This window comes from Cupressus sempervirens, chromosome 11, assembly GCF_028749045.1.
Source record: "Cupressus sempervirens isolate cs-2001-9-10 chromosome 11, ASM2874904v1, whole genome shotgun sequence".
Classification (NCBI taxonomy): Eukaryota; Viridiplantae; Streptophyta; class Pinopsida; order Cupressales; family Cupressaceae; genus Cupressus; species Cupressus sempervirens.
In genome coordinates this window covers 731,114,453-731,186,541 of record NC_143128.1, presented here as the reverse complement: position 1 = coordinate 731,186,541, position 72,089 = coordinate 731,114,453, and the positions used below count along the sequence as shown (strand labels likewise).

General features: G+C 35.7%; 1 pseudogene; it reads right to left on the bottom strand.

Moving 5' to 3' along the window:
• Nucleotides 1–43,152: 43,152 nt before the first annotated feature.
• On the bottom strand, nucleotides 43,153–56,740 carry LOC149531712 (putative beta-1,3-galactosyltransferase 8; annotated as a pseudogene).
• Between the last annotated feature and the right edge of the window lie 15,349 nt (nucleotides 56,741–72,089).

Sequence of the window (72,089 nt, the reverse complement as noted above, 5' to 3'; positions counted from 1 at the left end):
GGAACTGAAATCTCCCACATCTGTGTTCTCCTCCTCCAAATTTTTCTCCTCCTTATTTTTTGATTTATCAGACTCAGTAATCTCTTCCACATTGTGTTGAGGAGTTTGTTGGGTCTCTTGTTTTAGACCCCTCCTTTTATCCTTAATGGCATCATCACCCTCACTCTTTCTAGAGTAAGTTTCACTAGAAGAGCCCTTCTTTTTATTAGAAGGAGGAGAAAAAACAATGGTCTTGTTTTTACAGTAACCCTCAGTAACTAAAATTAACCCTTCATATAGAATAGGGTGCAACTCTTTTTCCATATGAGCTTGCAAATTTTGGAGTAAAGAAAATCTCAAATAAAAAGGAAATGAGAGCCTATCTTTGTGCCTAAAGTGATTAAGAAACACAAAGTAAAATTTATGAACATGCTTAGCTCTGCCATCTAAGATTAAATACTCATGAATACAAGAGATCAAATCCTCTTAAATGATCTTTATTTGACCTGATTCATAAAAATTGCCATTCTTCTCCAAGTTTTTCTCTTCTACTTCCATTTTGGGAAATTTCTTGAATGCAGCATTTGAAATACTCATTTCTTTGCTGAACTTAATGCCTTCATTTGGTAAACCTATCACCTCAGTTATGAATTCCTCAGTCAAATGCATAGTCACACCATGCAAAGAAACCCTATCTTCAATCCAATTTTTGAAGAAAGCCAAAATAACATGAGGTTTAAACCCATGAAGATGTTTCAAATAATTGGTGACATTACCCTTTTGTAGAATCTTCCATATAGAATCTTTTTCCTTCCAAGCCTTGTAATTTTGTGGCTCCTATTTTCATGGCTCTCCGCCCATTTCCAAAGATTTCAAATTGCTGCAATAAACCAAAATCAAATGGAGACAAAGAAAAAAAGAGTTAATCAAATACCATGCATTCATTGATACAACTAAGGCACACATTAAAATAGATATGTGTGTGGCCAGGATTAAAATCACATAAATGTACTTCCTCAGGGAAAGAACACTGACGTCCATAACCCCACTCCCAAATATCATTAAATTGTTAATCTTAGAAAACCATCACATGAGTTGCATCATAATTACTAAGGGCTTTGAGATCCATGTTCCTTCTTAAGTCACCATTCCATGTCATCTTATATCCCAATTGGACAACATAGTTGGCAATCCAATCTACCACCACATTACCTTTCCAAAATGTGTGGGATATAATCACTTTTTCAAATTTATTCATTAAAGTTTTAATTTCCATAACACTTGCCTCAATCAACCAAGTAATAGAATTTTTATCATTAATCATATTAATAATGTTTAAAGAATCTCCTTCCATCTAGAAGTTTGAAAAACTAGTTTCAACTGCTAGCCTCATAATATAAAGAGCAGTAGTTGCCTCAGCTTTGTGACTATTAGAGTTACCAATGGGTATTGCAATGGCATTAATTATGTTTCCTGTATGATCTCTCAAAACACCTCCACAACCTACTCTGCCAAAATTTCCCTTAGCAGCACCATCAAAGTTCCCTTTAAGCCATCGAATAGAGGGAGCCTTCCATCTAGTCATCAATCTTGGCTCATCTTTTTTAAAATTAGAAATAGCATCGAAGAGTCAATTTGAAAATCTTGATCACATCTTCTCTGAGACTTAAAATTTTCCTTTATTGCTCTAACAATATTTTGTCCAAGTACCCACCATGGCATTTCTTTATTTCTAAAGATTCTATTATTTCTTTCTTTCCAAATACCCCACCAAAGATGGGGAAGAGTAATTCTCCATAGAAAATCTACATTAGAATCATTAGAAGGACATCTCCAAATTTTAAAACAAAGTTCAACATTATTTTGATGAACCCAAGTTATGTTCTAGTAATTGAGAATAGTGGTCCAAACTTGTTGACTGTAAGAATAGTTCAAAAAAAAATGATCTCTATCTTCAAAACCTCCTTTACATAAGTACATCTATTTACCACATTAATGCCTCTTTTTTGCAAATTATCCTGAGTAAGAATTTTGTTTTTGAAGAAAAATCCAATAAAAGATAATTATTTTTGGTATGAGACCCTTTATCCAAGCTTTAGACCATAAAGGTTGATTACCTTTCTCCTTAGATTTAAATATAGAATAAACTTTGAACTAACCACTAGGATCAGCATTCCATATCATCTTACCCTCCTAATGGGGATAAAAAGAAAAGGCATTCAACATTATCTAGATATTATAAAAACCTTGGTCAACATCAAGCAAGTTAACCCAAGTGTTGTTATGCCAATAATGTCCCACAAAAATCCCATACACTTGCTTACATATATCAACTTGAGTGGTATCCTCAAATTCCTCAATCAGAGGATGATCCATTAACCAAGAATCTTCCCAAAATCTAACCTTTTTCCCATTTCCAATTTCCCATGAACAACCTTTGGCTAAAGTCTTCTTAGTTCCCTAAATATCTGCCCAAATAGCAAATGGAGAAAGAACATTAGGAGATGATAGGAAATTAGATAAGGAGTTGGCATTAAAAAGATACTTATGTTTCCATATAGTACTTCATTCCCTATCATCATGATAAGTTCTCCATCCTTGTTTCACCAAAAGAGATCTATTCATACTTCTTATAGACCTGATTCCCAATCCACCATCCCTTATAGGCTTACAAATTTGATCACATGCAATTAGAGCCATTCTCTTCTTTTCCTCAGTTCTAGTCCATAAAAAATTTCTTTGAATTTTATCAATAGTATCTACAATTTTTACTGGTATTCTAAAAAGACTCAAAGCATAAGTAGGAATACTTTGGAGACAAGCTTTAAGAAGAGTAATTTTACCAGCTTGACTCAAAAGATTACCCTTCCAACCTGTCAACTTCTTATTAAATTTCTTTATGAGATCTTCCTAAAAAGAATTAGGAGCTTTTGGACCCAAAGTAAGACTCAAATAAATATAGGGAAAAGAACCTATTGAGCACCGAAGAATTTTAGCAATTTTGTTATGTCTTGGGATAGGGGTGTTAATAAAAAAACAAAGCACTCTTGTTGCAATTTACCAACTGACCTGAGGTAGAGGAGTACAAATTAAGGGCTTGCTTGAGATTTCTAGCTTCCTTAACTTCAAATTTACCCATCAAAATAGTATCATCAACAAATTGACCATGAGAGCAAGTAAGAGGTTGAGAAGAATGCTGCAGACATTTAATAACCCCTTGTTGAGCCAATTTCCCAATATATCTCCCCAAAAAATTAGCCATAATAACAAAAATAATAGGGGATAAAGGATCTCCCTTTCTCAAATCTCTAGAGGGACTTAAAAAATTAGAAGAAAAACCATTGACTGGGACAGCAATAGTAGTCAAGATCAACTGATAAATAGTTCCAACAATCTTATGATCAAACCCAAAGGCCTATAAAATCTTAACAAGAAAAGCCCATTCAACTTTGTCATAGGCTTTAGCAATATCAACTTTCATGATAAACCCCTAATTATTAGAAAATGATAAAGAGTGAATATTCTCATGAGCAGCAATGACAGAATTAAGAATTTGCCTACTTGGGATGAAACCATTTTGTTAAACAGCAATGAGAGAAGGAAGCACTAGCAGCAACCTAGAAGTTAGGACTTTTGAAATAATATTGTAAAATGAATTACAGAGACTAATTAGTCTAAATTGGTCTGGAGAATCAGCCCTAGTCTTTTTGGGAATCAGACATAGGAATGTAAAGTAAATTTCCTTAAGCATTCTTTTTGCCCCAAAAAATTCCTTGATAGCATCACAAACATCTTTTCCAACCAGCTTCCATGTCTTCTAGAAAAAGAACATGGGAAAACCATCTGGTCCTAGTGATTTGTCTCCTCCTAAGGAGTAGACAGCTTTTAAGATTTCTTCTTCCTTAGGAATGGAGCCTAACAATTTATTATGCTCTTTAGTAATTAAAGGAGGGATCACCTTTAAAAGTTCAGCCTAGTGAGTAGGATCAATGTTGGGATCAGCTGACATTAAAGAAGAAGAAAAGGAGACCATCTCTTCCAAAATATCCTTTTCTTTAGTAATCTTCAAATCTCCCTTTTTAAGATATGAGATACAAGTTTTGGCTCTATGCTTCAAAATAGAAAGATGGAAAAACCTAGTATCCTTGTCTCCTTCATTCAGCCAGATTGATCTAGATCTTTGCCTCCAATAGATCTCTTCTTTAGTAATAATATCATGATATTGAACCAACTTTTCATTCTCTTCTCTAACAAGGTCAAGAGTATACCAATCCTTCTATATCTTGTCCTGGATAGTTTGGATATCATCCTTAATAGTTGCTTTTCTCTCAAAGATATTACCAAAACATCTTTTATTCCATATTTTAACCTCCTTTTTAACATTTCTTGACTTTGAGGCTACTCTATAAAGAGTATTACCTTCGACATCTATATTCCACCATTCAACCAATTTACTTTAAAACTGTGGATGTTGCATCCACATTTTTCAAATCTAAAAGGAAATTTTTTCTTGAGATTAATCTTATCAGTAGAAAAAATCAAAGGGAAATGATCTTTACCCAATTTTTTGAAATGCCTCCAGTTTGCAAACAAACTCTTTAGTCCAATTAGGTGAAATAAGAGCTCTATCTAGATGAGCCTAAATGCAGTCATTACCTATCCTCTTATTACTCTAGGTAAATTGAATTCCATGAAGATCCATATCCATTAAACCCTCCTTATTGATGAAATCCATGAGATCCAGTCTTCCTTCTAGCTGATTCACATTTCCTCAATTTTTTTCACAGTCATAAAGAGGAACATTAAAGTCTCCATAATAATCCATCACGCAAAGTAATATTTACTCTTTATATGAGTGAGAGTGTACTAAACCATTTTTGTAAGGTTCTTAATATTTGAAGCATACATATTGACAATATACCAATCCTTATTCTGGTCAATAATAGTGACTTTAACCACCATGAAATGTTTAATAGCATTCAAAACAGTTTCTGAGTAATAATTTTTCTTCCATAACATCAAGGTTCCCCCTGAAGCTCCTTCTAAACTACTTACTTTTAAACAATAATCTTTAAAAGATTTAATTTGTTCAGCTTTCTCCTTTTCCATCTTTGTTTCTTGCAATAGTAGAAAATCTAGTTTATACTCTCTAACAAAATTCCTAAAAACATCAAGTTTATGGGTACCATTCAAACCCCTAATATTCCAAGTGATAATTTTCATATCTATTTTGTAGCAATAAAATCCAGAATATTTGCTTGTCTACCATTAGCAATATTCTGCATACTTTCCATTTCTATAGTTCTCCTAGAATATTTCCTTCTAGGTTTGTCCGAAGTACCAACATTTGGTTTCACCTTGGCTTGTTGGTCCAATTTACTACTTCTAGTCTCCACTCCTTTATGGGCTATATTTCCCTTCTTTTCAACCTTTTTCCTTTGACTCGATTTATGTTTAGGATCCTTCCCTTCCTCCTTTATCTTCTCAAGCCCAAAATCATTCCTAAATGGAACAATTTCTTTACACACATCCATTAAACTAAATAAAAATTGTTCATTTCAATCTCAAGATTATAGATATATAAGAAAGGAGACAAAACTCAAAGACAAAGATATATACAGAAATTCCTTCTTATATTAATTTCCTTTAAAATATGCTTACAAAACTAACAAAGACTCAAAAAATAACTCAAAAATAGATCATTGATACTAGATGTTCACTACATGTCTTCAAGTATGCAAGAAATAATTACATTCATAGAGTTACATAAAATAATGGACGGACTATAAAAAAGACATAAGAATAAGAAAATTCTACAGATAGTCGACCTCAACTCCACATCTTGGAAATCCATGTATAGGATTGCAACAAGCTATAGATGGGAGGAGGACACATGTCAAAACAAGAATGGATATAAAAAGTGGCAAGATAGGAACAAAAATATATACCAAACATTCTTCAAATGTTTGATCAGAAAAAGGGAAGTAGTTAAGAAACTCAGCAAGTGAAAATTTATTTCATGCTATTTGACTTTACTCCCCTTTGTCTTTTACTATCCTCGGGGAGTAATATCATAGCTACTTTATATCAATAGGGCCTTGATCTCTACCACTACTTCCCAAACATAAATCTCCCTTTTGGTAGGCCACTCTGTAGTTCTAACCTCTTCTAGGTCCTGAGTGGCTTTAGTCCACCTAGCATTCATAATGGCTTTAGATTCAATAGAAAACATGTTTAAGTCTATTTTTTCTTTGAATAGGGAATCAATTAATTTATTATAAGAGACATCAAAGATGTCTTCAAAAATTACCATAATGGCCTCCTAAGTCAAAATGGAACCAAAGGAATCAAACCATTACTACCAATCTCTCACAATACTAGTGGCATCCAAGATTGATGGTATGCAAGGTTGTATTCCATGATATAAAACTTTTAATTTTCCTTGTATAAATTGTAATTAACCAGTGAAGAAGCCAATTAATTCCTTGACTAACTCTAAGCCCTTCTTTATTGTGATTATCTTATCAGGAAAATCTGGCTTTTTAGCCATCAATACAATGAGCCTCTCTAAGAATTGTGTGTATGGCCCCCATAGATTCAATGTGGGTGATAGCCATGAAAGTGCCTCATTGCAAAATTGTTCTGTACTTTGTAAAGCAACATAAAAATTGTGAGCCTATTATGATATATTCTTTAAAGTTTCAATCCTATGGCTCATCAAGCTCTTAAGGAAAATTGTCCTTATCTCATCTCCTTGCTGATTAGGTGGAGCATCAATGCTCATTCTCTTTGGTTTTATTGTATCCTCTCCCCCCAAGTCATCTGTTGATGTTGGGACCTTAGTTGTGTCCCTAGCTGGTTGCTACTGATCTTCCTATGCCTATCCCTATTCTGCAACAAGTATCTGTTGTACATGTACAAGTTGCTCTCTGAGAGATGCAACCTCATCCTCAAGTGCTTGGACCCTAGCCTCAAGCTCTACAATCTTCTCCTTATATACATGGATTTTTCTAAGCTCATCTTCATAGAGCTTTCTTATATCAATGTAATCATGTATGGACTTAGAAAGTTTGGTCTCAATCTCCTCTACCTTGGCCTCCTTCATAAATGAGAAATGCTTCATGGTGTTTGAGATTTCTATACTAGAGGTGCCCTATAGAGTCCACACAATCATTTTACCCTATTTTGTGCTCTATGCATCCATCAGGTTTTGGTTTATTTGATGATGGAGCCATGCTCCAAACTACCAGAGATTTGATATCTATATTGAATCTTGTTCCTATCTATAGTCCATCAGCACCAAATACCTCATATGAGATGACATTCACTTGTCTCCTTATCTAGTCAAGCATAAAAGCTTTCTCCAAATCCCATCCAAGTACTAACAACATGCCACTCCTTTACACAAGGTCCCTTGCTTCCTCTAGAGTCATGTTTTTACTCTCAAGTTCACAGGCTTGTAGCTTCTCCACCAGTTCTAGCTTTTGCTCATATAATTCTCCTGGCTTCATCTTAAGCACCAACTCACTCTATTTTATCTTATATAAAAAAGTCTTGAAATTAGTTGATTTGATGAATTCATCATCTTCTATGAATTGTTGGGCTTGAATTATCTTATCATCCAACCTTGTTGCTACTAGTTCCATGTCAGTGAGTGTGTTCTCAATTGCATTAATCCCATCCTAGAGATAGCTCTACCTTAAGTTAGAAAAATACTAAGTATTTCCAAGTAGAATCTGTAGGGTCCTCTATTTCACCTCTATAGGAATATGAACAATTTTATGTCTCTTATTCCGTTTTGTGACCCATGATGCCTCAAGAGCATCATCTTCCTCCATTTCCAAGGTCACATCAAGTTCAATGCTTTTTCGGCACACCCTTTTTTATTCTCCCATAGGTCCCTCTAGCATCTTGGCCATAATCTCAACATGGTCAATGACCATCTTCCTAATCCAATGAGGATAGGGGACATCCATATAGAATCCCATGAAATTGGGATATACTCTCTTCATTTCCCTCTCCACCTTCAAAAAATCATCCAACTTTGCCAACTTATCAGCTACCTCACCCTTTGCAACTATGTTTGGAATAACATCTTCATGTGGTAGCTCCTTGGTGCTAGGAAACACATAGTTCCTTATCTCCTTAAGGGTGCTCCTCATCCAATTGTCATGATCATACATCCTATAAGGACCAGTTGACAAGTTGTAGTGGTGGAGGAAAGAATGGATCTAATCAAGGGCCTCTTTTCCAATTGAAAAGTCCCCCACCCTAAGACATCTACACAATAAAGTGCCTTTATGCACTTTAGGCTCTAGATGCTATCGTATGAATTCCATTATACCCAATCTAGGGAGAACAAACTTTGGTAATATGTGGGGTGGCTTCGGAAAACCATAGACTCTCATTAAAGAAAAAGTTGGAAATAAAAAATTTCCCCCCAATTATGGTCTAGTCTTTTACCCTCAGGAATCAGGGCTACTCTCAATAGGCTTTTTAAATTCTCAGGTCTTATAAAGTAACCTAGATCTAACATTCTCATTATTACCACGCTAAAATTATTAAAGAATGAAATAGAATCAAAAATATGATGGTTACTATTCCATAACCATGTCTACAACTAAACTAGTAGCTCTCCATTTTCATCAAAGTTACAATCAATGAAATCAAAACTCACATACCCCACATTTTTGTAGAGGATTAGGTGCATCAACAGTGAATAGTGATGGAACTTGAAATCTTTTAATTCTCCATTCTGAGCCTAAGAAATATTTTCTCTCAATACTGCCAAAATGTATTCAACATAATCATACTCCCCCCCATGGTAGGAGTCTTTCACATCTCTGGAAATAATGAATTCAACTCCATATACCATGTCAGTTTCATCTTTTCCAATCACCTTGTGGACACCATATAATATTTTTACAAATTAATTTTTAAATTTTTCCAAAGGCATCATTTTATCCACCTTCTTAGGGTAATCACCCACACTCTTTAAATCCATGGGGATATGTTGTATCATAGACTTCCTAGTGTAGGCATTGGTATTTACCTAAAACTTCTTCTACAAATCTGACAAATCTATAGGTTGGCCCATGGTTCCATCTAATCCAACAGCTTTAATGAATCAAGCACAGTCAAGTGTACAAAGAATAGTTTTGTCTTTCCTATGGAAGGATTTGGTGGCCAGATTGTAAGAATGAAATAGGGCCTTCATTAGGTCCACATCCACAAAAATCTCTAGAAATATCAACTTCACCAAGTTCTTCCATGGATTGCATACCAGGATCTTCTTTTCTCTATTATGGTAGAAGTATCTGAACAACTCAAAACTAGTGACATTGGGGCATACAACATCTCTACAAAGAGCATATGGGTTAACAAAAGCATGGTCATCTACAACATTGGCATTTGAGAAACCAGGGAAAAGCCTAATACACTCTTTGACAAAACTATTAGGTTTTCTTTGTCACATTTTTCCTCCCTTAGAAGTTGAAGTCTCTACAACCCCTATATCTGACACTTGATTTTCTTCTACCTCTTTATCATACATCTTGATAATATGCTAGAAAACATAGTATGAACTCCACAAAAAGGCTCTAAAAACAATTATCTGTATGCACTAAAAATTCTACGACTACTCAAAAATATTTTTTTGTATAAATGGTAAACTGTAATTGACAAATAGAAAAGTCTTTATAGCTCAGTGTATATTATCAGCATTCATCTTTGCATTGATTTTTAACATGCTTGAGCCATAATATCAGCTTATTCTGTCACCTTAGGGGAGCCTCACCATTACTATCTAGGAATGCATTTTTTGTACCATACTCAAATCTCATTGGTTGAGAAGTTTGTTTTCATTTCTAGTTTAGAAAAGTGACTAGCACATTTTATGTCAAATTAGGGTTTACGATCTTATGATCACCATTGAAGAAAAAGACTCCTCATATTATCTTATAGATGAAGAAAAAGTTCCACGATGTCACGAAACCTTGGAAAAACCCTTATTGAATAATCATAAACCATGGGAAAACCCCTTACGACCTTACAACACATTAGTTATTGTGGCATCAAAGCTAATTGTTGAATCCTTTATGATCTCTCAACAAGTAGTTCATACTAAACGACATAGCATCTTACCTTAACCTGCCTTACCTTGTGATCTTACAATCATAGTCATCTATCACTTCATAACATCTCAAGTTATCGATTCAACTCTTACGATACTATGAGAAATTGTTACTTTCTCTACCGTAGCATTTTCAGCTTTGTCTTTTACTTTTCTAATCTTACAATCATAAGTACCCCATAGCATCGTAGCATTAAAATATTGTCTTCATGACCTTATGATGCCCATTACTTCGTAACATCATAGCACCTTCTTTCTTAGTCCCTAATGTCCCAGTCACCTTCCTTGTTGGAACATCACACATTGGAATTAGAAACTCTTCAACACAGCACATGACCATACAATACCGAAGGAATCATAAGATTGGGGACCTTGACTTTCTCATCCATGACATTACAACACACCACTTATTTTAATATTGGAGAGCTAAAAACATTTCACCTTAATCCTTCAATAACCCTTTAGTCATAACATCATAAAAGATGATGTAAAAGATAAATAAACTCCCACTTAGCTATAAAACCTAGGGTTAGGGCTAGACTCTAATTTTTATGAAGAGTTCTAGTAATATAGGATGGAAACATAACCTCAAGGCACCAATTTTCACACTAGGGCAATCAAAAATAATTAGATTAGGGGAAAATACCATGTTAGGGCTTTCCTTTGTAGATGAAAACTAATAACACATAAACCCTGACATCACAACACTCTTTTTAAAACATTTTCACCATAAAATTTTGCAAATTTAAGTTCACTAAAAATAAGGGCTATCACTTAGGTTGCATCAAAATAATTAATAAAAGAATTAATTATTAGATGCCTAAAGTTTAGCTTAAGCAACTAGAGTTAATTAGGAGACATCTAATTGCTCTAATAGGCTACACTAGTACTGAAGAAGGAGAATCATCCAAAAGTGGTGAACGAAGGAGCAACAAATGTAATAACTCCAAACCTACTTGTCATAATTATGGAAAATTAGGACATATTGCTAACGCTTGTAGGAGAAAGACTACAACTTAGAATCCTAAGTAGAATTTCATGGGTCACTATCACAAGTGAAAAAAGCAAGGACATTAGGCACATGAATGCAGAACCAAGATCATGAGCACAAAAATATTTGAAGGATACTGCTATAACTATCAAAAGTATAAACATAGAGCATATGAGTGCAAATCCAAGCCCAATTGGTCATCAAAAAAATAGACAAAGGTAAAGCACAATGGAAACTCTTATAATTAGGATTATAATGCTAGGTATAGTTGTCACTACTATCAAGAGTATGGGAATGTTCCTGAGAATTACATAAGAACACATTTTAGAATCAATTACAGTAGATGGTTAAGTCAGACTATACATTTTAGTTGCTTAAAGACTAGTTACATAAGCAGATATTGTCCAAAAAAGTCAAAGGCACCATGCAGTGAGATCAAAAAAGGCAAAGGAAAGGCAAGTGTTGAGGAAGTTAGAGTGCAAATGAACAAAACATGGAAGAAGAAGTGATGCAAGAGCATCCAGAGGTATAAGGGCAATCCTGTGTCACCCAAACAAATGTACCTAGACATAGTTTTTGTTTCATGTGTTTTCATTTCTGGATACCCATTTGGATCAAATAAAGGTTCCAACTCTCACAGTTCCACTATTAGTGTTCTAGGTTAGAGTATTTAAGCACCTTGGGATACATGTAAATGCCAAAAAAATAGGACTATGTAATTGAGCCATAATTATGGTGAATCAGAAGGTGTAAATTTGAGGAAGGATTAAAATTTTAATTTAGAACATTCTAGAAAATGAATAATGTCAAAAGGATACATGGTTTGAAAGTTATCACAGTTTTTTAGTTTTTGGAGACCTCCTAAGAATGCTTCAAAGTCAGGTTCGAGGCATTAAATGACCTCGTACAGGGCCAAAAAATGGGGGACAAGTGAAGCTTGTCCATAAGGCTATAGAGCACTCTAAGAGCTTTTTAGAAATGTAAACGATTTGTCAATCAGAGCTACGGTTCAAAAGTTATGCCTCCCGAAAGTTTGGCTACCATTTCTAGATTCTTCTAATTTTGTACCAACTTCTAAAGTGACTTCTAGACCCTTCCATTTTGGCGATGGATTCCAACTAGCACTTTATAGAATGTATTCCTAATCCTTAACCCTTTGGGGTCTATTTAAGGACATTTTTGGCATTGTAAAAGGCAGTTCAGAGTGGAGTTTGAGAGAAGGTACTAGGAGAAGAAATTATCCCATATTTATGCTATTGTAAGCCCATAGGGCATGTTTTCGAGTCTATTTCTCTGCACTAAGTGTACTAGCATATTTTCATTTTTAATAAAAATTTCCCTTTCCTATTGTGTCCATTCTTTGCTTGGGTTGTGTCCCCATCAAGAGGTATCAAAGCAAGTTTTCCTAAGTGTGTGGACAAAGTGCCGACTGTGAGGCAGTTTGCACCAGGACTGTGTGGTTGTGGGTTTGAGTTAAGAAGATGCCTCCATGAAGAGAGCATGGTGGAAGGGCTAGAGCTATTAATCCTAAGAAGGTTAGAGCCCTCCAAAGGTAGGTTCAAGTGTTGCAGGAGGAGCTTTATAGAGGAACAAATGTTGTCGTAGGTGACGAAAGTGAGGATGACAATGAAGAAGAAGAAATTGGACCAAAAGGTGAAATTGAAGGGGAAGTACTAAATCAGGTAGAGGAGAGGCTTTTTAGGGCCATTACTAAGTTTGGGAAAAGACCTACAATTGATGTGGGTGTATTTTCAGGAAATCTGAAACCAAATGAGTTGATCGAATGGATCAATGAACTGGAAGAGTACTTTGAGTATGAGGATATCAGGGATCCAGATAGGGTTAGAATTACAAAGGCCATGCCAAAATTTGGTGGCAAGAGGTTCAATTGGAAAGAAATAGAAGAGGAAAGGAGAAGATCACAAGGTGAGATCACATGGTGGACAAACTAAAGAAGTAGTTCATTCCTATTTACTATGAGCTTGATTTGTTTAAGAAGATGCATGGGTTAAAGCAAGCAGGAAAATCAGTCCAGGAATATAGAGAGGAGTTTTACCGACTTTTGATTAGAGTAGGGAATGCAAAAGCAAATAGGGAGAAGGTTGCTCATTATATCAATGGGTTACAAGCTAGCATCCAGGAGGAATTAAGTCTGGTAAGAATGACTAGTGTTGAAGAGACATATCAATTTGCCCTACGAGTTGAAGAGAAGCTAAATAAAAAGTTTGAAGGGAGAAAAAGAGGGCATGGTCAAGGAGGAAGGGGCAGCGGTAGGTAATCTGGAGGTCGAAATCAGACACAAAGGAAAAATGAAGATGTGGGTACTAGCAAGAACCAGAGGAACGAGGATTTCAACTGCTCCCATGATCAAAACTTTGGAGATCAGAGAGGAAGAGGTAGAGGATGTGGACAAGGTTCAGGAAGAGGACGTTTCTGTGGTACCTATTTTCATTGCAATGAACAAGGTCATCATGTCCTTGAATGCCCTCAATGACAAGGAAGAACATATAGGAGAGCTGAGGGCCAAGCTAGGGTTGCTCATGTGGATGAGGATGCACAGTCATCATATTCAGAGGATGCAGAAAGAGGAGAGACTTTAGTAAATGAAAGGGTCCTACTAAGTGGTGAGATTGAATTGGGACAAAGGAGGAGTCTATTTTGTACCAGGTGCAAATGTGAGAATAAATGTTGTGATGTGATCATTGATGGTGGTAGCACTGACAACTTGGTGTCAGAAGAAATGGTCTCTAAGTTGAAGCTCAAGAGGGAGAAACACCCCTAGCCCTATCAGATCACTTGGGTGAATGATGATCATAAGGTCCTAGTAAGTGAAAAATGTTTAGTGAAGTTCAAAATTGGGAGTTACCATGATGAAGTTCTCTGTGATATTATTCCAATGGATGTTTGTCATCTATTGTTGGGAAGACCGTGGTAGTTTGACAGGCATGCGGTACATGATGGTCATTCAAACACATACTCTCTGACAAAGGATGGAGTTCAACACAAACTAAAGCCCATGGTAAAGGAAGGTGAAAAGGTATGTAGTAATGCTAGGATCTATCTCATTGATGGAACAAATTTTTTAGATGGCATGAAACATCAGCGTATGTGCTATGCTTTGATTCCCAGAAAAGATAAGGAAGGTAGTAGTGAAATACCACTTGAAGTTTCAAATTTATAAAGTAAGTTTGGAGATATCATATCTAATAATGTTCCAGAAGGATTGCCACCAGTAAGGCAAATTAGTCATCAGATAAATTTAATCCCTAGGGCTAGTTTGCCTAACAAGGCTGCTCATAGGATGACTCCTATTGAAACTGAGGAGCTAAACAGATAGGTTTAGGAGCTATTGAATAAGGGTTTGATTTGAGAGAGTCTGAGTCCATGTGTATTACCTGCAGTACTAGCACCAAAGAAGGATAGAGAGTGGAGAATGTGTATAGACTCTTAAGCTATAAATATGATAACCATCAAGTATCGATTTCCTTTGCCAAGAATGGATGATCTTATGGAATGCTTGAGTGGAGCTTAGTACTTCACAAAGATAGATCTCAAGAGTGGCTATCACCAGATACGGATATGAGAAGGAGATGAGTGGAAAACTGCCTTCAAGATCAAGGAGGGTCTTTATGAGTGGCTAGTCATGCCCTTTGGATTGATGAACGCCCCAAGCACCTTCATGCGGCTTATGAATGAGGTACTTAAGAAGTTCTTGGAAAAATTTGTTATTGTCTATTTGGATGATATTTTAATTTTCAGCAAGACTTTAGAAGAACATTTATTGCATATTCGTAGTGTCCTCGAAAGGTTAAGGGAAGAGAAACTATTAATTAATCTAAAGAAGTGTAGCTTTGCTAAAAAAGAGTTAGTCTACCTGGGGTTTGTTGTATCACCTGAAGGTCTCAAAATGGATCCAGAGAAGGTAAAAGCCATCTTGGAATGGCCTACTCCAAGGTCTACTAATGAGGTGAGATCATTTCATGGTCTGGTTAGTTTCTATAGGAAGTTCATTGAAAATTTCAGTGGCATATGTGCACCCCTAACTAACATAATAAGAGGGGATAGAAGAGAGTTCAAATGGATTGTGGCAGCTGCGAGAAGTTTTGAATTGCTGAAGAAGAAGGTGACAGAACAACCTATGTTGGCACTTCCTAATTTTAGCAAGGTGTTCCAGGTGGATTGTGATGCTAGTGGTAGCGCTATTGGGGTTGTGTTAAGCCAAGAAGGTAAGCCTATTGCATACTTTAGTGAAAAATTGAATGATGTGAAAAAGAAGTATTATGTTTATGATCAAGAGTTCTATGTAATAGTTCAGGCCTTAAAGAAATGAAGGCATTATTTATTGCCAAAGGAATTTGTTTTATATACTGATCACTAGGCATTACAGTATCTAAATAGCCAAGGTAAATTGAATCAGAGGCATATGAAGTGGGTAGAGTTCTTCCAGAGCTATACATTTGTGTTGAAGCATAGAAGTGGAAAATCTAGCAGGTTTGCAGATGCATTAAGTAGGAGGCAATCATTGCTTATAGTAATGCAAGTTGAAGTAGTTGGGTTTGATGAACTCAAGAATCTATACCCTGAGGATCCTGATTTTGCTTAAGCATGAAAAGTTGTAAAGAGCTTGTTGTTGTAGACAAAACTAAGTGGTTAGACTATATGATTCAGGATGGTATGTTATTCAAGGGCAGTCAATTGTGCATTCCAAGGAGTTCCATGAGGGAAAATCTGATTAAGGAGAAACACAGTGGAGGGATGGCAGGACATTTTGGTCAAGATAAGACCATTTCCATTCTTAGAGGACATTATTTTTTGCCTTAGATTTCATAGGATGTGAAGAAGTTTGTACAGCATTGTTAGGTTTATCAAGTGGCCAAGGGATTTAGTCACAATACTGGACTTTATCAGCCATTGTCTGTTCCATCAAAGCCATGGGAGGACATAAGTATGGATTTTTTTTTTGGATTGCCAAGGACACAAAGGGGTAATGACTCAATATTTGTGGTGGTTGATATGTTCTCCAAAATGGCACATTTCATTCCATGCCATAAAACTCATGATGTTGTCCATATTGCAGACTTGTTTTTCAGAGAGGTGGTAAGACTACATGGCCTCCCAAGGAGTATAGTTTCTGACAGAGACACTAAATTTGTGGGATATTTCTAGAGAACATTATGGAAGAAGTTGAGAATAGACTTGAAATTCAGTTCCACACATCATCCGCAGACTGATGGCCAAACAGAAGTGCTAAACTAAAACCTAGGAAATTTGCTAAGATGTTTAGTTAGGGATAAGCCCAAGGGATGGGATTTGATTCTATCACAAACAGAATTTGCTTACAATAACTCTATAAATAGGAGTACTAGTAAATCACCATTCCAAATTGTATATGGAAGTAGCCCAAGGATTGCACCAGAATTGAGGAAGATGGAGCAAGGGGAGAGGACAAGTGCTGAAGCAGAAGAGTTTTTTGAACATATCAAGCGCCAACATGAGGAGGTCCAGGCACACATTATCAAGATGAATCAATAGTATAAAGCTAGGGCTGATCAAAGGAGAAGACATAAGGAGTTCCAAGTAGGGGATCTAGTCATGGTACATGTTGGCTCCTGATTTAACAATGTTTGAACAACCAAGTATGCAAGGCAAGAATGTGTCTATGGGCAACTATCTCCAATCATGGACATGCTTCACCAAGAACTTGGGCCAACTATAAGGCTTGACCCTTCTTCTACTTCAGGCTCTGCAAAACCTAGGCGGGTGGACCTATAGATTCTTTATATGGTACCAATTATCAAAGCATACACTGAATCTACTATGAAGTAGATAAAAGCCCTTATTTCTCCTAGTAACTCATGAAATGATACAGATCTGCAGTAGCTAAATGTAAGTCTAGAATATTCACAAGTTGAGTGAGGGTATAACATTTAGGTCCTTTAACATAAAATGTAAAGATGATTTTGATTTTGATTTTATGTGGGTGGGGGAAAGCGGATGAAAACCATGCATGGACAACAACTTAATGACCCTGTATTTGATCAGTGCCTGATCCATTGGGCAAATTCATGAACCTCCCTCATGCATTTTGATATCTAATACTTATTCATATATTCAGATATATGATCTATCCATTAACCTTGCTAATAGACATCAATGTTCATTTCAAATCTCATTCTTACCTGATATCCTTCTCAATAAACCTGCAACCCTATTGAATCTCTGAAGCATTTACACAATTCCTTGAATCATCAGCAACAATGAAACAACATACAGCCTTAAGGGACTGCAAAAATGACCTAGGCTCTTTGTTTAAAGATCATAAAACATCATAGCTCAACTGAGAATGGAGACAAGATTTAACTGAAACTAAACCCTTTTTGTTCTTTGTATTTATTTCCTTGAAATAATACATGAAAATGCATGAAATTAACTCACAAATCACCTAATAAACCAGAATATATGATAACATATGCTATCATACAAGAGAGAAAATGGCAGGAATGAGAAGCTGATGGGATGGGAAGGGGGTATCATAGCCAAAGCACAACTTCATGGTCTAGAACCAGCACATCCCAGATCTTCCATTCAGAATTCATCAATTCCAAGGCCAATTCTACGAACTATCTTCATTCCAAAGAAAGCTTTTCCAAAATTCCAACCCTTACAATGAAAGAAAGAAAGAAAGATATAGACAAGAAAGAATTCTCGAATCTGTTATGAAGACGACAAGTGTCCACTTGGAATCTCCTGCAACTGGAAAACCTCTATCTTCTTTCTTCCCATTATGATCTAATCTTGTTTCATCATTTTCTATAAAAAAACTTGCAAAATATCCCTTTCTAAATGATGAAAGCTATGTGAGTCACCAAAATATTTGATTGCCCCATGAAAATATGGGTGAAATTTCAATTTTTACTGAGTGAATGTGTTCAAATTTAGACCCATGTTGCATTTCAACTATTTTTTAACCATATTCAAATAAATATCATGTCAAAAATCAAATCTGAACTTCCTGGTCTAAATATAGTTGCAATTCAGGTACCTGAGACAAATCCTCCTGTAGCTCGAACAGACAGCTTCCTATGTAAAAACTAACTCCAAAATCAGAAAATTCAAATTCTCACAATTTTCGCGATATATGATAAGGCATACTTTGCATTCCAGAAACTCCTAGAAAATTGATTTGAAAATGACTCCCCTGCTATAAGTGTTCAGGTTTGCAACTCATAGTTTTTTAAAATTTCGAAAAAAATTTTAAAAAATCTAAAGTTAAAACTTTAGATAAATCCCCTTTTGAAATTTAAAACTTGACGGGACTTCAAAATTGGGAAATGATTTAAAAATTTTGATATTTTAAAAAATTTCATATTCCCTTGCCCTTTGAATCTGGGATCAACCCTTGGTTGACCAACTGCCATGTAGCAATCTCCAATTGGTCCAACCCCTGCCACATCATCATGCACTGTGAAGTGCCATGTCACCATCTATCCTAGGCCCATGCCACATGTCAATTGCTCGCATTCTCGCAATATTTAACTAGTGCGTCCGACCACCACCACATCATCATGCACTGTGGAGTGTCACATCACCATCTATCTCGAGCCTATGCCACATGTCAACTACCCGCATTCCCACAATATTTAACCAGTGCGCAACTTAATTTTGTAGGGAAGCGGACACCTTTGGATCCGAACACGTGGCGGCACCTAGTGCAATCTTTCCTTTTTGGGCCACATCATCACGCACTGTGGAGTGCCACATCACCATCTATCCTAGGCCCGTGCCACATGTCAACTACCTGCATTCTCGCAATATTTAACTAGTGCATTCGACCCCTACCACATCATTACACACTATGGAGTGCCACGTCACCATCTATCCCAAGCCCGTGCCACATGTCAACTACTCGCATTCTCGCAATATTTAACTAGTGCACAACTTAATTTTGCGAGGAAGCGGGCACCGCTGGATTCAAACACATGGCGGCACCTGGTGCAATCTTTCCTTTTTGGGCCATGTCAGCATTTTTGCATCTTTATTTAAGATTGTGGTTCATTACCTTCATTCTACTGATGTCATCCGTGGGGACCACAACATGCGCCTTGGCTTCCAAAAGCCTCCTACTTCAATTCACATTGATAGGTGATTGCAATTGTAATTATAATGCATAAAGCTCTTCCCACAGGACAATATGGGATTTTTGTGCTAGACTGTTTCTCTATATTTGGCTTTGACTCATACAACGTGGAGCTCTATTTTCATGCCTGAGCCCCTCATGTCTGCCACAGCTTCTTTCAATGGAGCTAGTTTTTATATTCAAATGCATGGGCAGCTTCAGTTTTTAAAAATGCGGGTTTCTTCCTTTTAAATCGGTGGCTTTGTCTTTATTACCAACCAAACTCTTTTAAAACAACGGCCTACTCTTCTCAATGCCTTGTTCTTGCATGAGAATTTCCTTTTCTTTGGCGTCTACCTGCTATAAGCTCTCTTTAAAAAACATGTGCTCCCTTTTTATTGTCGCCTTGCAGACTTAGTGGCATGTGAACCTCCTTTTTCATTTCAAACTTCTACTCCTTTCCTTGGCGTGAATGTTTTGTCTTCAATATATTGTTGCTTCTTAATGCGCGTGAGGCTTCCACTATCTTCTTATGACTTGGTGCCTTGTATTCTTCTGTTCTTCCCATGTATTGACTGTGTATGTTTTATGCATGGAAGATTTTATTTTCAAATGCTTTTTTCAGCATTAGCCGGCTCTTCTCTTAACTTGGCAGTTCTTTCTTCAATGTGGGTGTTCTGCTAATCACGAACCAAGCTGTTGACTCCATTGTCTTTGAATCTCCATTGAAGCTTTTTCTAATCTCTAGCAAAAAATCCGTACTATGGGTCTCAGATTCCCATTTGAAAAAATTACATTCACCGGTCACTTGAATCAAATCAATTATGCAACTGAGATCATCCTCTCCAATTTCTTCAGCGCTAAAAATGGTATTTTCATTTGCTGGAGGAAGGCTACATCTAAACAATTATGCTTTTAAAACAGTACACACCAAACTCCATACTAAATCAAACACAGTTTGATTATTTACTACATGCAATATATTATTAGCTATAAAAATTGCCCACAAATATTGGCAAACTTAAACCATCCAAGTACCATTAAAATTTATTTGTGGTCATATACTTGCTGATTTGTTTGATAAAATGATATAAACCTGCAAGCTTGGGCAAAGAAATCCATTGACCATGGCCATACTTTCACCAGAACAATGACCACCATGCATGCAATTTTATGTTTCATCTACAAATTTGGCCTCTGGTTCCAAATTTTCTGCCTACAGTAATAGGCATCCAACATAAGCATTATAGCAGCAAAATCTCTGTAGTTATCTTAACTTCTCAATCAACTACATGTTCCCCCCACCTTTAAAATGTGGATGCACCTTTGGAGAAGCTGTGGGCTTCAAAAATGTGGGTTGTTGCTTCCTTTTTTATGCACAAATGGTCTTTTCTTCATTGCCTACTGCAAAAAAGTGAATCATTCACCTTTAGAAACCATGGGTGATCTTTTTTTGTCTTTGGGCAGCTCAAAGCATTACTTCCATGCTTGGTTAAAGTATTTCTAGTCACGCTTATATCTTGTTTTATTTGGAATGCTTCCTTTGCATTTGAGAACTATGATCATGCATTCAAATAATTTGAATCATGATAACATTTATTTGATATTCAAAATCACCCATGCCTGAAGAAATTAGTCAGACCCCAAAGTGGGTCCAACTAAAAAATTTTGCTTTTCAAATAACTCAGATCCTCATTTTTATCCCATGACCCCATTGTAATGACTGGAATTGAAAACAATCACTGGGACATCACTTTAAAACTCCATTTTAATCATTTCCACACCATTGTGAAATTTGTGTCTAGAGGCCTGCCAACTGGCCTTAAAAACTTACTCAATCAAGTAACCAGGTCATGAAAATTGGCATGAGTGTTCAATCCTGCATACTCTATCATACTGCAAATTCTTAGCCCATGACGATTTTCCAGTAAAAATATTTTAATTTCCGAACATCCATACTTCAATTACCCTGCAGGCAAACCATGTTAAAAAATGTAAACTGTGCTCAGGTTTGGCATTATAAAACTAGGTTATTGATCACTTGGGGTTCTGAAAACTAGGATATAAGTTCTTTGCCATGAAGAGAATATAATTCTATGGTTTGGGCTCAGGAAGAATCACTGGATGCATTTGGTGAATTTTCGAAAATAGACACTTGAAAATTTTAACTGGGAAATGTGTCAAAAAGTGGTTGTTGGCAAATGTACATACATATGAAAGTATGCAAATGGATTTGTCATGACTTGGGAACTGGCATACTTCAAGGATTTTTAGGAGAAAACACAACGATATAATCCATTTAGGCTCACCAATCACAGGATCAAAGTTATAATGTGTCGAATAGGGGTACGGATCAATCAGGATACCTTAGCCATAACAAAACAATGCAAACTGGGTTATTAATCATGTTAGCAAATTGATCAAATGGATTCTTCATGACCTCAAAATTTGAACATATGAAGTATCTGACCCTTAGAAAATAGTGCAAAAATAATTTTTTCATTTGGGTCAAATGGGTCAAAGATATGATTGGTCGAACAGGGCTTCCCAGAATTGTGAACTACACATGTACAAAACAGTAAATGACCAACTTTGAGGGGTTCAAAACCTAGTCAAACGGATTCAAAATGACTTGAAACTTGGAACATAGGTTCTCTAGTATGGACACTAAACATCCCCAAAGTGGTGGGTCATGACACATTCCTAGGTAAAATATATTCAAATGTAAACTAGGCCTCATGTCGCTATTTGACACTTGGTCAGAATTGCAAATTTTGACACTAGCTCAAGATGGGACTTCACCGAGTGATTTGAGATGGAAAAATAACCTTGTGGATCACATGAATATGTCAAATGAAAGGTGTTAAGCCACTCAAACACCATCTAGGCCTCAAAATGATAACTAGCTACATATGCATAAAAAGCACTTTAGGGCATTGGTTCTTCAAAATTTTCAAAATGTGACTGAAAATTGACCATGCAATTTTTGGTCCCAACAGTACACTTAAGAAAGGAAATATTTCCAATAGGTACTTACAACAAGCTGAAGATGAAGAAATTTGGCCCTTGCAAAATTCTTAAGAAACATGACTCAAGAAATGCATACGAAGTGGAGTTGCCAGATGGAATTCACATTTCTCCTATCTTCAACATTGCAGACTTAACAGAGTATCATGATGATGGTGCAGATGAGGATCTGATGTTAGAGCCATGTCCAATTCCTGCTTCTAAGAAGGAGGAGATAGAAGAGATTCTAGATAGTCATGTGGGCAGGAGTACCAGAAATAGGCAGTATGAAGAATATATGGTTAAGTGGAAAGGACGATTGATAGAGGACTCAACTTGGATATTAGCAACTAAGGTTTCCCATTTGGGATTTCCTCTACCATTTATAAAGTGACAGGGTCACTTTTCAATCAACCCTGGGTGTCTAGTGCAGGAGCATCCAGAGGTATAAGGGCAATCCTATGTCACCCAAAAAAATGTACCTAATTTAAATGCCAAAAAAATAGGACTATGTAATTGAGCCATAATTATGGTGAATCAGAAGGTATAAATTGGAGGAAGGATTAAAATTGTAATTTAGAACATTCTAGAAAAAGAATCAAGTCAAAAGGCTACATGGTTTGAAAGTTATCCTAAGAATGCTTCAAAGTTAGGTTTGAGGCATTAAATGACCTCGTACAAGGCCAAAAAATGGGGACAAGTGAAGCTTCTCCATAGGGCTATAGAGCACTCTAAAAGCTTTTCAAAAATGTAAATGGTTCGTCGATCGAAGCTACAGTTCAAAAGTTATGCCTCCCAAAAGTTCGGCTAGCGTTTCTAGATTCTTCTAATTTTGTACTAACTTCTAAAGTGACTTCTGGAGCCTTCCATTTTGGCGGTGGATGCCAACTAGCACTTTCTAGAATGTATTCCTAATACTTAACCCTTTGGGGTCTATTTAAGGACATTTCTGGCATTGTAATAGGCAGTTTGGAGTGGAGTTTGAGAGAAGGTACTGGGAGAAGAAATTATCCCCAAATTTATGCTATTGTAAGCCCATAGGGCATGTTTTTGAGTCTGTTTCTCTGCACTAAGTGTATTAGCATATTTTCATTGTTAATAAAAATTTCCCTTTCCTGTTGTGTCCATTCTGTGCTTGGGTTGTGTCCCCATCAAGAAGGAAGATTGTAGTACATCAAGTTCAGATGGGATCACTTCACCCAATGGGTCAAGCAGTCACACCACTCACAATTAAGAAATTAAGAGGTATGTATTAGACTAATATTTAAATGATATACCATACATCATTTCCAAGGATTTAGTTCTAAAAAGATTACATATGCATGAAGAAAGATGCAAAGTGTTGTTTAGAACCTGGAAGAAATCTTTAAGTTTTGTCAGTTTTCATGTTATTGCCAGGCATGAAAAGTTTCACTTAGATTGCCAAGGAAAATCTAGTTGATGGCAAGCTATCATAGGTGATAGTATTGACCAAGCTCATAGTGGTTGTCAAGCTTGGAGGAAATTACATGAAAGCCAAGTGAGTCAGAATTTCTATTATAGTTGATCTTACAGCTATGTAAGCATTGAGCATTAATTGCAAAGTTTAAGGGCTATATGGTCAATTTTTTATTCATTTGACATCATTCAAATTTGGAGAGAGCAAAAAGAGCTTGAGGAAAATTGAAGAGATTGTTCCAAGTAATTGTAGAGTGGATTCAACCACTGTTCAACACCATTCACCAGATTTGAGAAGGTATTTATCATGTACCAAGCTATGTTGTTTGAACTCTTGCAAACCCTAGGTAATCAATATGGCATCTAGTTCTTCAACTACTAAGTTTAAAGAGGGAACAGAAGTTTTAAATGTTCAATTAATCAATAATGAGATCAGATAACCAAATTTTAGAGCAATTCCTGACATTGCATACAAACAAGACCCGTTTGGTGCATTGTCGATGATATCACCACAAGTTTTAATGATTCAATATTTAAGATGTTGTTACACATGTAAGGTGGGTAGCATAGGTGACATGGAGATTAGATACCTATATGGAAAATTATGTGAAAATGGAATATTGAAGGATGAATTTAACATTGTAGAAAGAAAAGGGTTAACTTGTGCCCTATATTTCCCAACATTTTCAAGATAGAGTGGATTAAAATTGTTTTGAGAAGGATTCATGATAACTCTGTGTTGTTAGAGGATGTAGCTATCAAGATTACCAAGAGGATTGTGCAAAAGGTAATAGGGTATCCAATCCTAGATAGACCTAAGACCATGAGAAGTGATGCAAAAGAGGTTATTGAGAAAAATATAGGGGCAGTGTGGAATAAGAGAGGAATGAAAAGTGACACCATCTCAGATCTCCTAGTTTCTTTTGCAGTAAGGATAATTGCACATAAATTCTTTCAATCCAGCAGATTGAATAGTGTTACTTGCATTTTTCTTGATGTAGGCTACAAGATAGTCAAGAAGGATCATACTTATGACCTTTTTGAGTTATAGTTACAACAGTTATTAGAAAACTTGGGAGCCATAAGGAAAACCAAGAGTGCATAGTGAAAGTTTGGTCCAATACTCATTTATATATTTTTCTATGTGCATAACACATTTCCTTATTTTGGTAAAGTTGCATGGAAGACAAATAGATCTATTGTAGTGTAGATAGGTGAATACATTGAGAAACTTGGAGAAAATTTTGAGTCTATAATGACTAGCTACTTTGAAGACTTTAACAACTCAATGAAACATAGACAGAGGATTCAAGTGTCACTAGTTGAGAAACATTTCAGATGTTTTCTTTCTAGTTGATACTAACTTTACATATTTTTAGGTTGTAGTTACAAGGGTGATATGGCTAAAGCCTCTAGTTTATGAGATAAATGTGGACGAGGCATCTACAAAAATTACTACTTTGTTGGAAGAAGAAGTAGATAAGAAGGCTATAGCCTTTGGTAACTATGGACTTGAAGATAGCCTCTGTAATAAGGAAGAAGAACAACATTGTTAAGAAGCTCAAAGAAACATTTGATGAAGGGGCAAAAGAAGATGAAGCAAAAGATGACAATGAAGATGATGATGATGAAGGTGAAGATGTACCAACTTGAGCACCACTGGTCATTACTCAAGGTCAAGGAGAAGACTATGGTGGGGAGGAAGCAAAAATTGAAGAAGATGATGAGGGAGAAGAAGCCAATGAAGCACCTATAGCTAAAGAGAAGAAGAAAAAAAAATCTAATGCTCCAGCAATTAGCACACCCAAGAAGGTTGTAAAAACTACACAGCTTGAGCCTGTAGTTCATGCTACCAGGGCCAACACAAGAGCTACTACTAAGGAAGTTCAAAAAGTGGAAAAGTCAAAAGGAAAGAAAACTAAGAAAACTACACAAGAAGATGAGTTTGAGAAGAGACAAAGGAGAAAATTTAGATATGGAAAGGAATATATGGACTGACACCACCTAAGGCAAGCAAGCAAACACCTATTGAGGTAGGTGAAGACAAAGATGAGAAAAAAGTAACTAAGGTTACTAAAGATTAAACTAAAATAGATGTACATGTGGAAGGCATTAAGAAGAATGCAGATACATAGGTAACAACTAAAGTTGTGTAGCAAACAAAACAGAGTATACCAAATATACCAATATCGAGTGCCAATCCACAACATGTGATACATGCAAACACAAATATAGTGAAGATCAGGGATTGTTTTGATACTATAGCTTAGAACATCAATCCCTTAATAGAGGAGGATATGAAGACATTACTAGAAACCACCACCAAAGCATAACTATGCAGTCATCTTGTATTGGTGAGTGTAGATGAAATTGAGAACACAGAAAAGACATTTGCAGAGGAGGAAACACAAGATATATCCAATACCCCTCAATTTAATGTGGTACAACCTACAATTCCCATTGTAGTATACCAAAGGAAAGAGACAACAATAGAAAATATCAACAGAATGGTGCAAAATGTGTTAGTATAGTAAATAGCTAATGAAGATAAAGATAAGACACCAATTCAAATAGGTCAGGAAGATACTTCTGTACCTACAACACAAACTCAATGTGAAACTAAGATTGACAAGAAAGAAAAGGACAGGCATGAAGAGTCGGTATTGACTACCAAACTTGAGGAGTAATTATCCATACAAGCATTGGTTACTTTACCAAAAACTACTACTCCTCCAAGTCAAGCTCTTCATAGGTCGAGTGTAGAAGCTACACTACTGCAGTCATCAAGGCCTAGTCCTAGCACATCCAAGGAAGATGAAATTACATCATTTGGTGATGTCAACTTGGATGAGGTGATTGTGTTGCAAAAATTTGAGCTTGAAACAATCACTATTGAATATATGAGCATACTTTAGGATGCTCTTGTAAGGAAAAAGCACCAAGAACTACTCAGAAGAGAGCATAGGTAGAAGAAAGCATTACAAGATATCAAGAACATTTTTCTTGATGCATTTGGCCTACCTACATCTGAAGAAGACAATCCTATCATGGAGTAGTTGGCAAATATAGTGGAGAAGAATAAAGATATAGACTTGGATTCAAATATTAAACTACTTGAATGGTATTAGAGGAAATTCAAGGCAAAGTTAATGAAAAAATATCAAGTGTCATTGCACTTTGTTAGGTTGAATTACCAACCAAGATTGATAGTGTAAAAAAAGTATTAGAGAATATTTTCTCTCTTTACACCAAGTTGTGTGATACAACTTTGTTCACACAAGAATTATAGCAACATATTAACACTCTGGAAGGAGATATAAAGCTAGCAGGTATTACCCTACCCAATTCTCTAGCTTAGAGTCAAAAGCACTTTAGGATTTTGATGAACTCCCAAGCTCAGTTGGCAACCCTACATGCTCAAGATGTAAACATTTGGGCTACACTAATCATTATCTAGTCCATGTTGACCCCACACATGGAGATACTACAAAAAGAACCAGCCTTTGTAGAAACAATGATGAAGAAAGATCCCCATCTTTCTACACATGAAGGATTAGTTCACCTTGCTGTCAAGTTATCTATCCAAATCAAATCATTAGAAGTAGCATGTGATAACTAGGATGCATCTCTGAAGATAGTGCTTGATGTCCATAAAACTTTCTTGGACAAACACACTATACATGTATAACCCTTTGACATAAGTGTCAAAAATGGGGAGACATAAGTTTTGGGGAGAAATAAGATAAGAAGAAGAAAAAGGAGTCAAAGCACAAAATAGTTCATCATATGCATATTTACTCAGTAGGAATATTAATTTAGATTCATCATAGCACAATAAACTCAGGGGGAGTTATAAGATTTTGAGGTATGACTATTAAGTCAAATTTTGCAAAATTCTGAAATTTTGTAAATTTTGAGCATATGTCGAACAAAGATAGTGAGTGTCTTAGTTATGCTCATGTGTTAAGATCATTTATGCATGACCAAGTGTTTTTTCCACTCATGTCAAAGGGGGAGATGGTTGATCTTAGATTGGTTTTGACATATGAGTGTATATACACTTAAGTCATTTACAAGTTAGAACTTAGTTCATGCCAAACAAGCAATGCATGTCGAGCATAACATGTTAGATAGTGCATGTCGAGTGAGTTACTTAATAAGTATCAAGTAAATAGTTAGTATTGAGTCACTCAAGTGTCAAGCAGTTAGTATGTGTTGATTAATTCAAATTTTGAGTGATCACATTGAAGTTGTAGTTGATATTGAGCATCAAGGACTTTCCAAATGCTGAGTAAGATAGTTTTGACATGGTTGTTTGTAATGGAACAAACTACTATGTAAATAATTTTAGAGTTGACTTAAGGATTATTTTTTGATCCTAGATTATAAGAATGAATCTTAAATGTGAATTCCTATGTAGTACATGCAGCCAATCAGTTAAAGGGATGATATTGAGAAGCTAGATGGATGAATTACAATTGTTGATTCATACCTAACCCTAAGTCACCTAGATCTTCTTAAGGAGGAAAAACCCTAAACTTTGTAATGAATGTGGAAGGAGAAAAGAGAGAGTTTTGCATGTGCAAATAGAGCATTCATGGTGGCTAAGGAGTTGTGAATTGAGATACATTGTAGAATTAGTTAGAGGAGAATAGAGGAAAGGAGTTAGAGGATAGAAGTGATACATCTTATCAAAGAAGGATCAAGGATACATGCAAAGAGGTGATCTATTATCTAGCAGTAGAGTGTTAACTATAGGATCATTTCTAAGACATTCTAATAGGTGAATCGGTTAAATCTCTTAATAAAGTAGTCCTAATAGGTTCTTGTAAATCATTTAGTAGGGTGCTTACTTAATTTTACGTTAAATTTCTTTAACCAAACAAACTTCTAATAGGGTGTTGAAATCCTTTAACAAGGTAGGATCTAACAATTTTGGAAGCCTTTAACAAGGTAGACCTTTCACAGGGTAGATCATGTCTCATGATAAAAAATTGTAACCTTCATTAGATGCACTTTAGAACTGTAGTAGTGAAGATTTGTGGGTCTCATTCCCACCTCATTTTTACCTTCTCATTGGAGGGTTTCTGGGTAATCATATCTTGTGTCATATGTGTTGAATTTTATTTATATTCATGTTATGGATGAATATTTTTAGCTAGTTGTTTCACTTTACATGCAAATTATGAGATGGATGTGCAGTGAAAAATTTTATGGTTGAAGTTTTGAAGTATTAATTCACCCCCCATCCCCCCACTCCCTCACAGAGTTTACTTTTCCTATTGTATTTCTAACATATTCTTCTTGTCTAGATCTATAAATCCTTTGGGTTGATCAATGTAGACATTTTCCTCAAGTATACTATTCAAAATTATAGATTTGACATCCATTTGATATACCTTGAAATTTTTGTAGGTTGAATATGCAAGCAGAGTTTTGAGTCCATCGAGTCTTGCCACAAGAGAAAAAGTTTCTCCATAATCAACTCCTTCTTCTTGAGTATATCCTTTACATACCAATCTTTCTTTATTTCTCATTACTTCACCATTCTCATTGAGTTTGTTTTTGAAAACCCACTTTTTCCCAATGACATTTTTGTCTTTAGCTCTTGGCATTAAAATCCAAGTATTATTCTTCTAAATCTTTTCAATTTCCTCATTCATTACTTAAATCCAATCTTCATTTTATAAAGCATCTTTCACTATTTTGGGCTCAAATTCATAAAGCAAGCATGTGTCATCTTTGATTTTCTTTCTTGTTAAAACATTTGATTCAACAATACCAATGATTTTTCAAGTTTGTGATGTCTTCTCACATACTTTGTTAGCACAAGTAGTTTTCTTCTCTATTATTCTATAAGTACATCTTGGAAAATAATCTCAGGCTCATTTTCTCTTCCTTGTTCAAGTTTTGGCTCATGTTCTGCATGCTCAACATTTTTTGTCTAAAGATAGACATTTCCTATCTATGTGATGCAAGAGCATCCTAGGTGTAAGGGCAATCTTGCATCACCAAAAATATTTTATATTCAATGTAGTAGACAGGTGGTTACTATTTATGGAAACTTGTTATTTTTAGTAATTTTTTCATATGAGCTCAAAATGTTCTCATTTTCTACGAGAAGGTTCATTTTAGAGAGATAAGCCTACCATAAAAATCTCATTGCTCCAGCTTAAGTATCAAAAAAGTTATTGCAGATTTTCGGTGGAACAATTTGAAGAAAAATCTTCAAGCTCATTGTTGGAGGCCTTAGAGTGCCCAGATGAGATCTAAAAACTCGATGGAAGGGCACTAGCATGATTCCAAGCCTATAGATCACAAGTAGGCATTTCTAAAAAGTGGTTATAATAGCCAATCAGAGCAACAATTCATCAGTTATGGCCTTCTAAAGCTGGGCTACCCAAAACTTCTAAAATAATTGTCAAAGATGTATTTGGCCAACTCAATATATTTTGTTAGAGTCTATTTACCCTAAGTATTAAGTTTGCGCATCTAGAACCTTCTTAGGTGGCATAAAACTGCCTATTTAAGAAAGGCCCAAACATTGTCTAGGAGAGCTCTGGGTGATAGTTCACAGCTTGTCTTGCAAATTCTTGTACTAAAGGCATCCATGTGGGTTAGCATATTGTACTTATGAATGTTGTAATTCAGTATTTGAGGCACAAATAAGAATTCCATATTTTGTTCCTGCATTTTTTGTTGTTTCTTTGTTTCTATTATGAGTTTATGGTATTAAGGGGAGCACCCTGCATCAAGTATTATCAGAGCTAGAGTTCTTAAGCTTATGGACAAATTGCCTATTGTGAGGCAATTTACACTAGAACCATGGTTTGGATTGAATGTATAGATAGATCACTGATTGTGAGGCAGTTTGCACTAGAGTTTCAGTAGAAGTGTGAAAATGCCTCCACGAAGAGAGCATGGTGGAAGAGTTGTAAGTGTTACACTTGAGGGTTTCCAAGCCCTCCAAAGGAAAATGCAAGCATTTGAAGAACAAATGTGAAGAGGAACAAATCTTCCAATAAGAGATGAAAGTAAGGATGAGGATGAAGTAGAAGAAAATGTTGAAGAAGAGGCAACTCTAAATTCAGAGGAGGAAAGGCTCTTTAGGACCATCTCCAAGATTGGAAAAAGACCTAAGTTTGAGGTTCCCACATTTTTATTAAAACTTAATCCAAAGGAGTTGATCGATTAGATCAATGAACTAGAGAAGCATATTGAGTATGAAGATATTGATGATCCTGATAGTGTCAATTTTTCAAAGGCAAAACTAAAGGGACATGTGAAGATCTAGTGGTAGGAGGTTTAGTTAGAGCAAAATAGAAAGGGAAAGGACAAAATCACCAGATGGGATCAAATGAAAGATAAACTGAAGTGACAATTCATTCTCATGGATTATGAGCTTGATCTATTGAAGAAGATGTAAGGGTTGAAGCAAGCAGAAAAATCTGTTTAGGAGTATACTGAAGAGTTCTATTGAGTTCTCATTAGAACTAGCCATGTAGATGCTAATAAGGAGAAAGTCATTCATTATCTTAATGGGTTAAGGCTCAACATTTAGGACAAGCTGAGTCTAGTTTGATTGAATAGTATTGAGGAGGCATACCAATTTTTCCTAAGAGTCGAAGAGAAACTGAGCAAGAACTTTGACAATAAGAATAATGGAAGAGCTAATGGTGGAAGATCTGGTGGACAATCTTATGGTGGTCATATTAATGATCAAAAGAATAAGGATGAGGCTAGAAGTAGTGGTCAGAACTAGAGGGGAAACAATTCCAATCATTTCCATGATCAGAAAAATAAAGATCTGAAAGGAAGAGGTATAGGACAAGGATCTAGAAGAGGAGGCTTCTATGGGAAATGTTTTCACTAAGGAGAAGAAGGGCATAGAGTATTTGAATGTACCTAGTGCCAAGGAAGGATAGATCAAAGAACAGAAGGCTAGGCTAGTGTTGCACATGTTGGTGAAGATGCTAGATCCTACATTTTGGAGATGCTAAAAGAGGAGAAGTCCTAGTTAACAGAAGAGTCCTATTGAGTGGTGAGAATGAACCTAAGCAAAAAAGGAGCTTGTTTCACACAAGGTGCAGATGTGAAGATAAGTATTGTGATGTGATCATTGATGGTGGAAGTACTAAAAATCTGGTGTCAGAAATGATGGTCACCAAGTTGAAGCTAAAGAATCAGAACCTGCATCCATACCACATTGCTTGGGTGCAAGATGACCACAAGGTCATGGTCAATGAGCAGTGTTTAGTGAAGTTCAAGATTGGAAGCTACTAGGATGAGGTACTATGTGATATCATACTTATGGGTATATTTCATATGTTGTTGGGTAGGTCGTGGCAGTTTGACAAGCATGTTATACACGATGGGCAAGAAAATACCTATGCTCTAAATAAGGATGGAGTGAAACATAAGTTGAAGCCATTGAAGGATAAAGAAGAAAAGGTATGTAGTGCTACCAGAATATGTTTTATTGTTGGAAAAGAGTTTCTTAAAGGTATGAAGCATGAGCATATGTGTTTTGCTATAATTCTTAAAGATAGTAAAGAAGAAGTAGAGGAGGTACCTGCAAAAGTTGTAGATATGTTGGGAGATTTTTCTCATGTTGTATTAGATAATGTACCTAATGGATTTCCCTCAATGAGGAAGATCAGTCACCAGATGGATTTGGTTCTAGGAGTTAGTTTACCAAACAAGGCAGTGCATAAAATGACACCAATAGAAAGTGAAGAGTTGAACAGACAAGTTCATGACTTATTATAGAAGGGGTTGATTCGAGAGAGTCTGAGTCCATGTGATGCACCAATGATATTAGCACCAAAGAAGAATGGAGAATGGAAGATGTGCACAGATTCTTGTGCTATCAACAAGATCATAATAAAGTATAGATTTCTATTGCTGAGGATAGATGATATTATGGACTGTTTGAGTGGAGCTAATTATTTCACAAAGATAGATCTGAAGAGTGGGTACCATTAGATTCATATCAGAGAAGGTGATGAATGGAAGACTACTTTCAATACAAAGGAAGGATTGTATGAGTGGTTAGTCATGCCTTTTGGGCTAACCAATGCACCAAGCACTTTCATGAGGCTCGTGAATGAGGTGTTGAAGTAGTTTCTAGGTAAGTTTGTCATTATTTACCTAGATGATATATTGATCTTTAGTAAGCCATTGGAGGAGCATTTGATTCATATTCGCAAGGTGTTTGATAAGTTGAGGGAAGAAAAGTTGTTGATAAACCTAAAGAAGTGCAATTTTGTAAAGAAAGAGTTGGGGTATCTAGGATTTGTAGTCTTAGAAGAAGGTCTGAAAATGGACCCAAAGAAAGTGAAGGCTATCCTCAAATGGCCTACTCCAAGGAGTGTGATAGAGGTAAGATCTTTTCATGGACTGGCTACATTTTATAGAAAGTTCATTAGAAGTTTTAGCAATATTTTTGGACCCTTGACTAAAACAATGAAAGGGGATAGGAAAGAGTTTAAGTGGATTGTAGGAGCAAATAAGATTTTTAATCTGTTGAAAGAGAAAGTTACTAAGCATCCTATTTTAGCACTTCCTAATTTTAACAAGGTGTTTCAAGAAGACCAATGATGCTAGTGGTACTACAATAGGAGCTATTTTGAGTCAAGAAGGTAGACCTGTTGCTTATTTTAGTGAGAAGTTAAATGATACAAAAAGAAAATATTTTTTTTATGATCAAGAAATTTATGCTATAGTTCAAGCATTGAAGAAGTGGAGACACTATCTTCTTCCCAAGGATTTTGTTTTGTATACTAATCATCAAGCTTTGCAATATTTGAATAGTCAAGGAAAATTGAACCAAAGACATTTAAAGTGGGTTGAGTTTTTGTAGAATTATACATTTGTTTTGAAACATAGGAGTGGGAAGTCTAACAAAGGTGTAGATGCTCTTAGTAGAAGACAACTTTTGCTAATAGAAATGCACATAGATGTGGTTGGGTTCAAGGAACTTAGTACCTTGTATCTAGATGATTCTAATTTTGGTGAAGCATGGAAGGCTTATACATAACCTGCTACACTTGACAGGACAAAGTGGTTGGATTTCATATTCTAGGATAATATGTTGTTCAAAGGAAGCTAGTTGTGTATTCCCAAATCTTCAATGAGAGAGAACCTCATCAAGGAGAAGCATAGTGGACAATTGGTTGGACATTTTGGTAGAGATAAAACTATAGCTTTGGTTGCTAAAAATTATTATTGGTCATAGTTATAGCAAGATGTGATGGAGTTTGTACAAAGTTGTCAAGTATATCAATTGGCAAAAGGAGTGAAGCATAATACAGGATTGTATCAACCATTACCTATACTAGAGAAGTCATGGAAGGATGTCAGCATGAATTTTGTTCTTGGATTACCAAGGACATAGCATGAGGATGATTCTATTTTTATGGTGGTTGACAGGCTTTAAAGATGACACATTTTATTCCTTCCAAGATGACTAGTGATGATGTTCATGTAGCAAAGTTGTTTTCAGAGAAGTGGTGAGATTACATTGTCTACCAAAGAGTATAGTTTCAATTAGAGCTAAAAAATTTGTTGAGTATTTATGGCATACATTGTGGAAGAAGTTGAAGATAGGTTTGAAGTTTAGTTCATCACATCATCCACAGATTGATGGACAGACAGAAGCTATGAATCACAATTTGGGAAACTTACTAAGATGCTTGGTTGGAGATAAACCAAAAGGATGGGATATGATTTTACTGCAAGAAAAATGTGTATATAATAATTCTATCAATAGGAGTACTAGTAAATCACCATTCTAGATTATATATGGGAGTTGTCCTAGAAATGCTTCTGAATTGAGGCAATTGGATAAAGAAGAGATAAGTAGTGTTGAAGCAGAAGATTTTGTTGAACATTTGAAAAGTGTCCATGAGGAGGTAAGGAAGCACATCATAAAGATGAATAAATAGTATCAGGCTAAGGCAGATTTGAAAATGAGATATAAGAAATTTTAGATTGGAGATGAAGTCATGGTTCATTTGAGAAATGAATGTTTTCCAGTGGGTACATATAATAAGATTAAGATGAAAAAGTTTGGATCATGCAAGATAGTGAAAAGGCATGATTCTAAAAATGCATATGAAGTGGAGTTGCCTACTGAATTGAATATTTTACCAGTATTTAATATTTTAGATTTGATAGAGTATTATGAAGGAGGTGACAGAGATGAAATTGCAGAAGCGTAGTGGAGTATTCCAAAAACTAGTTTAGCTACATAGGAGATTGAGGAGATACTAGACAGTCATATTGGAAAAAGTACAGCAACAGAACTTATGAGGAATATCTGGTCAAATGGAAAGGAAGGCCAGTTGAGGATTCATCATGGCTAGCAAAGGAGTTAACTATCTTGGTTTTCCTCTGAACATCTGAGATGTAACAGGGTCACTTCTCAAATTACCCCAAGTGTTTGATGTAGGAGCATCTCGCGTGTAAGGGCAATCTTGTGTCACCCAAAAATATTTTATATTTAGTATTTTCTATTTTAATAAGGGCTAGTAGACAGGGTGGTTACTATTTATGGGAACTTGCTATTTTTAGTAAGTTTATCGTATGAGCTTGGAATGTTCTCATTTTCTACATGAAGGCTCATTTTAGATATATAAGCGTACCATAAAAATCTCATTGCTCCAGCTTAAGTATTAGAGAAGTTATTGCAGATTTTTGGTAGAACACTTTGCAAAAAAATCTTCAGGCTTACCGTTGGAGGCCTTAGAGTGCTCAAATGAGTTGAAAACTTGACAAAAAGGTACTACCGCCATTTCAAGCCTATAGATCAGGAGCTGGCATTTTCGAAAAGTGGTTATAATAGCCAATCGAAGCAACAGTTTGTGAGTTAATGACCTTCTAAAGTTAGGCTACCCAAAACTTCTAAAATAATTGTCAAAGATGTATTTGGCTAACTCGATATATTTTGCTAGAGTTTGTTAGCCCTAGGTATTAAGTTTGAGCATCTAGAACCTTCCCAAGCAACATAAAATTCCCTATTTAAGAAAGGCCCAAACATTGTCTAGGATAACTCTAGGTTATAGTTCATAGCTTGTCTTGCAAATTATTGTACTGAAGTTACCCATGTGGGTTAGCATATTATACTTATGAATGTTGTATTTTCGCATTTGCAATGCAAATAAGAAGTCCATATTTATTTCTCGCATTTGCTATTGTTTCTTTGTTTCTATTATAAGTTTATGGTATTAAGGGTAGCACCTTGCATCACTGTGACTCAACATCTTCAATCTGTCGCTCAACACCCACTTTCTATTGCTTGGCAATTTGTTGTACTATTATTTAATGTTCACCTTACATGCACAATCGGGATCAATGCTATAGAAGGTTCATTGAATAATAAATATAAGTGTAACTACATGAAGTAAAAATGGATAATCAACATAAATACATGTTGTAGGAAATTTCCAACAAGAAGAATGAAGAAATTTGAAGTTACCAGTTGCTATAGGAAGTGTACAATTTTACTAGTTTCTTATTTTGACTGTTGCAACACTTTGCATAAATGGTACAAATACATATGGATATTTGATAATGAAAACTCATGCTCAAATGAAAGGTATCTAATTTTTCTTTCATTTAAATCAATATTAAGGCATTTTCATGAAGAAATGAAAGAGTTATGCCCTTTTTAATAATAGTACCTTGCCCAGAAATTTTTAATGAGCTTGCAATCAACAATGAAAATTATGGTATGACCACACATGGATTCATATGACCCTATAAATTGGTGAGAACTTATATATTGATGTTAGGAACAAAAAATTTTATTTCCCAAAAAACATTTGCAAATGTTTATGGGGTCATATAATCCATTTTCTAAAAATTGTCCTATTAAAGTGAATGTTGAAGCATGTTTTTAAATGGCTAGATAATTGAATTGCAAATGCTCAAATTTCAAGAAATATTTATGCATTGATTATTATTTTAAACCATTAATAAAATGATGTTCTATAAATCATTTTATTTAAATGTTATCTTGAAATGCAAATTGAGGAAGTTGGTAGGATAAAATTTGCAAGTTTAGAAGGGGGCTTTTTTATTTTTGCATTTGCATTTAATGTAAACATTTAAATGGATGATATTCTTATAAATCATTATATTTTAATGTATTTTTGAAATGAGAAAATTGAGAGGATAACTTGATTTAATAATGATATATTTATGGGTAGGAGAATTCTCATAAGATGGAAAGTTAATTACACCTATCAGTTGATTAGAAGATGTCAAATTTTAGATTTCAGCATGATCTATGGAGATGTCAAATTTCACCTATTGGTTGATTTGAGGTAAATTATGGATATGATTCCATTTTGAGTATAGGATGAATTATGGGTTTCAAACCAATTTATACTACATGCTTGAGTATTATTTCAACTAGTTCTTGCATGCTATATCATTGCAAGAGGCCTTGTTTTTCCTTGCAATGATAGTCTTGTTTGTAGCTCATGTCTCATATCATGATGTAGTTGTTGAGCCTTTTCTCCTTTTGAAATAATATAGAAGTGATCGTCTTTTATCCTATTATTAACTTGTCAGTGTCTCTTAAGCATTTTTAGCTTTAAGTTAGTGTGTTTTCATAAAATCTTGGCTTAAGTTAAGTGTTTGAGAGGAATTTGAGAGGTAGTTTGGAGAAGAGTAAATGTAATTTGTATGCAATCTAAGTTCAAAATTTGTGAACAAGTTTCCTTCTTTCAAAGCTTGCACCTTGTTACATTCATGCACTTAATGTTAATAGGATATTTCTATAATCAAACTATTATTGTCATTTCAAGTTGTGAGTTTCGTTCAAGGTTGCATTACTCCATAGTTTTGGTGAATCTCCTTCATTTATAGTTAAAGTTATTTTATCTTTACTCTCTCTCCCATTTTCCTACAAAGTTAAAATCAGTTTCAAGAGGTGATTAAGGGGAAGTCATCCCTTTGTACTGGAGCTTGATCCTTAACACAGCATACTCATAGGTCAAGGATCATCTCGTGTTTCATTGGATTGTTGTAAAGTTAAACTTCATCACAAGAGTGCAATCTAGGTGACAATGTGTACTACAATATTTCTTGTTTGTTGAGAGATTGTAGCTTGATTTTCTTGTTCATTAGGAGTTCTTGGAGCATCATCATCCACATAGATGAATGTATTGTAGTCTTTAGGTTCTTCTTTGCATACAATGCTACTTATTTCTATAAATTCATCAATTATCATATTTTCACTTTCCACTACTTTGTTAGGACTAGAGTTCAAACACTTGTAAGCTTTACTCTTGGTGGAATATCCTATAAATATACCTTCTTCACTCTTTGCATCAATTTTTCTATTCCTATTATCTTTAATTATATAACATCTACTTCCAAAGATTTTGAAAGATTTCACATTAGAAGAATATCCATACTATAGTTCAAAAGGTGTAGCATTATTACCTTTCTTGACTTGTACTCTATTTAGGGTATATAACATTTCATGCAGCGTGCAAACAATAGCAAAAATGACTAAAAAATTGAGTTTCTTACTTTGCAACTTCTTCCAATAAGTATATTAATGCCCTCCATACCTCAAAAATGAGGTATATATATCTCCTATGTATATTTTAATGGTTAGAACCAATATTTTAATAGTTATAACCCTTTTCCCACTATGTTGCAAATTTGAACAACTTTTACAACTTTCAACAATGCAACTTTGTACAAAAAGTGCAATTTTTACATTTTTCACTTGATTCCACTTCTAGGACTTGGAAAAGGTTCCAACATGCCTAAAACCAACTAAAAACAACTCAGTCCTATGATTTCTTGACCAAAAACATTAAAAATCCTGAATTTTCCTAATGGGCAATTTTTGCTTATAAATTGCATAAAGTGCCTTAAGCATACAAAATGGTGTCTTTCTTTGACAACCATGGACTTGTCATCCAACGGTTGTTTATTCTAGCCTAAGTAGGTAAAAAAAACATGAAAAATCAAAATATAAACCAAGTTGCAAGCACCTATCGTCTTATTAGTTTTAAATTTGGTATGACACCTAAATTGGAGGTTGATGCTTTTTCCTATTAGTATGATGACAACTCTACCATGGTTTCCTATCATTCCATTAAATTATAGGAAGTCTCTTGATGTATTTGAAGAGACCCTTTGATACATTTGTATGTCTCTATGAACTTTTTAAAAACCACTAGATTGGGATAGTATCTAAGATCATGGAGGGAACATTATGTCTACTAATCATATTTATCATTATGATGGTGTATATTAGCATGTATATCTTAAAACTATTGTGTATTTTAGACTTGATGATCCCCTTGGTTGTATCAATTGTGTCATATAAATAATCCACACCATTTTTCTCACCAACTAGTCTCAAAACTCTAATTAGAGACTTCTACGTTTGTGCAATTCTTGCTCATATCAATAAAGATCTCACGAATTATATAAATATACCTCAAATGATTAGAAAACTTATCTCAACTTGCTCTATTAAAAAAATTCATTGTTGCTTAGTGTTTTTTTGGATTTGGCCTTGTAATAAGTTCCACTCTATACTCTAAAGATAAGTGTGAACCAAGTTCAGTAAGAGGTGTGAACAAAACAATGTTTATGTCTCCTTTGTTAGGTCTATTTGATATACAAGAATACAAATGAATTTGGAAAAGGTAGGACTTGACCAAATGACCGTAAGGACTATTAAAACCTTCTAAGGATCACAAAAATCCTATTTGCATTGAAAACCCACCAAATTTGCTTATTTTTGACCCATTGGTACAATTTGGCACTCTGGCTTATAATGGCAGCTAGAGCCTGATTGACCTTACATTTTGGTCTTATTACAATATTCTTATTAATGTTCCAAATCCAAAACTAGGACCGCTATCCATTTGCCTTGGTGCATTGCACTGGTTTCCTTCAAGCAAAATGATGTAACCATCCCCTTTTTGTTCTAACTATGACTTGGGGATGGATTATTAACATGTATCATATGTAATTATGCATACTAATGTAGGGAAAAATTAGAGAATGTAGTGATTGGTGCATAATCTACAACCTTAATCCACCAAAACCTTCTTAAGTGCCTAGTAGCACCCAACCCACTGCAAGATGCCAAACAAGGTTTCCAACCTTTACCCAATGCTAACCTCTATCTCTTCAAGTGGACTCCACTTCTCCAAGGTCTCACCCTCTCCCTAGGGTTCTTAGCAAACTTGGGCCAAAATAAGGCTTTAAGGACACTAACCTCAACTAGGCCAAAAAGGGAAAATTAGGAAAAATTCTTTCAGGGGTTCACACAAAGACTTTTTTTGTCATACTTAGTCCTATCCCATTGGAATTCATCCACTTTTAGGGTTCTCACACCACCAATAGACCTATTTCCCAAATCTATGCCTAGAAATCCTAGTAGGTTTGTTTTTAGTTTTCAAAAATTAACTCCCAAACTCCCCAAACAATGCAGAAAAAAAAAAAACCTTTTTAGATACCCTTTTCTAGACTCTTGGAGATTCTAAAAACTCATGGGCTGATCCTACTCCAGCATACCCAAACACCAACTAGGTTCATAGTCCTAATAGGCCTAATTAGGTTGGCTTTCCAAGGCAAGTGTCAAGAGATGGGGTCATAGAATCAGAATAACCACTTGGAACTCTTCCTCACCATGACAAAAATCCACTCCACCCTTCACCTAGGTCATTACAGCAAGTTTGAGAGTTTTACACCAATTTCTCTTCAAAACTAGGCTAAACACATGATGATGTTCAGCATAGGGCCTATAAGCAAAAATAGTAAACCAAATTTTTCACCCCTAAAACTCTACCATATGTAAGAATAAACCCCTAAATTTCTTCACACCAAATGGCATCAAGATCCCACTATTGGATTGCAAGTTAGAGGGCCATAAGTGCAATCTAGTCAATTTACAGGCTTACCCAGGCAACCCTCAGTAAAATGGCAATATCTTACACAAACGAATTGATCAAAACCTCAAACCAAATGAAAATGAAAAATAATTCAAATTCCTATCCAACCATATCAAATTTTCACATGTGACAATCCATACACATCTGTACAACAACGAAACACAAAAAAAAAATGGCAAAAAATTAGGTTTTTATTGCTTCAAAAGACATCAAATCCGTACAACCATCACCCACTGAGGCCTATATGGTCATATAATGTGTGTGTGTGTGTGCGCGCTTCCATTCTAATGGTTATAAACACATTTCAAATGGTGGTTGTAATGTACAGTTGGTTTTTCAACAAAATTGCAAAGTTGTCAGCATTTTTGTAATTTTGCTTTAACAACTTTTGCAATTTTTTGCAATTTTTGACATCTTAACTCCTAGACACCTAAAACTTAACCCAATAACCCTAAGGACATCAAATCCGTACAACAATCACCCACTGAGGCCTATATGGTCATATAATGTGTGTGTGTGTGTGTGTGTGTGTGTGCTTCCATTCCAATGGTTATAAACACATTTCAAATGGTGGTTGTAATGTACAATTGGTTTTTCAACAAAATTGCAAAGTTGTCAGCATTTTTGTAATTTTGCTTTAACAACTTTTGCAATTTTTTGCAATTTTTGACATCTTAACTCCTAGACACCTAAAACTTAACCCAATAACCCTAAGGACCTTTATAACCTTCTAAGAAACATAAAAATTCTTTTTTCCTTGAAAAATCACCTATATTGCTCATTTTTGACCCCTTGGTTGAATTTGACACTCTGGCTTATAATGGCACCTAGAGTCCAATTGACCTTACATCTTTGGTCTTATTACATCATTTTACAACCTTGTTCCTAATTTTCAACTAGGATGAAACCTATCTATTTTCATTGGTGCCCTGCACCAATGATCATCCAACTAGACAAGTTTGGAGTGCTTAGGTGCATGACAACGCATTAAATTTGATGCCATAGGCATAGCAGCGGGAGATCTACCTAAAGGAGGCCATGATTTTATGTAAAATAGTCAAATTAATCATCATAAACATGGTTTAGGATCAACTAATTTCTTGGTCAGACTTTAAGAGGCCCTAGTTTTTAGCCTTGTTTGGTGAGGGTTTCAAAAAAATCACATATAGAGAGTTGATGGGTTCAATTAAATTGAACAATCCTCACTTTAAGGTCATATTAAGATACTTTACCAAGTTTTATGTTTGGGGGATAATTATTCCATATAGTTTCTTTATAAATGGAGGGGTTTTTATGCCTAAAAAGTGGCCCATACTTTAACAATAGAGACTTGGTCCAAAACAACCATAACTCATCTTTTGATATGTTATAGAGAAGCAAAATTGGTATCCTAATCTTTAATTTATTTTCTTGATGTTATGGAAAAATGTGGAGAAAAATGCAAGAGGTCAGCATTTGAGGGCTAATTGGGGCTTGTAGGCCTAGTAGGTTGGGATGATTAGTTTACCTTAGAGATAGGCTCTTGGTATTTAGTAAACTGGTTATTTGAGGTGTATTAGGGTATTCAAAACCATTATATTACTAAGAAGTCTTTGGATAAGTCATTTACCTAATTTGAGAAACTTAAGCCTTAAGGTTGCATTTGGAAACCTATATAATTCAAACTTCTACTACATGCAAAATACTTTCTAATACTTCCAACTTGTTAAATGGGATATCCCTTAGCAATTCCATGCTAGGGACCATTCCCTAAGCTAGAGACTTATCCCTTAAGTTTCCCATTGCCCTATGGTAAGGTATGCCTTGACTTTTAGGCCAATTAGTGACTCTTCCAAATACATTGTGACTTCCTACACCCTAGCTATCACACCTAGGTCTAATGACCCTTATTGATGAAGAGCACATAGCCTGCTTTTGTCACTTGGTTCTTAAACCTCTAAGGGTACCCAAACCCACTTCAGGATGATGTCTTAGTTACCAACCTTTTTCAAATGATGAGCTTTACTTATCCAAGTAGAATCCACTCTCCTAAGGTCCTTCCCTTTTTCTAGGGCTCTTGGCAAACTTGGATCAAAATATGGCTTTAGGAACACTTGCCCTCAACTAGGCCAATTAAGGCAAAACAAGAAAAAATGTTTCAATACTTCAAACTTAGACTTGATTCAGCATTTCTAGGACTAAACCACTAGGATTCATGCACTTTCAAGGCCCCAACACCTTCAAAGGATCAATATCCCTAACTTAGGCCTAGAAATCCTAGTAGGTCAAAATTTAGTTTTCCTTGGAAAACTTCAAAACTTTCCAAAGGACAAGGCCAACTTATCACCTTTTCAAATACCTTTTACCTATTTCTTAAAGACTCAATTATCTTTAGATTAAAATATTGCACAAATGTAAAAAATTGTTAGATTTTTAAGATACATATCAACTTTAAAACAACATATAAAATGGCACTAGCTTTTTATGCAGAATTACCCATCTCAAATGAAAACAACAAATAAGTTCTACCCAAAAAATAAACACATGAACTATCTAACAAATTATTACATAAAATATACTACTTAGATGAAACCATGAATGATGATAATGTACCTAGATTGACATGCACGTCATCATCAACTTTAACATAGAAATTAGTATCCCATTTAGTGAGTGTTGTAGAGAAGTAGATCTTGGTCTTTGCTGAGATTTGATGGTAGCCTTCAACATGTTTGAGTCTAAGGAAGTCATTATGCTCTGCATATTCTTCTTCAATTGCACGATCCAAAATGCCACCTGATCTAGCACTATGCCCAATCACAAACCTTATCACTATCCCCTTCTCCTCCTCCAACTTCTTCAACTTTTCCCCTACCATTCTCATTTCCCATTTCCCATTTTATTTTGTGGGCTTCAAATAAGACATAATAATATTCAAATTAAAAAACTTACAATTGTTACAAGTTTTTTAATTGAGTATAGTTGTTGCCCTTGTGGCATCCAAGTGTGTCGGACAAAATAACATCATTTTCTACTACTAAAAGCAGTGTTGATTCCCACCACAACAAATGCTTTTTTGGTAGAATATTTATTTGCTTTCTCCACTCCATTCATCTTCATTCCATTCATAACTCTTGATGCTCCTAATTCCATTTCCAGTGAAGATATTGTTTTTCTTAATTACCTGCATCACTCATGCCCCTTTATATTCTTCAAATGAATCTTAAAACTATCCATTACAATACCACTTATCCTAATAGATTTAGATAATTTAAAATTCTCATACATTTATATATATCTTAGATGATAACACATCAAAATTCAATCTAGCATTATAAGATGGGTTTTATAAGTTTATGATTTGAAAATAAATTTGTTTTGGAGTTTATCTGAAATAATTACAGATGACAAAACAAATAAAAGATCAAAGAATGTTATTCATAATATCATTATTGGTAACAATGTTCCAAATGCAAAGAATTATCTATTTTAGCTTCTAGCAATGACCAAGTGGCTTATTGAATGGCTTGATGAGTCTTGGAAACTTCTCCCATTATATCCTTGCTTTCATGAGTTTCAAGTTTCTAGTTACATGCACACAATCATGACTTTACATCACAAACCATTCTCATTCTAGCAATTTTCATGTTCTTTCATTACATTTTGATCTAAACAACAAATTCTAAACTTTCACTTATTCAAATGACTAATATGAAAATGGGTCCTATTAAAGAATCTAATATAAATTCAAATAATGTATCTAGATTCTAAACAAATCAAAACATAAAATTTGTGATTTAAACTTATCTTATCACTTACACATAATAACAATACCCACCTTTTCATATGGATAGTCTTGGGGGAGAGGTTGCAATAGTGTATTTGGATCCAATTGATCACTCTTTCTCTCTCTTCTCTCCGTATTCAATCTAATGAACCAACTGAATCTTCTCTACATTTTAATGTCTTAAGTATTGCCTCGTGGTCTAACTCACGAACTTTCCAAAGAATCTTATTATGTGGTTTTCCACCATATTTTATCAAGTGGACATTTGATGCAACAACAAGGTTCAAATATTGAAGAATCTTCCTCTTTGTTTGCCAATCCTCGAATAACCACAAGTTAGGGTTCTTCATAGAATATCATCTAAGCCAAGTGTCGATTACAACCACCACACTAATATGGTACTCTAAACCTTCACCATCTATAACTGAGTGATCTAATTTTTGTTTGGCTTGGACACAATGACACAAATAATAATTTGTCCCTTCTTCATTGTCTTCAGGTGCAATAACAGCAAAAACATGGCCTATAGTGACAAATGTACAAAATGTGGTCATTAATTTAGAAAATACTTAGGTAAAAGTTATAAAGTTACATAATGAAATTACAAAGTTATATATATATATATATATTACCAAGTTGCACTAGATCAAAAAAGTGGTCAAAGTCAATAGATGAATCCATCTCTACCATTTCTAGTGCTTGTGGGGGATAATAGGTGTCAATTGGGTCCAAAACTCGTATATCCCATTTGTCCACCCATTCAATTAATTCATAGTCATCCCAATTTTTCTTTGTACATGATGACAATAGCATGCCATTTTTCATGTGTGGATACTCTGTGAACCTACATCAGAGCTTCTAAAAGAGTGCAACGCATTGGATCCTATTAGTGTGCAACAATCCTCATATGGTGCAATGTTAGTATTATCTATCAACCAAAAAAATTTATAAACCATAGACACACCTTCCTTACCTAGACCCATTGTAGCATTACACCACTAGATGATGGATTTTGTATTTATCAATATTGCTCCATCTTTGTACTTTAGTTCTTTATGAGCTAAGGCTCTTTTGATGCATGTGCCTGCACCATTGTGCTCTCCCTTTCCATGACCAACCTCTATGAAATTCCACATATATTGAATTCTACACAACCTGTGCATAGTGCTCAACCAATAGAACATCATGCATTCTTGAATTGAAATGTGCAATTGTCTAACCAAATAATATGGTGATGATATGTTATGCCCCTGTTAGCCAAATCTCCATAGAATAGTTGAAAACAACCATGTACAAACTCTGTAGAATGTGATCGATCATTGCTAATGTAAAAATGGTACTCCCTCAAAATCTTCCTGTCATCCTCTATACTTGTAGGTGAATGCATGAATGTTATGTGAACAAATATGGAGACCTATTGAGAAGTATAATACTTTGCTTGCACATCATTTTGTGGTTGTAGTGTGTAGTTCTCTATGAAGTCTACAACTAAAAAAATGGCATCCAGTAGAAACATATCCTTACATAACTTGAATTGCAAATCCAGCCATTGAGCTCTATGTGTATGTCTTGCATACTCATAAATAATATTTTCACAAAAATCTTCATGAACTCATACACTGGAATCTTTTCAATGACTAAATCACATCTTTTACCCCGTTTCCCATCTTTTAGAGCATATGTCAGTGTCTTAAATTTTTTGTAATCTACTATTTCATTTCCAATTGCATGTGTACTATCCATATATTCACAAGTTGATAAAAGTTGTTAAAAACCACAAAATAAGCTTGTACCATCCAAGCATGATGCCTTGTAAAATTGTTGGTTATCCCCTATTTCACATAAAATGTTGGATATGAATTCCCTTGAAGATCTCGGTGGCTCATTTATGTGACAATCCTATAAAAAAAACTTAGAATACAAAAATACACATATATACCTAAAAACATCAAAATGGTTAGAAAATTCAATATGTATCCTACAACAACAATTTGTGTGTGTGTGTGATTTATCTTCACATAAAAAGGTTTACCCATCTCAAAAAATCTTTGACTTATTCGAATTTGAGGATACATACCAATAAATTTTGCAAAAAATTGTGTTTGAGTTGAGTCCAAAAAATGTTTCACATGTGGGTCGCGATTTTCGCTACCAATCCTCCTTCTTACAACATCTCTTTGATTAGGAAAAACAAGTGTGTTATTTTTTCAAAAAATTTCGATCAATGATTTCAAAGCTTCACTAATTTTTTTATCCTTTTGTGGTAGACTATTGCTCAATGTCCATAACTCATTTTTTGTTAGATCTTTCAATCTCTCATGCCTTAGCATGGCTCTCCTTAGAGTACCTCTACCAATTTTCAATGTTTTTCTTGTCTTTCTCATTAGTCAAGCTTTCTTCATTTGGGTACTTATTATTGTCAATGTACGTACTCGTCTTGTGATATTACTATCTTTGGTGTGATTTAGAACCCACTTTGTCATAAGCACTCATTAGATTCTTTACAATGCTTTTTTCATTTGAATCGTCCATCATTCTTAGCCCAAGAATCTTCATGATAGGCCTAAGTTTTGAATTCTTCATCATTTCAACAAATAGTTGGCATTGACTTGTAATATTTAATTTTTCAAAGAATAATCTCCACATACAATTAAATTTTATTTGACAAGTACGCTTGCTAATCTTGTCAAGCATTGATTTCAAAATGTTAGTATCAATATCAATCAAATATTTTGGTCTTTTAAAATGAATTCTAGAGGATGTTATAATCTCTTCCATTCCCTCAAAATTTTGAACATCAACATAAGGTTGAATGTTTTGCATACCTTGAATGAAAGATGATGTGCCTTGGCAATAAGATACAAAAGATGGAATATCACCTACTTGATATGTTGATGTTGTGCCTTCAACATAACATGATAGAGTGTGTACATTGTTAGATGTAGAAATTAGCATCTCTTCAACATGAGATGACGATATGAACCGAACATTGGAAGATGGCATAGCTTCACAATTCAATGTCTTCTTAAGCATAAGAGTCTCATTCATTCTCTATCTTTCCAATTATTCTTCTTTGTTTCTTTGTATCGATGGTTCTTGTTCCTCTTCAAAAGTCAATTCTTCATTATTGCTTTGCAATTTTCTTTGTTCATGTAGTTATTTTAGTTTATCTCTTTTAATTGCCAAATCTCTCTCCCTCTCTTCATTTGTTTGAGTTTTTGGTTTCTTCCTTGGCATGATAATGATTTCTACATGTCAAATTATTGAAACATCTGAATTACTTACAATTTGTAAATTACAAATCATTCAAATACATATAAAAATTACAATTATTTCAATGAATACAGAATATATATCAAACAACTTGCCAATTTGTAACCATTTCCAAATAACAATTCATTCAAACATACAAATTTCAATGAATTCACTATATATTAAACAACATGTCAAATTATAATCAAATTTGTCTCTATATATCAACAAACAATACTTAAAAAGGACTGCACTAACCTTTTCTATAGAAAGAATATTCAAAAGCCTTCAAATAGTGTATCCAATGATTGAAATTGGTGTTTTCTAGCTTCAAAAAGTTTTCAAATAGTGTTTGCTAACTTCCAACAGTTTAAAACCCATATTTTTTGTCGGAATAACAAAATGCATAGTAGACAAAAAGCAAAATATGGATCAAAAGGGACCCAAACTTGCTTTGTGACCATTTTTTGGTGATTTCACATAGTGTGTACACACTATGTGAAAATACATCTCTCCCTGTCCCACCATCCCCCATCCCCTACTCTCTCTCTCCTCTCCCATCCCCTACTCTCTCTCACTCTCCCTCTCCTACTCCCTCTCCCATCGCCTACTCTCTCTCACTATCTCTCTCCCATTCCCTACTCTCTCACTCTCTATCCTCTCCCATACCCTACTCTCTCTTGCTCTCTCTCTCCTCTCCCATCCCTTACTCTATCTCTCTCACTCTCTCTCCTCTTCCATCCCCTACTCTCTCTCACTCTCCCTCTCCCACCACCTACTCTCTCTCTCTCACCCTCTCTCCTCTCCCATCCCCTATTCTCTTTATCTCACACACTCTCATCCCCCTCTCTCTCCCACCGCCTACTCTCTCTCACCCTCTCTCTGCTCCCATCCCCTACTCTCTCTTTCTCACACACTCCCAACCCCCTCTCTCTCTCCCACTACCTACTCTCCCTCTCTCCCCTCTCCCATCCCCTACTCTCTCTATCCCTTTTCTCTCTCCCCTCTCCCATCCCTTACTCTCTCTCTCTCTCCCTCTCCCACCACCTACTCTCTCTCTCCCATCCCCTACTCTCTCTCACCCTCTCTCATCTCCCATCCCCTACTCTCTCTCTCTCACTCCCATCCCCCCTCTCCTACTCCCTCTCCCATCCCCTACTCTCTCTTGTTCTCCCTCTCCTATAACCCACTCTCTCTCTCACTCTCTCTCAAGTCTCCCATCCCCTAGTCTCTCACTCTCTCTCTCTCCTCTCTGATCCCCTACTCTCTCTCGCTCTCCATCTCCTACTCCCTCTCCCACTGCCTACTCTCTCTCTCTCTCTCTCTCTCTCTCTCTCTCTCTCTCTCTCTCTCTCTCTCTCTCTCTCTCCCATCCCCTACTCTCTCTCTCTCACTCACACACTCTCATCCTCCTCTCTCTCTCTTGCTCTCCCTCTCCCACTCCCTCTCCCACCACCTATACTCTCTCCCATCCACTACTCTCACTCTCTTTGTCCCATCCCATTCTCTCTATCTACCACCCCCTACTCTCTCACACTCTCGCCCATCCCCTACTCTTTGCCTCTTATACACAGTCCCATCCCCCCTCTCACTCTCCCTCTCCTACTCCCTCTCCCGCCACCTACTCTCTCTCCCCCATTTGCTACTCTCTCTCTCAATCTACTCTCTCTCTCCCCTCTCCCATCCCCTACTCTCTTTCTTTCACAGACACACACTCCCATCCCCCCTCTCCCTCCTCTCCCATCCCCTACTCTCACTCTCTCTCTCCCATCTTGTTCTCTCTCTGCCACCCCCTACTCTCTCTCTCACACTCTCTCCCATCCCCTACTCTCTCTCTTACACACACTTCCATTCATCCTTCTCTCTCCCTCTCCCACTCCCTCTCCCACCACCTACTCTCTCTCTCTCATCTACTACTCTCTCCCCTCTCCCATCCCCTACTCTCTCTCTTTCACAAACACACACTCCCATCCCCCTCTCTCTCTCCTCTCCCACTCCCTCTCCCACTACCTACTATATACTCTCTCACTCTCTATCCCTCTCTACTCTCTCTCTCCCATCCCATACTCTCACTCTCTCTCCCATCCCCTACTCTCTCTCACACTCTCTCCCATCCCCTACTCTCACTCTCTCTCTCCCATCCCATACTCCCTCTTTGCCACCCCCTACTCTCTCTCACATTCTCTCCCACCCCCTACTCTCTCTCTTACACACATTCTCATTCCCCCTCTCTCTCCCTCTCCCACTCCCTCTCCCACCGCCTACTCTCTCTCCCCCATCCCCTACTCTCTCTCTTTCACACACCCACACACTCCCATCCCCCCTCTCTCTCTCCTCTCCCATCCCCTACTCTCTAGATCTCTCACACACACTCCTATCCCCCCTCTCTATCTCCCTCTCCCACTTCCTCTCCCATCGCCTACTATCTCTCTCTCACTCTCTCCCTCTCTACTCTCTCTCTCTCCCATGCCCTACTCTCACTCTCTCTCTCTCCCCCATCCCCTACTGTCTCTACCACCGCTACTCTCTCTCACACTCTTACACTCTCTCCCATCCCCTACTCTCTCTCTCTTACACACACTCTCATCCCCCCTCTCTCCCTCTCCCACTGCCTACTAGCTCTCCAATTCCCTACTCTCTCTATCTCTCTCTCCCCTCTCTCTTCCCCTACTCTCTCTCTTTCACACACACACACACACACCCATTCCCCCTCTCTCTCCTCTCCCATCCCCTACTCTGTCCCTGATTCACTCTCCCTCTCCCACTGCCTACTCTCTCTCTCACTCTCACTCTCACTCTCACTCTCACTCTCTCCCTCTCTACTCTCTCTACCAGCCCCTGCTCTCTCTTATATTTTCACTCTCTCCCATCTCCTACTCTCTCTCTCTCTTACAAACATTTCCATACTCCCTCTCTCTCTCCCTCTCCCACTCTCTCTTCCACCACCTACTCTCTCTTTCCCATCCCCTACTCTCTCGGGCTACTCTCTCACTCCCCCCTCTCCCTTCCCCTACTCTCTCTCTTTCACACACATGCACTCTCATCCTCCTCCCTCTCTCACTCTCCCTCTCCCACTCTGTCCCCCACTACCTACTCTCTCTCTCCCCCATCCCCTACTCTCAATCTCTCTCCCTCATCCTGTACTCTCTCTGCCACCCCTACTCTCTCACACTTCCTCTCTCTTCCATCCCCTACTCTCTCTCTCTCTGACACACATTCCCATTCCCCCCTCTCTCTCCCTCTCCCACTCCCTCTCCTACCACCTACTCTCTCTCTCCCATCCCCTACTCTCTCTCTCCTCTCTCCTATCCCCTACTCTCTAGATCTCTCACATACACTCACATCTCCCCCTCTCTCTCCCTCTCCCACCACCTACTAACTCTCTCTCTCACTCTCTCCCTCTCTACTCTCTCTACCCCATCCCCTACTCTCTCTCCCCTCTCCCATCCCCTACTTTCTCTCTCTACCACCCCTACTCTCTCTTACACTCTCACACTCTCTCCCATGCCCTACTCTCTCACACACACACTCCCATACTCCTCTCTCTCTCTCTCTCTCTCTCTCTCTCTCTCTCTCTCCCATCCCCTACTCTCAATCTCTCTCTCCCATCCCATACTCTCTCTACCACCCTTACTCTCTCTCACTTCCTCTCTTTCTCATCCCCTACTCTCTTTCTCCCCTCTCCAATCCCCTACTCTCTCTCTCTCTCTCTCTCTCTCTCTCTCTCTCTCTCACACACACACACACACACACACCCATCCCCCCTCTCTCTCTCACTTTTTCTCTGCCTCTTTTCTTCCCACTCCATGCACTATTTAGGTCTCAATAGTGTGTGTGCACTAAAGTGTGCATGTGCTATTAAGACCCAAATTTAAAAAGCTTTAAATAGCATGTGTGTGCTATAGCACGCACATGCTATATGGTATATGTGCTATTCAAACCTTTGCATTCTACCAAGCCTAAGGCTTGGTTTCGCCTTAGGGATCCAACCCAAAGGTTTGGAGTCTATAAATAGGTTTGAGATGTGTTTTGCTGCAAACATACAAAAAATGATTGATTTTTCTTGTGTTCTCTCCATCAAGATTTATCATGGTTGAGCATCAATAAGATCAGGTTACATGACATTGTAGGTCTTTGTGTTAGCTATATAACCATATAATTTATTTTTTTATTTGAACTATTTCAAGTCTTTCATCTATAATTTCTTTTGAATGTATGTCCATTTCTTGTCAAAAACCAACATGTACTAATTGGGCTGTAGATTTTAGCTCGTTCATCAAATTTTGCAACTTAGAGTTTTAGAAACTAGACTCCATTCTACACACTTTGAAAAAAAGAAGTTTTGATTTTACATTAGTTTTCAATCATTTTTAGGGGGAGCACACAGATATTTCACATTTTTAGGATGTGTCTAGTTAAAAGATTCATTAAAAAAATACACATTATAAAATTACCCAAAAAATCTAAGATAAACTACATAGTGTTAACTTTCTTTTGACCAAAGTGATTAAAGAATTTCAAAAAAAAGTTAAAATTTTAGGGGAGCCACACTTTGTACTGTGTTATATTTTTTTGGAATAAATAGTACCACTTTCTAAGGCCCCATTTTTTGAGGATCTAAAACTTAACCATTTTGGAAAAAACATTAGTAGTTTAGAAACTAGATTCAAAGGACTACTACTTTTGTTTTTGTCATATCTTAAAATTTTGAGTGTAACTATCTTCAAATTCTTGTTGAAGTCCAAAAATTGTTGATTTTAGAAAAAAGGTATCCACTTATACCACCCTTTTGGCACCACAACTTGGTGCACTTACCCATGCAAAAATAAAGCATATATCTATCATGTATTACTATTTGAGAGAGAAAGTACAAGAAAAGAAAGTGAGGCTTGAATAAGTGAAATCTAAAGAACAAATTGTACACATATTTACTAAGCCATTGCTTAGGATATTTTTCAATATCTAAGAGGTAAGTTAGGGCCCTTCCCCTATCTGATATTAACTAAGCAAATATGCATGTTGCATCAATTCATGGATGATTAGATATATCTTTGTGGAGTCAATACAAGAGTTCACTCTTTAGGAACTATTACTTGAAGATGCATAAGTGATTGTAATGGAACTGATGTAAAGAGTACAAGAAAGGTACAAGGTATGATGTAATAAGGGGGAGTAAAGTAACTAAGAAATGAGAAGAATGAAAATTGTTGTCAAAAGGGAAATACATGTATAAATGCCACTAAGAAGAGAAGTATACCCAAAGGGGGAGAATTGTGAAGATGAAGTTGTTAAAGATACAAACTAGGTGAACCTAATGCTGATATCTATTGTAGAGCAGTTGAATAAAGTCAGAGAGATGAAAATTTTTTTTGCTAGACCAATACATACATTTGATTATCTTATGAGTAATGTTTTTTAATGTAAAATTTAATGTTTTTATGTTTCCATCAATGCCAAAGGGGGAGATTGTTAGCCCCAATTGATAGTGTTGTTATTATATGTGAAAGAGTCATTTCAATTATTATGTTGTCATTGATGCCAAGCCGTAGTTGGTTAGACATTATGCTAATTCAGTAGAGTACTAGATAATTTGATTGATGAAGAGGATTCAAAGAAAGTATGATGATTGTACGGTTCCACAATAGATCAAGATAATCATACCATTATTTCTCTCTCAAGGGTGCTATATTCATTTTTGAGAACTATCTATTCCATCATGAAAAATATACTTGAATTGTCAACCCAGGGATGTAGGACTTGAAATGAATCAGCACAATATGTGCACTAAGTTCCTTAAAGAGTCTCAACACCTATCCTATAGGAAAGTAAAATGCATGAAAGAGATCTATACTGCTGATACAGAATAGTAAACACACTTAGACTAACAATAGATAACTGTAAAAACTTTAGAAAAGGAATTCTAAACTAGTTAACAATTCAAACATCCACTATGATCATTTTTCACAAGTGTTGCAAGAACTTTCATAGTAACAACGTTGCAGGACTAATACAGTAAATCTATCTTAAAATAGGGAAATGCAAGAAATGAATCTACTCTACCTAAATCAATTCCACCTCCCAAGTGGGACCCCTTGGTTGGCTTCAACTAACTAAGAACACAATAGGTATTCCAAAATCACTCTCTCATTAGAATTCTTCTTTGATTACATGACTGAATAATTCATGAAGAACAAAAAAGAGCAACTTCTAAATCTTAAACTAGTATTGTTTTATTAAGTTTTTTTTCTCCTTCAAGATGATCCCCTCTTCATTATATATAGAGGATTTGAAACTTATTACAAACATAACATAAAATTTGTGAACAAACATTGCCAAAAAAGAAGGTGGAATGTCAACTGTGACATTAAACATTAATTAAGCAATAGAATAATAGCTCGCAAGAAATATAGCAAGTTGGGTCTTCTTAGTTTTTCTAGAACAATTACTCTTCTTACAAATGTGGCTTATCATTTAGAACTTATCTACACTTCTTTTACCATGAATGGTCTTCATTACTTGCTCCTTTAATACAGTAATCACAACTCTTTTTGCTACTTCTCCATTTCTTGAAAATCAAAAACATTCAAAACATATGCACAACAACATTTCTACTCTTATTCAAATATTAGAACATAGCTTAAAATATTTGTACGAAATACTTATGTATAATATTAAGCAAGGTATGTTATATCCACTATCCATAAGTTTAATAGGTTCTAGATGTACCTAACATAAGTTCACAAGATATTTAAAACAAATGTGTTGGAAATGTTTTTCACAAGACCCAAAGAGTAAGTTCAAACTATATAAAAACTATATCAAATTTGAAATATTAATATACCTCATCATCTGCCCCCCACTATGTAAATGCTTGTCCTCAAGCATTATACTTCTTTGCCATGGCCCTGAAATCTCCCATTGTAGTCTTCCCCTATTTCCCACTTCTGAAGGTGTAGAAATATCCTTTGGTTTGTCTCCAATGCTCACCCAAGTGTTCTTCAACCAATGGGTCTAACTTGGTAGCATTATTTTCATACAGAGGCCAAAGAAGGGCAGGAGGTTGAAAAGTTAGTGGCATCCATAGCTCTTTTCAAATTTGTCTTCTCAGTTGCATATATTTAGCCACTCTATTAACTATTGCCTCAAAATTGATAGGGTTGTGTAGTTCGGGCTTTTTGAAAGGTTTTGGTAGTCAACTCCATCAATTTCTAAGCCTTGCAATTACTCTTTGCTATGTGAAATTTGGAAGTGTTTGGTATTCTTTGTAAACTTTTTCCCTTTCTTCAAACACTTTCTCTCTAATTTATGGTTTTGGTCTCCCAAGAGTTAATTTGAACCAATCTCTCAAAAGGTCATAAGGCTTATGAGTTTAGCCTGGAGTGGTAATGATTCAAACTTTTCAAGATCTCTATAAGTATCCAACTGCCTATCATAATTTGTTTCATTATGCATCTAGGACATTAAAGCTCTAAGGTGAACATCCCCTATATAAAGTAAAGGATTCCACTCTGTCTCATGTGGAATTATAAAATTATGCAAATAGAGCTCACACAACAAATTCTTTTGCCATGAAGGAAAATTCTGATTCACATTATAAAAATCTTGATCACATTTTTTAATTCACAATCAATATCTCTCATTTTCATCTTCAATTGAAATAACAGAAACTATTCCTTCAAACAAATAGCATACACCCTTAGGGGTGGTCTACAAGTCATTACCTAATCAACTAGCTTTAAAGCTTTATTCATCTATTATTTCTATTTTTCAAGTTGTTTCTTCAATGATTCAATTTCCTCATCTCTATCAAATATTGCCTTCTGCATTTGGTCTCTTTCTTGCCTCTACAAGGCCTTTTGAAAAGTAAAATGATTGTATAGACCAAAAAATATTGACTGAATTGTAGATGATGGAAATTCTTGAGCCTTAGATTTCATCTTTTGTTCTTTGGCAACTTGCTAGAAATATTGAGTGTACTAGGAAGATTTATAGGGTATAAGAGAACATTGGAATATTTAGGGACTGGTAGCATGGTAGGTTGATCATTGCTAGGGGTTTTTTCTAGAACAACAGTAGGGTTTGATTTAGACATTTCCTGATTCTCTTGTAGTATCTCATTAACAGGCTCATTTTCATGTGTTTCCACATTTTGGAGTTCTAATTGCATAGGAGAATCATCTAGGATATTTTCAAATACTGATTTTGTGTGAGATTTTGAAATTGGGGCATTTGGATTTTCAATAGAAACTGGGGATGCTCGACCTCACATACAAGGGCTTCTACACACAAGAATCTCTTTAGTTTTGACCATTTTGCATGTTCTCTTTGGTTTAGGCATGACTAGAGTAGATGCTACAATAATGGTTGATGTAGTATTAGACCTTTTTCTTTTTGTTACTTTAATAGAGGGGTTTTGGGCTTCCTTTTCAAGATTAGGGCTTTCTTTACCAATCTTACGCTTGTCCTTATTTGTAGAAGAACTCATTATAACACCCTCTAAAATAGGTTCAACAGGCTTATCAGGAGAGGGTTCTTTTTGTATTTCAACCAAATTTTGACTCGGCTCTGCAATTTCTTCATCATTTCCTAAATTTTGAGGAATAGGGTTGGCTTGTGGTTGTAAGGTTGTGAATTCAAAAAATTCTAACCATGATATAGGGGAAGAGTCCCTAAGAGATCTTTCAACTAGAAGTTTAATGAGGGCATGATGGGAAACATAATTTGTCTTTCCTTTTTGAGTTTCTTTAGCACTAATACACAACATGTTATAAAGGAAATTGGGGACATTAACTTGCATGTTATGTCTTATGCAACTGAGCAGTTTAAAATGATGAGCATGCAAGTTTGAAAACCTGCCTTCATAGGTCAAATACCTGATAATGTGGGTTGCCAATTCTGAATATGGAGCTGGAAGAGAAAGTCTTTTACACCCTTTCTTTGTAATGTCTAGTTGAGGGTTGCCTGGTGGAGTGAATTGTACCTGTGAGGACCTAGCATCATGATCATTTGGATAATGCTCCCCTACTATTGGTAATCATGTGACTTCTGCTATCTACTCCTCAGTAGCAATCACTCTTAGTCCCCATACTATGGCTACCCCTTCATCAAATGCAATCATAAACTCCATTGCCACTTCTTCATTGTACTCGATTAATTATAGAAATAGCCAAACCATCCACAAGCATGAAATTTACGAACTGCTTCAACGTCCATGAGTAAAATATTATGAATGATCAGCTCATACCTCTTTAACTATCCCCCGATCTCAAATGTCTAGCTTTGATTTCCTCTACTCTTACCACTTTGATAAGTTTTTCCACTTTTCACCTCTACAAATTCCCTCTTCTGAATTTCGAACTGATCTTTATGAAAATGTCATTACCACTTCTCTTAACAAGACTCCATTGTGTTTGGCATGTAAAATAATGACATGCATTAATTATGGACATCAAGGTTTAACTAAATGTGTTTTCATAATACTCTTAGTCCTTTCAATCATGCCAAAGAGAGGTGATCTTCCCCAAAATCACAATGAAAAGGTATGACAGATACAAAAAGATTTTAAAAATTAATGAAAAATATTAGACTTCCACCAAAGTACAGCCTATAATGTGGAGATGACATTTGGAAATTAATACACTTCCTCGGCCCCCCACTAAAATTTGACAAGTGTCTACACTTTAAAAATGTTGGTATAGGAATGAGAAATTGGCTTAAGACTTATATGATACATATAATGCAGTATTAAATATAAATATCAAAACCTATATACTAAAAATGAATAAAGAGTAAAGAAATTGTTATACCTAAAAATTTGAGAGTATACATCTGCATGCAGATTGATGAGGTGGCAAAGTTTGATGATCACAAAAAAGGTGTTGACGGTATAGTTTATTGAAAAAAAATCAAAATAGAATTTGTAGGTGACATGGAGTGTGGGTGGATGGTAGATAGAGAAATGAGATGGGTTGATATTAAAATAGAGAAAAGTGAATGAAAGAATTGATCGCATATTAAATGAGGTTTTATTATGAGGGTTTCATGAAAGTTTGTCATGGAATGATTGTAGGAAGAAGGTTTTCACCCTCTGCTGTAGGAACTATGTTCATAGGAGTTGGTGAACTAATTTTTTGGAACTACTATAGGAACTCATCTTTGGTCTATGGTTTATGATAGAGGCGCAACCTATGGCCATTTACAAGTAACTTGAACTCGATAGGATCAATTGTTGTCAGTCACACTGCTCCATTGTTGAATACATATTGAATTCCATAAGGCCCTAACCATCGAGTCTACAACTTCCCTAGATTCTCTTTGAAGTGAGAATTGTATAGGAGAGCCCAATCTCCTACTTTGAATTATTTATTATGGATATGTACATCATGTCATTTCTTTCGCTATTGTTGAATAATTTATGTTCTTTCCAAAGTTGTCTTTCTTATTTCATCCACTAAGTTCAAGTGGAGAAGTCACTCTTCTTGTGCTGCAAGAAGTTTGATGTTCAATTCCAAAGCAATGCGCAATGTTTTATGCTCAAATTCAATAGGAAACATTGCTACTTTACCATAGACAAGTTCAAATGGAGTGAATCCAGTTGTTGTCTTCCATGTGGTCTTGTATGCCCAAACAACTTTAGTTAATCTGTTGGTCCAATCCTTCTTGTGTATGTGCACTATCTTAGTCAGAATGGCTTCAATTTCTCTATTAGTGACCTCTACTTGCACATTTTCTTGAGGGTGATAAGGACTAGATTTACAGTGCCTTATATTGTATTCTTTCATAACCTCAATGATCAAGTTTGATGTGAATTAGGCTCCTTGATCTGTAATAAGTTCTCTAGGGACTACATAATGGGTGAAATTTTATTCATATAGGAATTTGGCTACTTTCTCATCTCTCCCATGTTTCATTTCTCAAACTTTGACCCATTTGGTTACATAATCCGTACATACTAAGATGTAGGATTTGCCACTTGATGGTGGGTTAGTTGGACCTATGAAGTCCATACCCCATTTGTCAATAGGTGTTACTACACTCTATGGATTGAGTGGAATCTCATCAGTTTTGGTTGGTTGGCCCATCCTCTAGCATTTATCACAGTTTTTTGTATAAGTTATCACAGTTGTTTGTATAAGTTACTACATCCTTATGTAAGATTGGCCAATAATATCTAGTTGTAAGTACTTTCAATGCTATTCTTTTTCCTACAAATTGGCCTCCACATGGTTCATCATGACAAGCATGTAGTATATCATATGTCTCATCTTCCCTAACACATCTCCTTATGACCTAATTTGGTCCAATATAGAAGAGATTGTTATCTATTCAGGAATACTAAAAACTTTTCTCTGCTAACTTCCTCGTTTCTTTGTGAGAGAAGTGTGGGGCCATTCTAGTTGTAGCAAGATAATTTGCTATGTTTGCATACCATGGTGTATGAGTTTCTATATGGAACAAGTGCTCATCTAGAAAGGTATACTCAATTGGAGTTGGATCTTCATCAGTAATGTTCAATCTAAACAAATAATTTGCAACTATGTTGGATTTGCCTAGCTTATTAATAATGGTAATATCAAACTCTGATAACAACAAGATCCATCTTGCCAATCTACCATTTATAGCTAGTTTGTTCATTAAGTACCTTATAGCTGAGTGATTAGTATGAACAAAAATAGGATATCCAGTTACATAATGTCTAAATTTGTTCAGTGCATAGACTACAGCTAGAAGTTCTTTTTCAGTTACTGTGTAATTCAGTTTAGGTCCATGAAAGCTTTTACTAATATAGTAGATGGTGTTTTCAAGATTAGCAGGCTTTTGTCCTAATACAGCTCCTAAGGCATAGTCTAATGCATCTATATGGATATGAAATGGAATTGACCAATCTAGTCCCTTTAAAACTAGTGTTGAGGTGAGGAGTTTATTAAGCTATAGGAAGGCTTCATTACATTCAGGTGTCCAAATGAATTCAACTTCCTTAGTCAATAGTATTTACAAAGGACTAGCTATTTTACTAAAATCTTTTATGAAACACCTATAATATCCAACATGACCTAAAAAAGATCTTACATCTTTTTATTTTTCAGTTATGGGCAGTGTTAGAATTATCTCTATCTTAGTTGGATCCACTTGTATTTTTGCAGCTAATATAAAATGACAAAGCACCACTCCTTTCTGCATGAGCATGAAACATTTCTCATTATTGAGGGATAGATTATGTTCTCTGCACCAGAGAAGAACCTTTTCAAGATTCATCAAGGCTTCTTTAAAGGTGACTCCAAATGTTGTCAAATCATCCATATATATTTCCATGCAATCATGTAATATATCAGCAAAGATGTTGATCATGGCTCATTGAAATGTTGCAGGGGTGCTACATAGGCCAAATAGTAAGACAGAATATGCAAAAGTACCTCATGGGCATGTAAATGTGGTTTTATCTTGATCTTTAGGAGCTATACTTATATGATTATAACCACTGTACCCATCTAGAAAAGAAAAATACTTCTTACCAACTAGAGTATCCAAAACTTGATCAATGAATGGTAAAGGAAAGTGATCCTTTTTGGTTGCTTTACTCAATTCTTTGTAATATACACAAATTTTCCATTTCCCTCCCTTTTTAGGGACCATGACCAAAGGTGAGACCCATATACTATCAAATATAGGGTATATAGAACTAGCATCAAGTAACTTTTGTAGTTTAGTTTTAACTATTTCTTTGAGGGTTGGATTAATCCTTCTCTGGGGTTGACAAAGTGGTAGGCACCCTTCATTGATGTATATTCTATGGGTGCATAATGTAGGACTTAACACTTTCATATCTCCATAGTCTCATGCAAAAAGCCTTTTCATGTTTTTGAAGAAGCTCTATTAATTGTTTCATTTGTGTGGAAGGCAATTTGGGATATTGACATGGAGATTATGACCTTTTGACAACTCAATAGTAGTTGTAAGATCAATTATAGCAACTTCAGAGATTGGACTTGCATCTAGTTCATATGGTAAGAGCTAATGGATAATGTTTGGCTCCTTGAGCAAAAAACAACTCTCATTACACTCCTCATATGTAGTTAATTCTAAAACAAAACTGTCATATACATCTTTTTCTACCACACAAGTGTTATTAAGAATACTCTAAATTACAAAATCCTCTTCTTGCAACTTCAGAAAAGACTATCTATGTAACATCATAAGCTATCCTATAGAGTTTAACTATTCTTCTCCATTCCCTAAATCTAGTGATACAGATGTACTTAAATCTAGTGATACATATGTACTTAAATCTAGTTGTGGTTGTAATGGAGCATATAGATCAAATTTCTTTGTTTCATGTCCATTAGATATGGTCATACTTCCTAACTTACAACTTATATTTGCATTAGCTATAGCTAACCATGGTCATTCTAAAATGATAGGGTGACCAAATAAATTGACTTTTGGAGACATAATCATAAAATCTGCAGGGTACTCTAAAGAGTCTAGGGTTACTACTATGTCTTCTATCATCCCATTAGAAGTGACAGTAGAACTATTTGCAAGTTTCATAATTTTTGGGGTAGCCCTCAATCCTTCTGTATTCAACTTTTTCATAGTATCCTTAGTCATGATATTTATAGCAACACCAAAATCTATTAAAGCATTTTTAACAGACTGTCCATTTATAATCACATTCACAACTAGACTTCTTGGATCATAATATTTAGGAATGATTAATTTTCCTAACATGATGTTAGAAAATTGTCCTACAACATGGACTATAGTTGGATCCTTTTTCTTCCTCTTAGGCTTTTTCAAACAGGCTTCTCTGATGGCTTTTCCATAAAAAGGAACATCTTTAATAGCTTGGAATAAAGGTATTTGGACATGTATGTTCTTTAACTGATCAATGATGTCAAAGGATTGTTCCTCTATTTGTGCAAGTTTACTTTGTATGAGCTTTTTTAGAAAAGGAGGTTCAACTGTGTTGTTCGAGTTTGAGCTGAGCTAGTTACATTGGTTGGGTCAACCACTTGTGGCTAAGAAGTTGTGGGTTCTGATCCTACAAGATTATCTAGTATTTTAGTTATGAGAGGTAGTTTAGGCACTGGTAGAGTTGTACCAGATCTCAAATGTATATCTACAACATTTAGAGCATAAGTAGGATATTGCTGAGCATCAGCAGAATACATAGGTTGTTGTGGCTACTAGCTATTTGGATTTGGTTGAGGTTGTGTAGGTAACTGAGTTTTCTTTTGAGGTACATAACTTGTAGGTGGGGGCATTAATGTAGGTTTTTGGATTGGAGGTGGTAGTTGTGGATTACCAGTATTTTGGTTAGACCATTTTTGAGGTCCTCTCCATTGGTTTATAGAATACCAATTCCCTTGGGGTCGTTGCCATTGGTTTTGTTGGTTCTGCCATTGATTATTTTGTTGGGTTGGCTACAAAAGTTGGGAATATTGGAGCCATTGAGGTTGTTGTGAATTATTTTTCCAAGCATTATTCCAATTAGGTTGACTATATTGTGGAGGACCTTGGGTACTACGATTTTGCCATTGATTACCATATAGATTTGAATTTTGTAAAGGGTCTTGAGGCATACCTTGGTATTGGGCCCATGGTTTGCGTTGAACAATGAAGAATACTTTCTCATCCTCCCTATCTATCTTGATGTACTTAGTTGGAAGATGTTGGTTCTCCAGGCTAGCGACCAATTTACATTGGCAATCTTTCTTTTACTTCTAGCAATGTGGGCAGTACTCAACTAATTGCACCTCAACTTCTGCATGCTTCTTCTTTTTAGTCATTGTGTCAAGATGTGTAGTGACATCATTTATGATAGCTTGCTTAAAATCTAAGAGCAAATATATCTTGAGCTTTGAAATACCCTGACTGATTCCTTTAGTAGCCATAGTCTGGTGTCATTTTCCTTTCTTCATAGTTGACCTTGAGTAATTAAGATAGATTTTCTTGAGGTCATCCCAAGAAGATTGATATACATAACCAGCAGCCATCAGGTCTAGTGCTTCTAGACAATTATCATTCACCCCTCTCAAGAAGACTAGCTTTTGTGAATCCTCAGCCAATACATGCTAAGGGTTCTTCTGCAATATATAGAAGAAATGTAAAACATAGTCTTCCAATGTTTCATCCTCATTTTGTGATATTCTAAAGATATCATCTTCTTTAGAATCATTTGATTTGCAATACACTTTGTATTTGTTAAGAAAAAGAGTTTGCATTTCATCCCAAGTACCTATTGCATTGGCTCTTAAGCCCATGAACCATTGTAAAGTTGATTCTTTCAGTGTCATTGGAAACAAATTGAGCTTATGGGAATCAGTGTTGTAGTCAAAGCTATGACAGAGTATGTCAAACTCAAACAAGAAAGTATCAAGATCTTCAATTGGAAGGCCATAAACTTTGGAAGAGCATTTGGAGGTATATTTTTGAGATTATCATTGGTTGCGAGGCTTGGGAGAGGAAATTGAAAAGTAGGTTGTGCCATTACTAGAGGTATTTGATTATGGGGTTGCTACTGAAAAGGAGCATTGGGTACTGGATTGTTAACAACTAGTGGATTTGGAGTAGCACTATCAAGGAAATTAGCCAAAATTTCAGCAAAAGGTTGAAGACCACTTGTGTCTAAAGGTTCTGCTCTTGAGAATGATACTATAGGAAAAATAGGGCTTGCATACTCAAAAGGCAACTCAGCTTCTTCTTTGATTTCTTCATTCAAATTCATAAACTCTTGTGGAAGAAATCTCCCATATTCATCTCGATGTCTTCTTCTTTGATGCATGCAATTGAATTGGTGACTTGTTAGTCAAGCCCACAATTTTGTGGTTTCTAGCTAACAAACTAATCTGAAAATAAAGGACTCATGAAGGTTCCTAGTTTGACACCATCCCTGGCAACGGTGCCAAAAATGGACGGTTCCATAATAGATCAATATAATCACACCATTATTTCTCCCTCAAGGGTACTATGTTCATTTTTGAGAACTATCTATTCCATCATGAAAAATACACTTGAATTGTCAACCTAGGGATGTAGGACTTGAAATGGGTTAGCACGATTTGTGCACTAAGTTCTTTAAAGAGTCTCAACACCTATGTTGCAGGAAAGTAAAATGCATGAAATAGATCTATACTACTGATACAGAACAATAAACACACTTAGACTAACAAAAAATAACTGTAAAAACTTTGGAAAAGGAATTCTAAACTAGTTAACAATTCAAACATCCATTATGATCATTTTTCACAAGTTCTATAGGAACTTTCATAGTAACAATGTTGTAGGACTAATACAGTAAATCTATCTTAAAATAGGCAATTGCAAGAAATGAATCTACTCTACCTAAATCTATTCCACCTCCCAAGTGGGCCCCCTTGGTTGGCTTCAACTAACTAAGAACTCAATAGGTATTCCAAATTCACTTTCTCATTAGAATTCTTTGTTGATTACATGACCTTCAGGATGATCCCCTCATTAATTCACCTCTCAAGAATTCTCATTAGTATTGTTTTATTAAGTTTTTTTTCTCCTTCAGGATGATCCCCTCTTCATTATATATAGAGGATTGGATACTTATTACAAGCATAACATAAAAGCTATGAACAAAAATCACTAGAAAAGAAGCTGAAATGTCAACCATGACATAAAACATTGATTAATCAATAGAATAACAGCTCGTAGGAAATATAGCAAGTCGGGTCTTCCTGTTTTTTCTAGAACAATTACTCTCCTTGCAGACATGGCTTATCATTTAGAACTAATCTATGCTTCTTTTCCCATGAATGATCTTCATTACTTCCTCCTTTAATATGGTAATCACCACTCTTGGCACCACTTCTCCATTTCCTAAAAATTAGAAACATTCAAAACATATGCACAACAACATTTCTACTCCTATTCAAATATTAGAACATAGCTTAGAATATTTGTATGAAATAATGCACATTATGTATAATATTAAACAAGGTATGTCATATCCACTATCCATAAGTTTAATAGGTTCCAACATACCTGACATAAGTTGACAAGATATGTAAAACAAATGTGTTGGAAATTTCTTTCACAAGGCTCAAAGAGTAAGTTCAAACTATATAAAAAATATATCAAATGTGAGACATTAATATGCTTCATCAATGATGAAAGAGTTGATAATTGTTGGTATTCAATGGGTACTTGAATGAATTATACTGTGACAATATAATGTTGGTTTGATTCTTTTGCAATCATATAATGTTGTGATGAAATTCATAAGTGGTTGATCAATGAAAGAAGAAATAAATTATTAACTGAACTGCTATGGTTGTCACTGAATGCCTACCAAAGAAGAGTTAAAGTTTAGTGTTAACCAAGTAATTGTAGTGTTAACCATGTGACTTATTACCCAAGTGAAGTTGTAGTGTTCACTGAGCCTGAACATGAAGAGAAAGTTAAGAAAATATTAATCTAAGGCCACCTTTTCATAGAAATTACGATTGTTTGAGAAGCTCAAAGGATAAAATCAAAGTTAGTTATGAGATCTACAACTGGAGAAATATAATGAAGATCTGATGGAGGAGACTTAACATAATGGAGATGAGAACAAAGTTCAAGGTGTAACTAATTTTTGAGTGACTAAATTCATTGAATATGAGATCTATGATTGTGATTAAGTTGCAAAATATGGAAGATTTTGGAAGGCAGAAGTTACCTATTTAAGGAGAAGAATGAGATTGTTTTTGGTTGCTGATATTGTTGGTTGATCTTTGTTTGATGTTGATTGAAGCGGAAGAAGAAGACAAAAGGTGAACCTATCAAAAAAAACAAAATTGCATAGATCAAGCAAGAGGAAGTGCTAAGTGATAGTGTGAGTGAGTGAATCAACTAGTAAGATATCAAAAGGAAGAGACACAACGAAGTAGAGATTTGAACAAGAAAAGGTAGTGTTAAACATAGCATATCACTTGACTATTAATTTTTTACCATTGTAAAAAATAAAATCTCTTAACCAAGTAGACCTAACAAGTCCTTGAAATCCTATATGGTAGCATCAACTAGTGATGTTTGTAAGTCCTTTAGAGTGGACCACTCTTTGGTAATGACAAGGACTGATAAGGTATAAATGATATTTGGTTAAAATTCTCTAACTAGGTAACACTAAAAATGTGCAAGTAACCTTTAACAAGGTTGGCTCCTAATAGAGCTTACTTTGAGAGAGTAAAATATTTAGGTTGTCGGTTCCCACATGGTTTTCCCCTTTATATAGTTTCCACATTAAATATATGTGTCAAATGTGGAAATTCTTATGTGTTGCAAAGTTTATTTCATGTTATTTATTTGATGTTGCAACTCTAAGATAATTAATTACTCTAATTCTTAGTATAAGTAAGAATAGTGAGATAATAGTTTGGTGATAATTGATTATAAGTTTGATTTGAGAAGCTAAATGTGGTTATCGAGTTATTGATATGAAACTTGATAAAGTTTGAATTGGTACCAAATTGTTTAAAAGGCATAGCTAGATATAATTGATTCAACACCCCCCCGCCCCCCCCCTAGTTATCTAATAGTTTCTACAAGGGTTGACTCAAGTGAACCCTTTTTCCCCAACATTGTCTTAATTTCTTGTGTAGGTAATATATGGTGTAGTTGCAAAAATGGCTATGGGCAATTCTAACAAAGGGTTATAAGGGATAAAAGTTCTTTCAAATTTTGTTGGCTCTAAGATGCCTCTAAGGGTCTCATACAAGTTCACTCTCCTCATACCCTCTAGATTGCCTTGTATCTACCATTTCAAATTGAAATTTAGATAGCAAGTCATTTGATCTAGATTTCTAGGTATGGTATCAAAATTAGGTTTACAACTTCTACTAGTTGTCTATATACCCCTCTTTTTCATTCTTTCCCTATACTCTTTATTGTCATTTCCACCTTCTCATTTGCATAGTCATTTTTCAACCACATAATGAATGAATATTTTCATCATCTTAGAAATTGAGCCTTATAGAACCTAGTGGATCAACTAGTCTTCCAATGCACTGATAACATTTAGGTACGATTGTGATATTATTATTGGGATTTAAGTTTGTAATTTTTGAGTCAAACTCATTGACCCATATATCATGAGTAGTGATTCAACATGAATCAATATCTTTTGAGAATAAATGGAACGCTTAGCACTCATTGGATCTAGGTGATGCTCACAAAGGTGAAGTTGTGAAGCTTCCCAAGAGGTCACCCATCCTAGTAATACTCCAACTTGAGCGCGCTTAACTACGAAGTTTCCTCCATGATTAAAACCACTATGCTTGAAACCTCATTTGTAAAACCTTCACCAAGTGTTGTGACTTATGAACTATCCATTATAAATCCCATTAAGACCATCAACTGATAAGTAGGAGATAATTTTCACATCAATTCAAATTGTTATATTGCTAACAATATTTAATTGTGTAGTTTTTGACTCAAACTCATCGAACCATATTTCATGAGTAGTTATTTGACATGAATCCATCTCTCATGAGAACAAATGGAACACTTAGTACTCATTGGACCTAGGCGATGCTCATAGAGGTGAAGCACCACGACTTCTCAAGCAGTTACCCATCCTAGTACTACTCCAACTTGAGCACACTTAACTATAGAGTTTTCTCCATGGTTAAACCTACTCTTATTGCATGCTCATTAGAAAAACCTTGCCAAGTGTTGTGCTTTATGAGCCATTCATTAGAAATACCCTTAAGCTCATCAATTGATAAGTAGGAGATAATTTACATACCAAGCCAAGCTATGATATTGCTATCAGGATTTAACTATGTACTTTTAAAGTCAAACTCATTGTCCTATATTTCATGAGTAGTGATTCAACATGAATCCATCTCTCATGAGAATAAATAGAAAACTTAGCACTCATTAGATCTAGGTGATTCTCATAGAGGTGAAGCATTGTGACTTCCTAGGAGGTCAATTTGGGTCAATGAGTTTGACTTAAAAACTACACAATTAAATCCTAATAGCAACATCACAATTTGACTTGTGGAAGCTATCTCCTACTTATCTATTGATGAGATTAAGGGGCTTTCTAATGACTGGTTCATAAGGCACAACACTTGGTGAAGGTTTTGCAAATGGGGTTGCAAGTAGAGTGAGTTTAACCATGGAGGAAACTCCATAGTTAAGCGTGCTCAAGTTGGAGTAGTACTGGGATGGGTGACCTCCCAGAAGCCCCAATGCTTCACTTCTGTGAGCATCACCTAGATCCAATGGGTGCTACGTATTTCTTTTATTCTTATGAGAGTTTTAGAAAGTAAAGTCCACCAAGATAATTGAGTGGGGGGGGGGGTGGTTGTGAATCAATTATCTGATCAATACAACTTTTAATAACTTTATTAATTCTCAAGCATGTGATCAATATAAACAAACAACAACCATAAGAAGATACATATATACAATAATACCATATATGTTAATTAGGGAAACCCTTGATTAGAGGGAAAACCTTGGTGGAGATGGTACCAACAAAATGGTGTACTAATATTTAAGTTCTTTGTAAGAGGATGGACTCTATTAGGAGCAAATGAAATACATTCAATACATATTAGTCCCTGTTAGGAGACTTTTAATCCCTCAGAGGAGATCCCAACCCTGTTAGGAGTTGTAGAAGGCAAAAGGACCCATTGTTCAAATATCTTTAGGACCATCAAACTCACTGTCCAATTGGCCTTTGTATTATTCCTTTCAGAATAATAGAAAATACAACTCATCTCAGCAACTCATACTCTTGCTCTATCTTCTTATTGTACCTTTTTTGTACCAAACACTTCTTAGATCTCAACACCAAATCCATAAGCTCACATCACAATAATCCCTTAGATCACTTACTCACATTATACTTCACATCCACATACACAAATCCATTGATACTTCATACAATCAATGAAACAATCCTTTCTTTATACCAAGTCCTCAAAACAATTCATCGAGTTAGCCTTCTGACTTTTCCAATTATAATTAAAATAGGACTTCATTAAGATAAAACAACACATGCTTCATAACATATTTTCATAATCATGTACATAAAAATGTCGGCTTAGAGTCTTTAAAAATCTTTCACATGTGCAACCTCAGACTTTGTGCACTCGTTGATGCCATCATCAGGATGTCTCCTACCTATGTCTAACTTCACTCATTTAGATTATATTCCTATTAGGAGATATAATCCAATTACCAAAAACCACTTCTCAGGAACACTGTTTGCAAATTGTCTTCTGCAAATTGTGAATAACTACTACTAGTCTTTGACTTTCCACATGCACTCTTAGCCACGTCATTAGGACACTATGTGCAACATGTCCTCAATTGTACTTAACCTCATCTTCCATCTTCAAACCATATAGTCTGAAACAATGTTAGCTACTTTGCCAATCTTCTTAGTATGTTGACATCAATGACAAAAATAGTCATGAATACAATACACAGTCATGCTAAGGATATCCTCAATGCTCCAACAATGCTAGGATACTCCCCCATAGGAATATTATTAGCATTCATGACAAAAATCTCCCCCTTTGGCATGGATGGAAACATAGATGAAAAATATCTAAGGTCCATGAATACCAAATCCAACTTTGTTGTTGTTGCTGCTACTCTTATCTTTTCAAATCCTCTTTGTCAATCAAATCAGAATCTCTTAGGAACAACTCTTCATCAATGTTGTTGGTCCCCCATTGATATTCTTCCATCAATATTTTCTCCATCTCATAAACAACTCTCCCCCATTCATGGGAGATACTTCTCTCCCCATTCTTAGGAGATATTTTTCATGCATTGTCTCCCCCGTTGACATCAATGACAAAGACATCATTATGTCAATATGCTATTCAATATCTTCAATCAGCTCAAGTGTCCAAAGACACTATGCAATACTAGCTACCAAGAGTCCTTCATGTATCTTCTCAACTACATATATCCCCCCATTCATGCTAACAATTGGCCCCCCTCTTTTTTTCACATGAACTTGAATCTCATTATGCAAATCATTGTTAGTTTTATAAAACAATTTAGTATTTTCTTTGTTAAAGCCTTAGGATTAGTTTCTTCATCAAAACTGTAATCATCAATAATAGTTACTAAAGTTATCTCTTCTATTACTTCCTCTTCCTCAACCAATCCAAGTTCATCATCTTCATCATCAATGTCATTCAAGAATTCTTCTAATATTGCATAAAACTTCTCATCATAAAAAAAACAATCCTTAGGCATTCTTGATTTGTAAGGCTTTCTAGTCTTCTTTACTCTCTTAGGACATTTGGATGAAAAATGACCAAATTCTTGACATGTCCAACAAACAAAAATTTTCATACCTTCATCTCACTTCTCATCTTCCTTTTTCCAACTATCATAGTTAGCTCCATCAAACTTAGGACATTCTTTTCTAGAATGACCCATCATTGACCTCCTTAAGTTGTTAAGCTTTTCCTTGAAGGACTTGATGGTTTGATACCAATTGTTAGAAAGAAAAGCCCACCAAGATAACTGACAGGGGCATGGGGGTTGGGGGGCAATGAATAAGTTATCTAATCAATATAAATATAATTAACTTTATTAATTGTCAAACATGTGATCAATATAAACAACTATAAGAAGATACACATACACAGTAACATTAGATATGTTAACTAGGGAAACCCTTGATCAGAGGGAAAACCCTAGTGGGGATGGTGCTCACAAAATTATGTACTAATATATAAGTTCCTTGTAAGAGAATGAATTCTATTAGGAGCCAATGAAACACATTCAATACATATTAGTCCTTGTTAGTAGACTTCGAATCTTTGTGAGGAGATTCCAACCCTGTTAGGAGTTGTAGAAGGTAGAAGGACCCACTATCCAAACAACTTTAGGGGCAAGACCACAGAACTCACCGTCCAACTAGCCTTTATATTATTTCTTTTAGAATAATAAAAAATACAAATGATCTTAACAACTCATACTCTTGCCCTGTCTTCTTACTGTGCCTTTTCCACACCAAACACTTTTTAGATCTCAATACTAGATCCACAAACTCACATCACAATAATCCCTTACATTGCTTGCTTACATTATACTTTGCATCCATGTACACAAATCCACTTGATACTTCATATAATCAAGGAAGTAATCCTTTATACAAAGTCCTCAAAACAATTCATTAGTTAGCCTTGAGGCATTCCCAATTATAATTACAATAGGACATCATTAAGATGAAACAATACATTCTTCATTACATCTTTTCATAATTACATAACATTGTCGGCTCATAGTCTTTACAAATCTTTCACACGTGTGACCTCAGACTTCACACACTCATTGACGCCATCGTCAACATGTCTTCTACCTCTATCTAACTTCACTCATTCAGATTATATCCATGTTAGGAGATATAATCCAATTACTAGAAACCACTTCTCATGAAGTCTGTTTGTAAACTATATAATCCAATTACTAGAAACCACTTCTCATGAAGTCTGTTTGTAAACTATCTTTTGTAAATTGCTAATAAATGCTACTAGTCTTCGACTTTCTACATGCACTCTTAGCCACATCATTAGGATAGTTTGTGCAACATGTTCTCAATTGCACTTGACCTCATCTTCAATCTTCGAACCATACAATCTTAAACATTGTCTACTACTTTGCTAATCTTCTTAGTATGTTGACATCAATGACAAACATACTTATGAATGCAACACCCAGTCATGCTAACAATCTCCCCAATGCTCCATCAATGCTAGGATACTACTTCATAGGAATATCATCAACATTCATGCTAACAAAAATATGGATTCATGTTGAATCACTACTTATGAACTATGGGTCAATGATTTTGACTAAAAAACTACACAGTTAAATCCTAATAGCAATATCACAATTTGACTTGATGTGGAAACTATCTCCTTATCAATTGATGACCTTAAGGGGCTTTCTAATGAATGGTTCATAAGGCACAAAACTTGGTGAAGGTTTTGCAAATGGGGTTGCAGGTAGGTTTAACCATAGAGGAAACTTCATAGTTAAGCATGTTCAAGCTCTCTCCCCTACTATAACTATTCTAGTAGTAAGCCACCAACATCTCCTCAATTAAATATAGGGGGCAAGGGGAGCTATGGCCCCTAACTATTAAAGGGCTTTCCCCCACTATTCTAAAGGGTGGGTTGGTTGGGTGTGTTAGGATTAACCACAGACAAAAATATCAATTACATACAAATATAAACAATATTATGAAATAATAAATCACACAGAAAAGAACACAAGACACCAAGATTTAATGTGGTTCATCCAAGCCCTGGGCTATGTCCACCAAACAACAAATCCAATATTACGATTCAGTGATTACAACCTGATTACAATCCATAATCCCTTACAACTCAATATAGCCGTAAAAAGCAATTTTCACATCACACATTATAAAAGATACCTAACTCTAAGCCCTTTTATACAAGTATTTTTGCCACTTTAGG